The 72,089-nt window shown below is 40.1% G+C and overlaps 1 long non-coding RNA gene across 1 annotated transcript; it reads right to left on the bottom strand.

Annotated features, from left to right (window-relative positions):
• Window positions 1-37,043: 37,043 nt before the first annotated feature.
• LOC143686144 (uncharacterized) lies at window positions 37,044-71,113 on the bottom strand. Its single transcript, XR_013176927.1, has 3 exons — window positions 71,009-71,113; window positions 61,151-61,269; window positions 37,044-37,389 (listed from the first exon to the last, which is right to left on the bottom strand). It is a non-coding gene; the product is annotated as an uncharacterized LOC143686144 (long non-coding RNA).
• Window positions 71,114-72,089: the final 976 nt, after the last annotated feature.

Raw genomic sequence — 72,089 nt, 5'->3', positions numbered from 1 at the left:
TATATGCAAATGAGTCATTAGAGTAGACTCAATGATCAAAGTATAGAGTTAGTGCCAGGGATGGATAGAAAAAGGGAGGACTTTATGATTAAAGAAGACTTTTGAAGGAAGATCTGAGCTGGCTTCTGAACAGCAGAAAACTTCAAGAAGGCAGAAGAAAGTTTGAGCAAAGGTGCAGAAGTAGAAAGTACCCAGAGTACTAGAAGACTGCTCTGGAGGCCAGGAACCCACAGACATTTACTGCTTTATGTATGTGCAGTACTATGTTTGTGTGGTAGTCAAAAGAATATGCCTCAAAGTCTAAAACCATGGGGAGCTCAATTGACCAAAGATGCAATGGCTGTACTCTAAAATCCAATGCATTGGAGCAGAGGCCACACTTTTCATAGGTTTAGCCAATAACTGAGCAAAACAGGGATGCTAAAACTGCCCCATTCTGAGAAGATACAAGACTCATCTTATGGCCAGTTTTGGTTCAAAATGCTCCCAAAGGGACTTACTAAATCTTCCTTAGATTGCTCAGCAGTCTATGGGCTTGCAGCCAACCTCCCTTCACTCTCTCCCTCATTTGGGTCAAATTTGCTTTGTGGTATGACACTTCCAGCCTTACCTGCTCCTTCCTCATTTTCTTTGCCTCTAATTTTCATTTACCTCTAATAAAGTCCTTGCACATTTAATGTCCTTATGTCATCTGCTTCTCAGAAGACCCAGACTAGATATTGTGAGGGTGAGACATATCAAGGTGATCTTTTTCACCATTCTTTGCATATTGAATCATTCCTTAAATACCCTAGTGGGGCTATTAGTTCAAAGGAATTCAGCATGAAGATATTTTATAAAAAGAGCATTTCTGGAAAGTGGCAAGTCACGCTGCACCTTTTTGCTTGTCTGTTTCAAGATTTCTCAAAGAAGGGTGCAGTTGGAATCAAAACAAGTTTGTGGCCCAGCAGTGGCCTCTGTGGGAGTGGGGGACTGAGCTGTGAATCCTTTTGTCCTCCTTCCAAACATGCAACTCTTTTTTTCTTTATTAGAGAAGTCGCACATTTGTGGAGCAATCATGCATAAGATACAGAATTCCCATATTCCAACCTATTAATACTTTGCACTGGGGTGAAACATTTGTTACAATTGATAAAAGCACATTTTAATAAATAAACTAACTAGAGTTCATGGTTTAACTTAGGGTTCATGTTTTTCATAGAGCAGTTCCACGGATTTAAAAAAAAAATTAATTGTGTTACCATATATACAAACTACCATTTCCCCTTTTAGTCCCTTATGAATGTGCATTTCAGTGCTGTTATTTATGTTCACAGTGTTGTGCTACAATCAGTTGTGGATCCTCTTGCTGGCCACTTGTTCTAGCCTCACTGGCTCCATCCTTTCTCAGGCAGTACACTAAGGACGTTTTCTAAAGTTCTCTGTCTTTCCAGAGATCATATGGGATAGGAAAGTCTTTGGAACCAAGCTGGCCTTCGTTCAGATCTTAATTGTGCTAATTTCTGTGTAACTTTGAACTGGTTCCTTAATCTTTCTAAGCTGTTATTCCCTCACCTGTTAGATGGGGCTAGTGTATGGAATTTACTGGGAAGTTTAGAAATGATGTACAGAGCACCCAGCATTCTAAAAATAGGAGTTCTGTTTTATTGAAAAGGTGGGTTGAGTTAGCAACATGAAGCAAAGTGAAGGAATCAGGGTCACACTGAAAAAATATTTCCAATGTTCTACTCCATCACTGCCAACAAGAAGAAACACAGTTCAGAGATCAAAATGAAAATCATCCAACATCCTAATACTAGGAATCATTCTTTTATGATTCTTCCAACTTTAGCTGTTAAAGTCAGAACCTTCTGCAGAGAGTATAGTATCTCATGGCACAAAGCCTCTGCTGTTTTCCATCAATGTATTTACAGCTTTGATTTAGAAAACCTAGGTGTTTCCATGCCAGGTGTCCCTTCGTGCATAGAGCCATAGAACCTCATTCTCCCAGTTCCCAGCAGAGGGCAATCCCAGCTATGTGTGCACCATAACCCCTGGTGGTTAAAGATGACTGGAAGTTTTTTGACATTCCTTCCATCTAGAGGTTGTTCCATTTCCCCTTCTCTTGATTCAGAGTAGAGGACAGTGAAGCTGTGCTAGCTCTAGGACTAATCTTTGGGAGAACAATCAGTTTTCTCCTTGCTCTTTTGGAGCCCTGAGTGGCCTTATAAAACATCTGACCACCCAGTTAGAGAGATCAAGGGGAGAGGTCTTGAGACTGTAAGGAGGTGAGTAATCAGCAGAGCCCAGACTTCCAGCTGGAACCATTCCCACTGAGCTGCTGGGCATGTGGGTGAAGACATCATGGACTCACCCCATTAGCCAGCTGCAGCTGAATATCAAGCCATCCCAGTGGAGCAGAGGACTGTCCCAGCTAGGAATGGCTGAATGCCTGACCCTCAGAATAGTGAAGCATAACTAAATAGTTGTTGTGTTACAATACATTTTGGGTTAGTTTGTTATGCAGCAATAGATAAGCCTGAAGAAAAAGTATGCACTCAGAACTCCCTTTTTGTGGAGGCCACCCAACACCAAGGGATTGCAATGACTTGGCACCTGGAAATCTTTATTAGGCTGAGATCATGAGTGTCTTGGCCTTTGCCTTCACACCATTTCAGGGCTTGAGGATTGTGTTTAGGGAAAAGAACATTCAGGGCTCAATCTAGAAATGGATTAGTCTCCTTCACTTCTAATCTTCCTTCCCCTTGTCCATTGTTTCTATATATGGAAGAATAAGATTGCAGAGAGGAGAAAGAGGTAGGATGGAGTATGGAAAGGGGAGGAAATGGAAAGAAAAGAAAGGTTTCAGGTTGGTCAATGTCTGTTCAAAAATGAAGGAATAAAGTCAAAACCTCCAAACAAAGAAATGGGCCAATTCTCACCCACCCTTTGTAGAGAGCCCTCCCCCTGGTTCAACACCACCCTCACCTCAGAGAATGAATCAGGACAACTGATAAACTTTATTCTCACATCCATTTCATTCATTCAGTCCATCCATAAGCATTCACTGGATGATTATGTGTGGAAGACATTTTTAAAATATGGTATAATAGAAATGTCCCATTGACCCATTTTGAGGCTGAAAATAAGATATATCCTTTCCTAAACAAATCAATAAAATTCTGCATCTCCATTCCAAGGGCAAGAAATCCATTCTCTTTTCCTGGAGTTTCCTGTGATACATTGGAGAAACTGAAGTGCTTATCCAGATCACTGCAGAGAAAATCCACTCTGTCTGCCCAAAGAAACCATTCCACACCACTGTTGCTGCAGCCAGGGTTGCTTAACACAGAAAGCCCAGCAAGCTCTTTAGCCAAAAGTAGGGATACAGTGGCCATGGTCAGTGGCAGGAAGAGTTGAGGTTAAGGAGGCTACCTTGCCACCAAAGCCAGTAGTCCAGTGCTGGCCCTGTGCCTTGCAGGCATCCCAGTTGAATCCAGATCTCATTTACCAGTTTGGCAGTAGTTTCTGAAAGCAGGGGTGGGGAAAGAGCACCCCTTCTCCCAATGCCTTGGCAACTTTGGGGGCTTCACACAGACTTAAGATACCTGTGCTGTGGATTTTTCATGAAATATCTGCACACCCAAAAGTCCTCTCCTGCCTATAAATACCACTGGAATCAAGGTAACTAGGTCAGTAGAGGTTTCACAGTAGCCACCCAAAATCAGACCTTCTCCATGAGCAAGCAGATCAGGTTCCCAGAGATGAGAAGAGTCCAAGGCCTTCTTCGTTTCTTGCCCCAGTATTAACTACTCATCACCTCCCATGTTCTCAGCAGAAAGTCACAATTTGTCTAACAACATATTTTCATTGTCCATGGCCACTTCATTATTAAAAAAAAAATCTCCCTCCCTTGGGAAGGGCATATACTACAAAAATTTAGGTAACAGTATATACTACAAAAATTTAAGTAACAGTAGAAGATGGAACACTAGCACTAGAACAGATTCCAAAGACCATATAATTCAATCACATTGATATTCAAGCAAATGGAGGCCCAGAAGACTTAACCAATCTGTGAAAGCAACGCAGAGCATTCGGTTGTTGCGTCCAAGTTCTCAACCCAAGTTCTTTCATATCTTCATGTAAAGGCCTCTCTTGTCCTGTAAACTAAATTGAAAGCTATTTAAATATTTTAAGGGCTTTACTTTTTTTCTTCTTTACTTAAGTAAAACAGAAACATTCCTCGTTAAACCATGGCAGGGTCTGACAGAGTTTGGCAGCTGGAAGTGTCTTTCTAAATCTGGAAACACCACATCTCCTTTGAAAAGTGGGAAAAACAATTTGTGCCTCTTTAATGTGCAGAAATGTGTTTCTTTGTGAGAAAAAAAATGACTGCAGTGAAATTACTGGAGACAAATATTGGGCAAAGCAGTCAGCAGATCAAGAGATACTGAGAACGTTCAGCTTATTCATGTGCCAAAAATAAAGGGTAGGGGGGAGAGAAAAACATACAGGTGAATTGTTTCCCATTTGTGAATATGTCCTGTTAATTTTCCCAGAAGATGACTATGCAGGAATTCATGAATTACAAGAAATGAATGCCCAGGTATTTGATGAGGAGGACAGGCTGAAATAGGGCTGAAAAGGAAGAAGACATCTTCATTCACTTCTTCCCACCTTCCTCAGCTGGTAGCACTGATGGGCTGAGTCATATACAATAAGATCACAGATCTGGATTTGGGCAGGGATCTCAGTTTAAAATACACACTCCATTTATTCACACACATGAATGCTGTGAAGATAATGGTATAACTTGTGAAAAAGCTCTATTAGATCTTCATACACTTTCTTTTATTTAGTGCTACTATATGGCAAGAGTCTAAAAGGTTCTGGGCATACAAAGAAAAATAAGATATGGGAACTTCCCTCCATGCTCTTATAGTCCAAGAGCCAGATGACATTCTGATAAAGAAATGAGTGCCTGAAGCCGAGTACTATAGTGATCTGATGGGAAAATGTTTTGATAATGGGGTGCCAGGGTCAAACCTGAGAGAGTCCTTAATACTCCTTGGGAAAATGAGGGTGAGGCGATAGGCATGGACAGAGAGGAGGTGACAAATATGAGAGATGAAAAGGACCCCAGTGATTCTATGACTTGGTGACCTGTTTGGAGAAGGGGCTGAGGAAGAGGGGATAGTATGGGTCTGAGTGACCTATTGAGACCCAACCTGCTGACAGGGTGCAGGCATGCTGAACTGTCACCCCCTCCGGCATCTCGTGCACGCACAGGCAGCTTGGTGCCATCCCAAGGAGTACTGCATGCTCATAGCAGAATCCACACTTGGCCAGCCCTACCCAAAGAACCCAGTTACTGCTGGCTGATTTAACAATTCTCAAGAGACTCTGCATTCATGGTGGTGATGATCTGTGAGCTTCGAGAATCTCATCCCGTAGGGCCTAGACTTCATGTTGGGTCTGCACCCTGGTTGGCCATAATACCTCCCACTCTGTGCTTAGTCTTTGAGATTTAGCCTTCATTTGACTTTTAACATTAAATTTCTAGAGTAGATGGTAGGGTAGCACAGTTAACCAAGTGAGAAAACTTGAGAAGATGCTAATGAATTTTTATATTACCCTTGGATTTGAAATATATGTGACACCAAACAAAATCAATTTTAGATAATCAATTTTAGATGATTTCATTGTTCCCAAAAGAATGATAGCCAGTAAACACATCCTCACCAAATAGAAAACCCAAACCTCACCCTAATTCTTGTCCCTCCCCCCATCATGTACCCTTGGTATTGTTGTACTTTTGATGTTTTCCTGTTGAACATAGCCCCATAGTATGCAATATCATTTTTCACTCTATACCTTGAAATTATACACCCTTTCTACAAGATTCATACCTTTGTAATAGTTCATGCAGGAAGTTATTTATAATTGTAATGTTAATTGGTTGGACACATAAATCTACACAGCCCTTTTCAATCATGTTCAACTTCAATATGGTAATATTACTTATAGACCCACTAGTGAACCACTTTCACTTCTATCTATTCTCTTAAATTTAAGTTCAACCTCATTAGCTATCTGTTCATCCAGCTCTAGCTTCCATGTATCTCTAGGTCCCTTATATTCTGTAACATAAACCTCTGATTTTACCTTTACCACAGCCATAAAAGTGGAATCATACAATGTCTATCCTTTTGTGTTGGCTTATTTCACTCAGTATTATGTCCTCAAGGCCCACGGATCTTGTCCTGTGGTTCAGGGCATCATTTTGTCTTAATGCTGTATAATATTCCATTGTATGTATGTACCACATTTTGTTAATCCACTCTTCTATTGATGGGCACTTGGATTGTTTCCATCTTTTAGCAATTGTGAATAGTGTTGCTATGAACATCAGTGTGCAAATCTCTGTTTGTTTCACTGCTTTCAGCTCTTTTGGGTATATGAGTGGTGGTATTGCCAGGTAATATGACAACTTGATATTTAGTTTTCTAAGGAACTGCCAGACTGTTTTTTATAGCAACTGGACCATTATACATTCCCACAAGTCAGGCATAAATGTTCTGATTTCTCCACATCCTTTTTATCATTTCTGGTTTCCTGTTTGTTTAGTAGCAGCCATTCTTATAGGTGTGAGGTGGTATCTCATTGTAGTCTTGATCTGCATTTTCCTTACAGCTAATGAAAAGGAGCATCTCTTTATGTGCTTTTTAGCCATCTATATTTCCTCTTCAGAAAAAATGTCTATTCATATCTTTAGACCATTTTATAATTGGGTTTTTATTCTTTTGTAGTTGAGTTGTGTGATTTATTGATGTGTACAGGATATCAAACCTTTATCCAATGTGTGATTTCCAAATATTTTCTCCCATTGAGTTGGCAGCTTCTTTACCTTTTGGCAAAGTCTTTGAGGCACAAAAGCATTCAATTTTGAGGAATTCTCATTTATCTATTTTTTTTTTCTGTTGTTGCTTGTGCTTTAGTTGTAAAGTTTTGGAAGCTACCTCCTATTACTAAATCTTGAAGATGTTTCCCTACACTTTCTTCTAGGAGCTTTATGATACTGGTTCTTATATTTAGGTGTTTGATCCAATTTGAGTTAATTTTTGTATAGGATGTAAGGTAAGAGTCCTCTTTCATTCTTCTGGCTGTTGATATCTAGTTCTTCCATGTCCATTTATTAAAAAGACTGTTTTATCCAGTTCAGTGGATTTAGGGGTCTTGTCGAAGATCAGTTGACCATAGATTTGGTGGTCTATTTCTGCACTCTCAGTTCGATTCTATTGGTCAAAACTTCTATCTTTGCACCAGTACCATGCTGTTTTGACTGCTGTGGCTTTATAATAAGTTTTAAAATTTGGGAGTGGTAATCCTCCCACTTCATTCTTTTTTTAGGATGCTTTTAGCTATTTGGGGTCCCTTTCTCTTCCAGATGAATTTGGTAACTAGCTTTTCCAAGTTTTTAAAGTAGGTTGTTGGAATTTTGATTGGTGCTGGTTGGATCTGTAGACCAATTTGGGGAGAACTGACATCTTAACTACATTTAACCTTCCTACGCATAAGCAGGGAATGTCTTTCCACCAATTTAGATCTTCTTTGGTTTCTTTTAGCAATGTTGTATAGTTTTCTGTGTACAAGTCCTTTACATCACAGGCTAAGCTCATTCCTAGATTCTTTTAGTTGCTATTTTGAATGGAATTTTTTCCTTAATTGACTCCTCAGTTAATTCATTGCTTGTATATAGAAATATTACTGATTTTTGAACATTAATTTTGTAACCTGCCACCTTGCTGAATTTGTTTATTAGCTCAAGTAGCTTTGTTGTAGATTCTTAAGGATTTTCCAAGTATAGTATCATGTCATCTGCAAATAATGAAAATTTTACATCTTCCTTTCCAATTTGGATGCCTTTTATTTCTTTATCCTGCCTGATTGCTTGAGCTAGAACTTTTAGTACCATGTTGAATAATAATGGTAACAGGGGGCATCCTTGTCTCATTCCTGATCTTAGGGGAAGGCTTTCAGTCTCTCTCCATAGAGTACAATTCTGGCTATGGATTTTTCATATATGTCCTTTATCATATGGAGGAAGCTATCTTTCATTCCTACCCTTTTAAGTGTTTTTATCATAAAAGGATGTTGTATTTTGTCAAATGCTTTTTCAGTATAAATATAGATGATCATATGATTTTTCTATTTCAATTTGTTAATGTGCTATATTACATTAACTGATTTTCTTGTGTTGGACCATCCTTACATTCCTGGTATAAACCCCACTTGGTCATGGTATATAATTCTTTTAATGTGCTGTTGGAACTGATTTGATAATATTTTATTGAGAATTTTTGCATCTGCATTCATTAGGGAGATCATTCTGTAGTTTTCCTTTCTTATAGCATCTTCACTGGTTTTGGTATTAAAGCGATGCTAGCATCATAAAATGAGGTAGATAGAGTTCCTTTTTCCTCAATTTTTTTGGAAAAGTTTGAGCAGGATTGGTGTTAGTTCTTTTTGGAATGTTTGATAAAATTCTCCTGTGAAGCCATCTGGCCCTGGGCTCTTCTTTGTAGGATGAACTTTGATGAGTGATTGGCTCTCTTTACTTGTGATTGGTTTGTGGGAATTTTCTATTTCTCCTTGAGTTAGTGTAGCTTGTTTGTGTGTTTCCAGGAATTTGTCCATTTCATCTCAGTTGTCTAGTTTGTTGGAATATAGTTGTTCATAGTATCTTCTCATGATTTTTTAAAAAATTTCTTCAGGGTCTGTGGTAATGACCCCCCTCCCATTTCTGATTTTGTTTATTTGCATCCTCTCTCTTTTTTTCTTTCTCAGCCTTTTTAGTGGCCCATCAATTTTATTGATTTTTTTCAAAGAATCACCTTTTGGTTTTATTGATTCTTTCTATTGTTCCTTTGTTCTCCTATACATCTAATTCTGATTTAATCTTTGTTTCTATTTGCATATAGTTTGCTGTCCATTCTCACTTTCCTCCAGGTGAGCAGTTAATTCCTCAATTTTTGCTCTTTTTCTTTTTTTGCATGAGTAGGCTCCAGTGTCTCTGGCACAAACCCATGTCTCTGGCATGGCAGACAAGGACTCTGCCACTGAGCCACCATTGCCTGCCCTCTTTTTTTAAAAAATATAAGGATTTAGGGCAACAGATTTCCTTTTCAGCACAGTCTTTGCCACATCTCATAAGTTTTGATATGTTGTATTCTCATTTTCATTCATCTCCAAATAGCTACTGATTTCTCTAGCATCTCTAGATGCTGACTTATGTGTGTGTGTGTGCAGAGCTAGGGGGGTGGGGCTCATGACTTTATGGGCTAGGGGCAGGTATGGCCAAGGCGAGAAGGTGAGTACCTGTAGGCTGGATGCACAGGTGACCACCTACAGGGGCCAGGAAGGGGAGGTGGGGCTTGAGGCACTGGATGTGGGTGCGAGGGTCTTGGGAGGGGTGGAGCAAAACTGTTCACATGCTCAGGAGAGGTGGATCAGGGTGGGACAGGCTTACACACATATGTGTGGTAGGGATGTGCAGGGAGAGGGTTCAGGGTGGGTGTGCTTGGAGAGTGGTAAGGGGTGGGTGATGGGGTTCAAGTGTATGGGGTGTGAGGGGAGTTGTGGGTTGTGGGACAGGGGTGGTGCCCATAAGGTAGCAATTTCAAGGAACATGGCTTGGCTTACTTCATTGTCATCATCTCCTTGTCTGAGCACTCCTGAGGGCTCCAGGCCTCTGATTGGAAAGGAATGTGCTAGACTCTTTGCACTAACTGGTTGGCTCCTGTTCTCTACATCTCAGTTCTGCTTTTTCAACCAGGGCCTCCATATGCGGTGTAGAGGACACTCCAAGGTCACTTACACCCTGGAATCATTGTCCTGGTCATTTTTCTGCCACTTCTCTAATTCTTCCCTGGAGCAGGGGTGAACTCAACTTATCCTGTTCCACTATCTTTCCAGAACCTGCTATATAGTTTTACAATCATTATCAAAGACAAGTCCTAACTGGATCACAGTTCACCAGCTTCTGGTATTTCCTCTGGCTATTCTAAAATACTAGACAATAAAATGAAATATCTATATAATGATTCAGTGGTCACAGTCATGTTACATAATAATTTCTCAGTTACACCTTCCCCCTCTCATTTGATCTTCCTCTTAATCTTCAGGGAAAGTTAAAATGCTAAGAAAAACTTTTATAGAAACTTAGAGCCCAGAGCACTCCCTAGAATTTTCAAGAATATTATCGGTTGGGGCTTGGCATACTGTGGTAGTCTGCAATATCTGGTTGAGGCTTGCATAAGAATAACCTTGAGAATGACCTCTCAAGTTTGTTTGAGCTCTCTTAGCTACTGAAACTTTATTCTCTTCCATTTCTATTCTCCCTTTTGGTCAACAAGGTATTCTCTATCCCATAGTGCCATGGCCAAGCTCATTCCTGGGATTCACATCCCACATTGCCAAAGAGTCTTGTACCCATGAAAGTCATGGCCTACATAAGGAAGTGGGCAGTGAGTTTATTTGAAGGGTTGATTTAAAGAGAAGGTCTGCATCTGAGCAACAAAAGAGGCTCTCTGGGTTATTCTTAGGCATAATTACAAGCAGGCCTAGCTTTGCCATTAAAGAAATATTTTTTCATAAGGAGAAGCATCAAGATCAAGGGCTTGGCTTATTAAATTGGGAGTCCCTAATGGTTTAGAGAGTATCAGGAATTCCCCAGGTGGAGAAGTATAATAGTTTCTCACTTTTCCCCAATCCCTCAAGGGGGCTTTGCAAATGCCCCCTTTGGTGCATGGTCCGGGAATCAAATCCAGGTCCCCCTCATGGAAGGTGAGCATTCTATTACTGAACCAACCATGTGCCCCCTGCAAATAATTTTTTATTTTCTGCCCACACTACTCTGGAGTGTATCCAGGTATTACATTAACCTATAGAGAATAATAAGAACCCATTTCCTATTCAGGTTTCAAAGTTGTTTCTTCTGGGTGGACAAAAGGTAGTCTTGAATCTAGGAGTCGTGTGGAGCAGAAGGTGACTGACAGTGCTTTGCTGGTACCTGAAGATCTGCAATCTAGGGCTCCTTCATCTGAATTTGCTAGGTAAATATTGACTGCGGTTCATACATTCTCACACATATCATCTGACAGAGTAGCTGATATCCTTGGGGGAAGGAGCTCACTAGCCAAAATAGCAAGACATTGGAGAAATGCAGTGATTTCAAAAGATAGGTGGCATAGTGCATTATGAATTCCTTCAGAAGCAGAAATAGTAGAACATACAGAGCAAGATTTAAAAATAAGCCTAATAAACATATTAAAACAGACAAAGATGCATAGAACAACAACAAAAGAATATAGACTTCTGGGAAGATGGCAAAATAGAGTGGCTTGAGATTAGACCTGCTCCATGGGAAAGTTAGAGAAGGGACACTAGGGCGACTGAGATGGTGATTCAGGAGTGCAGCTGGCCTGGCAAAGCCTTCTGCACCACATGTGGCAGCACTGGTTACAGAGGCTGAGGAACTGAGAGGTAGAAGATTGGAGCCTGGTGTGGAGGTGCAGAGCCATGGAGCCTATGGGAGTGCACAGACAGGAGCCCAGGAACAGGAAGCAAGCCAGCTGCATTCCTTGGGTGTGCTACCCTCACCAGTGTAGCCGCATGACTGGCAACTCACCCCACACCCCATGCACCCAAACTTCATCACCTGATTGCATTCCCCACACTCCAGGTGCCCCCACTCCACCAGCCACCAGTGCACCTATCTGCTGCACAGCCCCACCCCAAGAGCATCCCAACCCACCTCTCCTGAACCCCTCCTGAGCACTACATCCCCCTCTCTGTTCCCTGAAGGCTGTTGCCAGTGCATAAAATTTGCAGGAACTAACCTCCATATCTAGGCAACCCCTTCCCCTCACTGTGCCCATAGTGTTGCGCAACCTCACTCCACCCCACCTGAGGCCTGTGCATCCATTTACAGCATTCCCAGGCCTACGCATGTGCATGAGACCCCAATCATGTCATTCAGCTCTGGGAACTGCACTTTACAGCAGTCCTAAAACCGCATATACACCTGGCCCTCAGTCACAATTCCCAGCTCTGAGAAAATGTTGACATGTGCAGCCAGGTCACATCTGTCCCCAATCCATGAAGGCATAATGTCAATTTGCTGCCACAACTCTATGCATATGCACAAAGGGCCCTATGCCTTAGACCAGCAAACACCAGGGTTACAACCTCCAGACCAGTGCACCTGCATAGCTACATCCTCACAGGCTGCTGGGTGCACATGTTCACAAACATCAGTGTAAACTCCCTAACATAAAACTATACCTACCCTGAAGCAAATCACTGCACTGAGTGACCCACCCTTTGCCCTGTTCCCTGCTGAACTACCGTCCTGCAAACATAAGGCCTTAGACCACTGAAAGAAATCAATTCCCAAATTAAATCAATTAAGATATTTATATGCCAAAAAGACAGCAGACGATCACTAAGCATATCACAAATCAGAGAGATAAAGCCCTGTCTAATGACCAAATTAAAACACCAGAGGAGATACAGACACTGGAACAACTAATCAAAAATGTTCATACAACTCTACTTAATAAAATAAGTGGGATAGAAAATGACATAAAGGAGATCAAGAAGACAGTAGAAGAGCATAAAGAGGAATTTCAAGGAATAAATAGAAAAACACCTGATATCACAGAGATGAAAAACTCTGTTGACCAAATAAAAACATACTGGAGGTACACAACACCAGATTTGAAGAGACAGAAGAAAGAATAAGTGATATAGAGAACAAGATAATTGACTTTGAAGACTCAAAACAGAAAATGGTGAAAAAAAATAGAAAAAATTGAATGGGAGCTCAGGGAAATGATAGACAAAACAAAGTGCACAAATATGAGAATCATTGGTGTTCCAGAAGGAGAAGAGATTAGTAAAAGGCTAGGAAGTGTAGTTGAGGATATAATGGGGGAAAATTTTCCAACCCTCATAAGGGATATAAATATACAAGTCAAAGAACGCCAGTGGACTCCAAACAGAATAAATCCAAATAGGCTTTCTCCAAGGTATACACTAATCAGTCTGTCAATTGTTGAGGAGAAGCAGAAATCCTGAAAGCATCAAGAGAAAAACAATATACTATATCAAGGGAAATCAAATAAGACTGAGTTCAGATTACTCAACTAGCACACTGGAGGTGAGAAGGCAGTGGTATGATATACTCAAGAGCTTGAAAGAGAAAGACTTGCAGCCAAGAATTCTGTACCCAGCCAAATTGTCCCTCAAAATTGAGGGAGAGATTAAAGTTTTCACAGACAAAGAAGTCCTCTAAGAATTTGTCAACAAGAACCTTACAAGAAATACTAAAAGGAGCTTGGCAGCTGAAAAAAAAGACAGGAAAGGGACATCTGAAAGAGGGCACAGAATTGAAGATATAGATTGGCAGAATGGATTAAGAATCATAATCCAGCAATATGCTGCTTACAAGAGACTCATCTTAGACACAAGAATATAAATAGATTGAAAGTGAAAGGATGAAAAAGATCTTCCATGCAAGTTGTAACCAAAAGAAAGCAAGAGTAGCTATACTTATGTCAGACAAAATAGACTTTTAATGTAAAGACATCATAACAGACAAAGAAGGGCACTATATACTAATTAAAGGGTCAGTTCACCAAGAAGATATAACAATCATAAATCTTTATGCTCCCAATCAAGGAGCTCTAAAGTACTTGAGACAAGCATTTGCAAAACTGAAGGGAGTGATAGATGTTTCAACAATAAAAGTAGGAGACTTCAATACGCCACTCTCCTCTATAGGTAGAACAACCAGACAGAAGATCAATGAGGAAATAGAGAAGTTAAATAACTTGATAAGTAAATTAGACCAGCAGACATACATAGGTCATTGCACCCCAAAGCACAAAGTTATACCTTCTTCTCTAGTGCTCATGGAATATTCTTCAGGATACAGTGTATGCTGGGGCACAAAACAGGTCTTTATAAATTTAAAAATATTGAAATTATTCAAAGAACTTTTTCTCATCACAATGGGATGAAGCTGGATCTCAATAACCACCAAAGAATGAGAACATTCACAAATATTTGGAGATTAAATAACACACTTTTAAACAACCAGTGGGTCAAAGAAGAAATTGCTAGAGAAATCAGCAGCTATCTGGAGATGAATAAAAATGAGAATACAACTTATCAGAATATATGGGATGTGTCAAAGGCTGTGCTGAGAGGGAAATTTATTGCCTTAAATGCCTTTATTAAAAAAGAAGAAAGAACAAAAATCAAGATCTTAACAGCACACCTGAAGGAACTTGAGAAAGAGCATCAAACCAATACCAAAGCAAATAGGAGAAAAAAAATAACAAAGATTTAAGCACAAATAAATGAATGGGAGAACAAAAGAACAACAGAAAGAATCAATAAAACCAAAAGTTGATTCTTTGAGAAAATCAATAAAATTGATGGGCCACTAGCAAGACTGACAAAGAGAAAAAGAGAGAGGATGCAAATAAACAAAATCAGAAATGAAAAATGGTACATTACTACAGACCCTGAAGAAATAAGATAAATCATAAGAGAATACTATGAACAGCTATACACCAACAAACTAGGCAACTTAAATGAAACAGACAAATTTCTGGAGAAACATAAACAAGCTACACTGACTCAAGAAGAAATAGAAGATCTCAATAAACAATTCACAAGTAAAGAGAGTCAATCAGTCATCAAAAATCTTCCTACAAAGAAAAGCCCAGGGCCAGATGGCTTCACAAGGGAATTTTATCAAACATTCCAAAAAGAACTAACACCAATCCTGCTCAGACTTTTCCAAAAAATTGAGGAAAAAGGAACTCTACCTAACTCATTTTATGAAGCTAATATCATTTCAATACCCAGAATGAGTAAAGATGCTATAAGAAAGGAAAACTGCAGGTCAATCTCCCTAATGAACGTAGATGCAAAAATTCTTTAAAAAATATTAGCAAATCAAATCCAACAGCACATTAAAAGAATTATGCACCATGACCAAGTGGGGTTTATACAAGGAATGCAAGGATAATTCAACACAAGTAGATCAATTAATATAATATAGCACATTAACAAATCGAAAGGGAAAAATCATACAATCATTTTGATTGGTTCTGAAAAAGCATGTGACAAAATTCAGCATCTTTTTTTGAAAAAAAAATTCCAAAAGATATTTATTAATAAAAGGTAAGTACCTCAATATGATAAAGGGAATATATGAAAAACTGATAGCCGGCATCATACTCAGTGGAGAGAGACTGAAAACATTCCCCTAAGATCGGATACAAGACAAGGATACCCACTGTCACCACTATTATTCAACACTGTGCTAGAAATTCTAGCTAGAGCAATCAGGCAGGACGAAGAAATAAAATTGGAAAGGAAGAAATACAGCTCTCATTTGCAGATGATATGATACTATGCTTGGCAGATCCTGATATGATACTATACTTGGCAGATCCTGAGAAATCTACAGCAAAGTTACCTGAGCTAATAAATTCAGCAAGGTGGTGGGATATAAAAATTAATGTGCAAAAATCAGTAACATTTCTATACACAAGCAATGACCTCGCTGAGGAGACAGTTAAGGAAAAAAATCCATTCAAAATAGCAATTGAAAGAATCAAATACTTAGGAATGAACTTAACTAGGGGCATAAAGGATTTGTACACAGAAAACTCCATAACATTGCTAAAAGGAATAAAAGGAGACCTAATAGATGGAAAGACATTCCCCTACTCATGGATAGGGAGGCTAAATATAGTTAAAATGTCAATTCTCCCCAAATTGACCTACAGATTCAACACAGTACCAACCAAAAGTCCAACAACCTCCTTTGAAGATTTGGAAAAACTAGCTATGAAATTCATCTGGAAGGGAGAGAGACCTCGAATAGTTAAAAGCATTATAAAAAACAAGAATGAAGTGGGAGGATTAATGCTCCCTGACTTTAAAACCTATTATAAAACCACAGTGGTCAAAACAGCATGGTGCTGGCACAAAGATAGAAGCATTGACCAATGGAATTAAATAGAGAGTGCAGAAATAGACCATCAAATCTATGGTCAACTGATTTTTTACAAGGCCCCAAATCCTCTGAGCTGGGACAAAATAGTCTTTTCAATAATTGGGCATGGAAGAACTGTATATCAATAGCCAAGAGAATGAAAGAAGACCCTGTCTTACATCCCATGCAAAAATTAACTCAAATTGGGTCAAACACCTAAATATAAGAACTAGCATCGTAAAGCTTCTAGAAGAAAATGTAGGGAAACTTGCGGGCAGGCCACGGTGGCTCAGCAGGTAAGAATGCTTGCCTGCCATGCCCAAGGACCCGGGTTCGATTCCCGGTGCCTGCCCATGTAAAAAAAAAAAAAATGTAGGGAAACATCTTCAAGAACTAGTAATAGGAGGTAGCTTCCTAAACTTTACACCCAAAGCACATGCAATAAAAGAAAACATAGATAAATGGGATCTCCTCAAAATCAAATGCTTCTGCACCTCAGAAGACTTTGTCAGAAAAGTGAAGAGGCAGCCAACTCAGTGGGAGAAAATATTTGGAAATCACATATCAAACAAAAGCTTGATTTCCTATATACACAAAGAAATCATACAACTCAACAGCACAAGAACAAACAACTCAATTACAAAATGGGCTAAAGATATGAATAGACATTTTTCTGAAGAGTAAATACAGATGACTCAAAAGCACATGAAGAGATGCTCATTTTCATTAGCTATAAGGGAAATGCAGATCAAGAATACAGTGAGATACCACTGCACACCTATAAGAATGGCTGCTATTAAACAAGCAGGAAATATAAATATTGGAGAGGATGTGGAGAACCTGGGACACTTATGCACTGCTGGTGGGCATGTATAATGGTGCAGTCACTATGAAAGACTGCTTGGCCATTCTTTAGGAAACTAAATATCAAGTTACCCTATGACACAGCAATAACACTACTTGGTATATACCCAGAAGAGTTGTAAGCAGTGACACAGACATTTGCATACTGATATTCATAGCAGCATTACTCACAATCACCAAAAGAGGGAAACAAACCAAATGACCATCAACAGATGAGTGGATTGACACAATGTGGTATACATATGATGGAATATTATGCAGCCATAAGACAAAATGACATCCCAAAGTACATGACAAGATGGATGAGGCTCAAGGACATCATGCTGAGTGAAATTAGCCAGACACAAAAGGATAGATACTGTATGACTCCATTTTTATGACCAGCATAAAGGTTATTCAGGGCTTATAATACAGAATATAAGGGACTTAGAGATACATAGACATTAGAGATATGTGAACCATTACCTAATGAGGTTGAACTCCAATATAAGGGAATGGATAGGAGCGAAAGTGATTCTCTAGTGGGTCTAAAGCAGTATTGCCATATTGAAGATGAACATATGGAAAGCAGTTGTACAGACCTACATGTCCAACAGATTCATGCTAGAAATATGAATTAGTTCTCACAAGAATTACTTCAAAGATATGATTCTTGTATAAAGAGTGTTTAAGTCTAGGGTGTGGGGGAAAACTGCTATTGCATGCTCTCATGGTCAGTTTTATTTGTCAACTTGGCCAAGTGTTGGTACCTGTTTTTCTGGTTGGGCAAGTGCTGGCCTGTCTGTTGAGATGAGGACATTTCATAGAATTAAATCATGATCATGTCAGCTGCATCCACAGCTGATTCTATTTGTAATGAGCCAAGGTGAGTGTCTTCTGTAATGAGTGATGCTTAATCGAATCACTGAAAGCCTTTTAAGGAGGATTCAGAATAGACAGGCTTCTTCCTGCTTCGGCTGGCAAGCCTCTCCTGTGGAGTTCATCCAGACTCTCCATTGGAATCATTAGCTTCACAGCCTGCTCTGCAGATTTTGGACTCTGATTCCCATAATCACAATGACACTCCCAATCCATGGAGTGAGTTGGCAAAGGAAATAGTCAAAATATTACCATTCAGTTCTCCTAATGCTTTGCTTGTACGGAGCCAAGTTCTGGGGGATAATGTTTTTGACACCTTTATGGGGTTCTGTGGAAATAAGAGGTATAGGGATGTTGGCTGGTTATTGTTAGATACACTGGATACATTACAGAATGAAAGGGATGAGTTAAGGCTTCAAATGAGAAGCTTAAGAGCCATTTGACAGATGTAGAAGTTTCTATGAGCATCCTGAGGGAATATCTTGTTTCCTGTAGCCATAGACTTGAGATCTCTGAAAAATCACACTCAGAATTTTATTGTTAGAGTAGCAACTTTACAACAGAAACTGAAATCTTAATGTTGTATGGTGTTTGCCATTAAAGTGAGGGCATTGATTGGAAAGGAGTGGGACCCTGAAAAATGGAATGATGACATATGGATTGATAATTATGTCGGGGTTGAGGTTGAAACCATAGGTCATGCTGAGTCTTCTCTAGATAACCCTGTAATAGTCTTCCCTAAGAACATAGCCACCCCACCTCCAGCCTGCCTTGAGGAGTTGGCCATCCAACCTCCTCCTGAAGGGATTAGCCATAGAATGATTAATCCTGTTTTCACCAGATGAAATTGCAAATGAAAGCCCTGAAGCAAATGGCTTAGAAGATATTTCTAATTCTTTTCATGACCCACCCCCACATCCCCTCATTTCTTCCAGATCTATAACTAGACAAAAGTCCCAACAGGCTCCTAAAGGTGAGGTACAAAGTATCACTCATGAGGAGGTACATTATACTCCAAAATAACTGTGTGAGTTTTCCAATTTATATAAACAGAAATCAGGGAAATATGTATGGCAATGGATATTGAGGGTGTGGGATAATGGTGGGAGGAATATAAGGCTGGATCAGGCTGAATTTATTGATATGGACCCACTAAGCAGAGATTCTACATTCAGTGTTATAGCTCAAGGGGTTATAAAAAGGTACTAACAGTTTGTTTGGATGGTTGGTTGAAACATGGATCAAAAGGTAACCAGCATTACCTGAGGTTGAAATGCCAGAACTTCCCTGGTGTAATGCAGATGAGGGGATCCAGGGACTTAGAGAGATTGGAATGTTAGAATGGATTTATCATGCAAAGCCTGCTCTTACACCCTACAAATGTCTGGAGGATGCACCTTTTACCAGAACAGTGAGAAATAAATTTCTGAGACTAGTGCCATCATTCCTGAAGAGCTCTGTAGTTGCATTTCTCTGTAGGTCAGATATTACTATGGGAACTGCTGTTACTGAGCTGGAATCCTTAAACACAATGGGCATGACTGGATCCCAAGTTGGCAGAAGCCAGGTGGCAGCACTTAATCACCAAAGACAGGGTAGACGTGGGTATTATAATAGACAGCAAACTCAAAGCAGGAGTCAAAATTATATGACTCACAGAGATTTGTGGCATTGGTTAGTAAATCATGGGGTACCTAGAAATACAATAGAAGGGCATTCTACTAAATTCTTGTTTGAGCTGTATAAATAAAAGAGTTCTAGGTCAAGTGAACAGAAGTGTAACCTGAATTACAAAAACACAGAGTCATGGCCCCTTAATCAATTTCCACACTTGAGACAGTTTACAGACCCAGAGCCCCTTGAATGAAAGGGAGGCCAGGTCCTTTCGGGGGAGAAACCTGTTACACTGCCACAGATTTATACTGGTAATCTTTCTCCAAGCCTTCCCCAAGGACACCAATGGCCTTTTACCAGCGTAACTGTGAATTGGGGAAAAGGAAATGATCAGATATTTCAGGGATTATTAGACACTGGTTCAGAAGTGACATTAATTCCAGGAGACCCAAAACGTCACTCTGGTCCACCGGTCAGAGTGGGGGCTTATGGAGGCCAGGTGATCAATGGAGTTTTAGTTCAGGTCCATCTCACAGTGGGTCCAGTGGGCCTGTGGACCCATTCTGTAGTTATTTCCCCAGTTCCACCATGTATGATTGGAATAGACACACTGAGCAACTGGCAGAATCCCCACATTGGCTCTCTAACTTGTGCAGTGAGGGCTATGGTGGGAAAGGCCAAGTGGAAGCCACTAGAACTGCTCCTACCTAGCAAAATAGTAAATCAGAAGCAATACCAGATTCCTGGAGTGATTTGAGAGATTACTACCACTGTTAAGGACTTGAAGGATACATGGGTGGTGATTCCCACCACATCCCCATTCAACTTTCTTATTTGGCCTGTGCAGAAAACAGATGGGTCTTGGAAGATAACAGTGGATTATTATAAGGTCAACCATGTGGTAACTCAAATTGCAGCTGCTGTTCCAGACGTGATATCATTGCTTGAGCAAATCATTACATATCCTGGTACCTGGTATTCAGCTATTGATCTAGCAAATGCTTTTTTCTCAATAGTTGTTAGTAAGGACCACCAGAAACAGTTTGCTTTTAGCTGGCAAGATCAGCAATATACTTTCACTGCCCTACCTCAGGTGTATATCAGCTCTCCATTCCTGTGTCATAATCTTGTTCATAGAGATCTTGATCTTTTCTCCCTCCCACAAGACCTCACACTGGTCCATTATATTGATTATATCATGTTGATTGGACCTAGTGAGTAAGAAGTAGCAACTACTCTAGACTTACTGGTAAGGCATTTGTGTGTCAGAGGATGGGAGATAAATCAAAAAAAAAAATGCAGGAGCCTTCCACCTCAGTGAGATTTCTAGGTGTCCAGTGGTGTGGGGCATGTCGAGATATCTCTTCTAAAGTGAAGGATAAATTGCTGCATCTGGTCTCTCCTATAACCAAAAAAGAGGCACCACACCTAGTTGGTCTCTTTGGATTTTGGTTGACAACATAGTCCTCATTTGGGTGTGCTACTCCGGCCCATTTATCAAGTGACCAGAAAAGCTGTTAATTTTGAGTGGGAACCTGAACAAGAGGAGGCTCTGTGACAGGTCCAGCCTGCTGTACAAGCAGCTCTTCCACTTGGGCCATATGATCCAGCAGATCCAATGGTACGGGAAGTGTCCGTGGCAAATGGAGATGCTGTTTGGAGCCTTTGGCAGGCCCCTATGGAAGAATTACAATGCAGACCCTTAGGATTTTGGAGCAAAGCCTTACCATCTGCTGCAAATAACTACTCTCCTTTTGAGAAACAGCTTTTGGCCTGCTACTAAGCCTTAGTAGAGACTGAATGCTTAACCATGGGCCACCAAGTTTCCATGAGACCTGAATTGCCTATCATGAGCTGGGTGTTGTCTGACCCACCAAGCCATGAAGTTGGGCATGCACAGCAGCACTCTATTGTAAAATGGATATGGTATATATGAGATAGGGCCAGAGAAGGTCCTGAAGACACAAGTAAATTACATGAGAAAGTGGCCCAAATGCCCATGGTTTCCACTCCTGCTGCCACATTACCTTCTCTTTCCCAGACCAGAGCTATGGCCTCTTGGGGAGTTCCTTACAGTGAACTGACTGAGGAAGAGAAAACGTGGGCCTAGTTTACAGATGGTTCAGCATGATATGCAGGTACCACCCAAAAGTGGACAGCTGCAGCACTACAACCCCTTTCTGGGGTACCCTTGAAGGGCAGTCATGAAGGGAAATCCTCCAAGTGGGCAGAACTTCGAGCAGTGCACCTGGTTGTTCAATTTGCTTGGAAGGAAAACTGGCCAGATGTGTGTTTGTACACTCACTCATGGGCTGTTGCTAAAGGTTTGGCTGGATGGTCAGGGACTTGGAAAGACCATAATTGGAAAATTGGTGACAAAGAGGTCTGGGGAAGAAGTATGTGGATAGACCTTTCTGGGTGGGCTATAAAGATGAACACATTTGTGTCCCATGTGAATGTGCACCAGAGAGTGACTTCAGCAGAGGAAGGTTTTAATAATCAAGTGGATAAGATGACCCATTCTGTGGATACCAGGCAGCCCCTTTCCCCAGAAACTCCTGTCATTGCCCAATGGACTCATGAACAAAGTGGTCATGGTGGTAGGGATGGAGGTTATGCATGGGCTCAGCAACATGGACTTCCACTCACCAAGACTGATTTGGCTACAGCCACTGCTGACTGCCCAGTCTGCCAGTAGCAGAGACCCACACTCAGCCCCCGATATGGCACTATTCCCCGAGGTGACCAGCCAGCTACATGGTGGCAGGTTGATTTTATTGGACCATTCCCTTCTTGGAAGGGGTAGTGATTTGTTTTAACTGGAATAGACACATACTCTGGATATGGGTTTGCTTTCCCTGCGTGCAATACTTCTGCCAAAACTACAATCTGTGGGCTTACAGAATGCCTTATCCATGCATGGTATTCCACACAGCATTGCCTCTGATCAAGGAACACATTTCATGTCAAATGAAGTGTGGGAATGGGCACATGCTCATGGAATTCTCTGGTCTTACCATGTTCTCCATCATCCAGAAGCAGCTTGATATAATGGTGGAATGGCCTTTTGAAAACTCGATTATGGTGCCAACTAGGTGCCAATACCTTGAAGGGCTGGGGTAATGTTCTCCAGGAAGCTGTATATGCTCTGAATCAGTGTCTGCTGTGTGGCTTTGTTTCTCCCATAGCCAGGATCCATGGGTCCAGGAACCAAGGGGTGGAAATGGAAGTGGTACCACTCACTATTACCCCTAGTGATCCACTAGGAAAATTTTTGCTTCCTGTCCCTGTGATCCTGAGCTCTGATGATCTACAGGTTTTAGTTCCAAAAGGGGGAGTGCTTCCACCAAGAGAAACAACAATGTTTCCATTGAACTGGAATCTAAGACTGCCACCTGGTCACTTTGGGCTACTCATGCCCCTGGATCAACAAGCCAATAAGATTATGTTATTGGTTGGGGTGATTGACCCTGACTATCAGGTGGAAATAGGACTGCAACTGCATAATGGAGGTAAAGAAGAGTTTTCTTGGAATATAGGAGATCCCCTAAGGCATCTTTTAGTACTACCATGCCCTGTGATTAAAATCAATGGAAAACTGAAACAACACAATCCAGGAAGGACAACAATGGCTCTGAAACTTCAGGAATGAAGGTTTGGGTCACCCCACCAGGCAAAGAACCACGACCAGTGGAAGTGCTTGCTGAGGGTGAAGGGAACATGGAATGGGTAGTGGAAGAAGGTAGTGATAAATATGAACTTTGCCCACATGATCAGTTACAGAAATGAGGACTATAATGCTGTTTAGTTCATGTTATACTATTTAAGTTGTAAGATATCAAGTTTAAGAATGAATATTACTCAAGGATTTGTACCCTATTTTGGAGAGATTTAATGTGTTTCCAGTTATATGCTGGACAGTTGAGTACTATTAGATGAAAGGAAAAAATGTATGTTTTATTGTTTTTTATTTAGAAATTAGGTATGGTTTATGGTGATATGTATACCTGACAAGTTGACAAGGGGTGGACTGTTATGATCAGGTTCGTGTGTCAACTTGGTCAAGTGGTGGTACCTGCTTGTCTGGTTGGGCAAGTGCTGGCTGTCTGTTGCCATAGGACATTTCATAGAATTAAATCATGATCATGCCCGCTGCATCCACAGCTGATTTCATTTGTAATCAGCCAAGGGGAATGTCTTCTGCAATGAATGATGCTACTGGAAGTCTTTTAAGGAGGATTCAGAAGAGACAAGCTCTCTTCCTGCTTTGGCAAGCCTCCCCTGTGGAGTTCTTCCAGACTCTCCATCAGAATCATCAGCTTCACAGCCTGCCCTGTGGATTTTGGACTCTGCATTCCCATGGTTACATGAGAGACTTTCATAAATTTTATATTTGTGAGTGTTTCCTGTTGATTCTGTTTCTCTAGAGAACCCTGACTAACACACATGCTAACAGCTATGTTCGAAAGGAAACCTTCAGCACTACCACAACAATAGCAGAGGTAAATAATGGGGGGAGAGACAAGATTTAAGAGGAGGTTTAGATTTCCTATTTGGTGAAGGTGGCTTTTCTTCATTTTGGGAACAATGAAATTATCTAAAATTGAGAGTGTTGATGGATTGTGGACTTTGTATCTTCTACATGATGCCTGATGGATTCAGGTGGCTGAAGAATGCACTGACAAAGAAGTAAATTGGTGAACAATAGTGTACACTTATGAATGAAGGTTGTGCTGCTACAAAAAGGAACAAAGTTGTGTGGCATTTGACAATGTGAATGAACATATGGGACACTTGGTGAGACAAAATAAGCCAGAAACATAACAATGGTAGGGTCACCTCTAGAAAATGCTTATAAGAAAATAGAGGTCTAGATTGTAAGCTTTTAGAGCAGACACATTAAGTCTGGAGTGGTGATTATTTCTGGATTTTGAGAGGCTGTTTTATACACACACACACACACACACACACACACACATATATATATCCTGATATTTAGAGACAAGAATAAAGCCAAACAGGTTGGGGTTAAAGTCTTTCAGAACATAGGGATAAGGAAGACAGTGTCTATATATTAGAATCACACATACTCTTTGAGACCAATGGAAGAAAAGTTTATTTGATCTGGACCTGAAATGTTCTATAGTGCATAATCTAATTCAATCTATCTGTATACTCATTTGAACAATTGAAACACAGGGAGCATATAATAAGATAGAGGCTCTTTAATCCTATATAGATTATTGTAATGCCTAGAAACATGCTAGAGTATATTAAGTAGATAATCAAAAAGTATTGGCAAAGTCCTTTGAGAGAGGGAAGAAAGAATATGGAACAATTAAACCTTACCATCAAGGAATTCCCTGATACTGCGTCAGACTTCAGGGACACCCAAATCAATAAGTCATGCCCTTGATCATGAGGCTTACTCTTGTGAAGTTTATGTAGGTAGCAGAGAAGCTTAGACTACCTATAGGTATGCCTAAGAGTTACTTCAGGAGGACCTCTTTTGTTGCTCAGATGTGGCCTCAGTCTCTCTAAGCCCTACTCTGCAAGTAAAACCATTGCCCTCCCCACTACATGGGACAAGAGATCCAGGGGTGAATGTCTCCCTGGTGACATGGGAGATGACTCCCAGGGATGAATCCAGACCTGGTACCATAGGATCAACAATTTCATCCTGACCAAAAGGGGGAAAAGAAGTGTAATTAATAAGGTATCAATGGCAGAGAGAGTTCAAATATTTGAATTTGAGCAGCTACTCTGTGGGTTACTTTTACACAAACTTCAGTTAGATCTTGCTATGTATCATAACCTGCCAACCCCCAACCAAGACCATTCCAGCCAATCCTAAAGAACACCTAGGACAATATATAAGATTCCACAAGGGTTCCATGCACTAGAGTAACTTTTCAGAAATGTGCAACCTCCAGATGTGTTCCTGGTCCAGATAAGTCCTGAAACAGCCCAGCCTCTCCAGAACATCAGATAGTTCCATCTCCCTACCCCATATTAGTGACAGACCATTCCAATACCAAACATTAAGAATTTCCATAGCCTAAACCCCTCCTAAAAGAGGTATGGAAAGATCAAAGGTGATAATGAATATGAATGCTGAATCATTAAATTGATAACTCTTTTAGTCTCCAGTATTTTAGAGCAGCTATAAGTAAAAACCTAAAATTGTGAAATTGTAACCCATGTTAAACTCTGAAATATGTTCTACAACTAATTGTGGTGCTGTGTTTTGAAATTTATGGCTTTTTTGTGTGTATGTTATTTTTCACAAAAAAGAAGGAAAATAGTAGATTTTGATAATAAAAAATATAATTATGCCCTCTAACCTCCTATATTCTGGAGCAGCTAGAAGGGAAAATAGAAGAGGAGTGTATGGCAGCCCATGACAAACTCTGGGATCTGTCTTGTAACTACTTGTTGAAGAGTGCTGTGAAAACTATTGCTTTTTTATTTCTTTGTTTTGAATATATGTTATGCTATACAACAAAAAAAGTTAAGAAAAAAAGAGCAAGTGAATATAAAATGGGCAGAGTAAACATTTAGATATGACATCTTATTCAGTTGAATAAAAATGGGCCATTTTATTTAGTTGAATAAAAATGGATAAGTCTCAGAAATGAATTAAAGACTTGGAACACCAGTCCTAGGACTTTTCTGAGAAAAAAGACAGAAAGAACAAAGAAATAGAAAAGCTAAGAGAGACAGAAGTAAGGAGTCGAAGGGTTACTATCCAGTTAATAGGAGTTCCACAAAGGAAACAAGAAATACAAATGGAAAAGAGAAGTTCTTGGAGGAAACCATGGATACAAATTTTCAGGAATGTAAAAAAAAAAGACCTCAGATTGAAAGGGCTGTGTATTTGTTAGGGTTCACTAAGGAAATAGAACCAACAGGAGATATCTGTAAATATGAACTTTTATAAAAGTGTTTCACACAACTCTGGGGATTCATAAGTCCAAATTTTGTAGGCCAGGCTGCAAGCTGACAGCGTCAATGAATGTCCTTGATGAACTCCACAAAAGAGGCTGGCTGGCTGAAGAAGAAATGAAAATTCTCTCTTCCCCCTTAAAAGTCAACTCTTGATTGGATTAAATCCAGCGGATTGAAGTTTCTCATTGCAAAAGACACACTCTTAGTTGACTGTAGATTTATCAGCCACAAATGCAATCAACTGACTAATGATTTAATAAACCAGCCTTCTTGTTTATCAATCAGCCATGAATTAGCTTTGCAGTAACAATTATAACAGAGCTTGCCTGACCAGACAACTGGGCATCATTACATGGCCAAGTTCATACCTAAAACTGACCATCTCAGGCTGATATAATGTCAAAGAAGAGATATAAGGAAAAGCCCAGATTGCATTCATTATTGGAAGGATAAATAGTAACTTTATGTAATAAGACCAGAAGACCCCACCTAAACTGAGGGGTCAATGTTAGCATCACTAATAGTTTCCTCCCCTGGTGTAAACTTCTTACCCCGATATGGTGTACTGAGAAGGGCACATCACTTTCAACTTCTGTGACCTCCATCTCACCATGAGACAAGAGCAGACAAACCCAAACAGGACAGTCTGCAGCATACCTGACTCTTACATTTAAAAGCATTGAGGTTCTGATAGGCAATGAGAGACTGAGGAAATGTCATAGATTGGAGGGGACTATGGAGCCATGATATCTGAATGCAATGTGGGGTCTTGGATGGGACCTGGAACAAAAGCTGGACATTAGTGGGAAAATGGTTGAAATCTGAATAGTGTCTGTGATTTATTTCATCATGCTGTGCCTTTGTAAATTTCTTAGTTTTGTTAATTTTACTATGCTTATGTAAGATGCTAACAATAAGAGAAACTCAGTAAAGGAGATAAAGAAACAGCCTGTAGTATGTTGCAACTCTTCGAGAAGTCTAAAGTTATTACAAAATAAGTTAAATAAATACTTTTCCATAATCTCCAGCATTTAAAAGTTTGATGACAAACAAATTATTGTATGATAGTTTCATGGCTACACTCCCCACCCACCCTTAGTATCGTTGGTCTTTGCAATTTTGAATATGATAATAAGTGTGTAGTGGCATCTCGTGGTTTTAATTTGCATTTCCCTAATCATTAATTATATGGGGCATCTTTCCATTTATTTCTCTGCCATCTGCTTGATGGCCTGTTCAGATATTTTGTCTGTTTTTAATTTTTTAAAGGTGCTTTGAATGTTCTTTATACATTCTGAAAAAAATTCCTTTATCAGACATATGGTCTACAAATATTTTCTTGCACATTTTGTGTAAAACACAAGACTTTTCTAAAAAAGATAGGTGAAATCCTGTGCTACCTTGGGCTAGATGAAAAGTATTCAAACATTAAAAGCACAATCAATAAAATGAAAAAATTAATAAATTAAACTCTATCAAAATTAAAAACCTTTGTAATGTTTATGTCTGGTCTTAGTATTAGAGTGATGATGGTCTCATCAAATGGGTCGAGAAGCAATTCCTCCTCTGACATTTTCTGGTAGTGATTATGTAGAACTGGTACTACTTATTTCTTAAAAGTTAGATGGAATTTGCCCATGAAACCATATGAGCCTGGAGTTTTCTTTTTGGGGAAGGTATTCACTACAAATTTAATTTCTTTAATAAGGAAAGAACTATTCAGATTATCTTTCTCTTTTTGAATGGATTTTGATAGTTTGTGCCTTTCAAGTAATTATACCATTATCAGCATAGGTGTCAAATTTATTGGTATAGTTGTTAACAATATTCCTTTATTATGATTTTATTAACTGTAGGAGCAGTTGTAATGTTCCATTTTTATTCCTGACATTGTTAATTTATGTCTTTTCTTTTCTTTTTTTTTTTTTTACTTGGTCAATCTGGTTGGAAACTTTTCAAATTTATTGATATTTTTCCCCTAAAGAACAGTTTTTGAGTTTCATTGATTTTCTTTTCTCTTAGCTATATTATTTCCCTCTTTTTGTTTGCTCTGGCTCTAATAATTTCTTCAAGTGGAATCTTAGATTATTGATTTGAGATTTTTTTATTATTTTCTAATATAAGCATTTAATGCTACAAAATTCCGTCTAAGCAATGTAGCTGTATTCTTTAAGTTTTGTAATTTTATTTTTACTTGATTTAAAACATTTTTAATTTCCTTTGAGACTTCCTTTTTGACCTACAGACTATTTAATAATGTTTTGTTTTATTTCCAAATATTTGAATATTTTCCATTTACATTTATGCTATTTATTTCTAGTTTAATTCCATTATGCTCTGAAAGCATACTTTTTAGAATTCTTATTCTTTTGTTAAGTGTTTTTGAATGTCCAATAATATCATGCATTTTGGCAAATGTTCTGGGTAAATTTAAGAAGAATCTGAATTCTTTGTCAATTACATCAATTTGGCTTATAATGTTGTTTAGGCCTTTTATATCTTTAGTGATTTTCTGTCTACTTGTTCTGTCAATTACTTAGAGAGGACTATTGAACACTTTAGCTATAATTGGGGATTTGGCTATTTCTCTTTTCAGATATTTTTGTTTTCACTTCATATATTTTGAAGTTTTGCTTTTGGGTGCATACCCATGTAGACTTATTTTTTCTTGGGAAATTGAACCCTTTATTATTAGGTCATGTCCCTATTTATCCCTAATAATATTCTTTGTTCATAAGTCTACTCTGTTTGATATTAAACTAGCCTCTCCAACTTTCCTTTGGTTAGTGTTTGCACACTGCAGAAAAGGCTTTACAACTGAAGCTGCCATTCTTAGAGAGGCTTGTGGGCAAGGTGGGTCCTTGGCTAACATCTGGTTTATGCTGAGCCCTTGATTTCCCTCTTGGAGTCTAAATTTTTCTGTAATGTTCCCATGTAACCAGCCACCAGTAAAAACCAAGGGTGCTGAATTTCTAATGAATTTTCCTGGATAGAAAATTGTCCATGTTGTTGCATTTTCATTGCTGGGAGAGGAGTGAGTTCTGTGCAATCCTTTATGGGATGGGGAGAGCACAAGGAAGACTACATGTGGATTGCTTGAGGCTTTTCTGGAATCCTTTTCCCTTATGGTCTGGATGTGAATCTTTACTAATTGTTCTAATAGACCTTAGCCACCAGTGCATCTATAAGCTGAGTCCCATGAATTCTTATGGAAAATCTGCAAATGTAGAGGTGATCCTGGGGACTCTAAACCCACATGGAATTATCATTTTTATGTGCTTGTTGTTTGCACATTGTTTGTTTTTAACTAACTTTTTATTGTAGATTCACAAGCTGATATAATAATAAATAACACAGAGAGGTTCCATATACCCTTTATTAAAGTTTTCCCAAAGATGGCAGCTTGCAAAAGTATAGTTAAATATCAGAACTATGATACTGACATTGATACAGCCAAGATACAGAACATTTCCATCATCACAGTAGTTCCTCATGTTACATTTTTACAGCTGCCCATTGTGCTGGTTTGAAAGTATTATGTACCCCATAAAAAAAAAAAACATGTTTTAATCCTGATCTAATCTTGTGGAGGCAGCTGTTTCTTTTAATCCTAATTCAATACTGTAGGTTAGAAATTTTGGATTAGATTATCATCAGAGATGTGATACCCGATTGTGGGTGTGACCTTTGATTAGATGGAGATGTGATTCCACCCTTTCCAGATGGGTCTTGATTTATTTACCGGAATCCTTTAAAAATGGAAATATTTGGGAGAGAATCAGAAATGACAAAGCCAACAGAAACTTTAGAGCAGAGCTGATACAGATGCTGACACTTGTGAACAGAGACATAGATGCTTGGAACCCAGCAGATGTCACCATGAGATATTATACAAGCCAGAACTTGGGGAGAGCCAAGGGAAGCCAAGAGATGAAAGCCAGCCTTAGAAAAGCAAAGTGAGGAACCCCTACAGGAACACAGGCTGAAAGCAATGGAGCCCAGGAGCAAGGGACCAGCAGGTGCCAGCCATGTGACTACCCAGCTGACGGAGGGGTTCTAGACCCATCGGCCTTCCTTGAATTAAGGTATCTTTCCCTGGATGTATTAGTTTGGACATTTTTATAAGTTTATACACTTGCAACTTATTAAATTCCCCTTTTTAATAGATTTGTAGTTCAGGTAGCTTGAAAACTAGCAACCCACTTTCCTCCTGACCCCACCCCTCTTTAATTCCTGGCAATGACTAACCTCTTCTACATTTTTATAATGTTTGTAAATTCAAGAATGTTATATAAATAGAATCTTGTAGTATATGACCTTTTGAGGTCAACTTTCACTCAGCATAAATCCTTGTAGATCCATAAAGATCATGTGTACCAATAGATCATTTTGTTTTTTATTGCTGAGGAGTATTGTATGGTACAGATGTGCCACAATTTGTTTAACAATTTACTCAGGAAAGGACATGAACATTTGTGGACAGAATTTTGTGCAAATGTGTTTTCATTTCTCTAGAATACATTTCAAAAAGTGCAATTCTTGGGTCATATGTAGTTGCATGTTTAGTTTTTTTTTAAGGGATTGCCAAATTGTTTCCAGAGTGGCTGCCCCATTATATTCCTGTTTGCAATGATGAGTGATTCTGTTTTTCTGCATCCTCACCAACATTTGGTGTTGTTACTGTTTTCATTTTAGTTACTCTGATACTATTATTAGTAATATCTAACTGTGGTTTTAATTGGCATTTCCTTGATGGTTAATGATGTTAAGCATCTTTTCACAAGCTATTTGCCATTCTGTATATTCTCTCCAGTGAAATGTCTCATGACTTTTGCTCATTTTCTAGTTGCACGCTTGTTTTATGCTGTTGAATTTTGTGGGTTCTTTGTATATTCCAGATAATTGTCCCTTGTCAAATATATGATTTGCAAGTGTTTTCTCCCAGTTTGTAGCTTGCCTTTACTCTCTTGCAGGACCTTTTATGGGGAAAATGTTTTCAATTTTGATGAAGTCTCACTTACCAATTTTTCCTTCTATGGATTGTACTTTTGATATCAAGTCTAAGTGTTTTTTGTCTGGCCCTAGATGCTAAAGATTTTCTCCTGTCTTTCTTGCTAAAAGTTTTATAGTTTTGCACTTTGCATTTATGCCTGTGATCCATTGTCAGCTAAATTTTGTAAAGGCTGTAAGACTTAGGTTGAGGTTTTTTTGGGGTTGTTGTTTTTGGATGTTGTTGAAAAGGTTATCTTTTCCCCATTGAATTGGTTTTCCATCTTTGTAAAAAATCATTGGGCATTCTTGAATGGAGTGATTTCTGGATTCCATTTCTTCTATTCCACTGAACTATGTGTTTTTCTTTCCACTGATACTACATGGTCTAGACGACTGTAGATATATAAGTCTTGAAATCAAGTAGACTATCCCTCCCACTCTGTTATTTTCTTTAAAAATTGTTTTAGCTATTCTAGTTCTTTTGCCTTTCCATTTAAATTTGAGAATAATCTTGTCTACTTTACCAAAAAATTAGTGATATTTTGGTAGGGATTATATTAAAGCTACATATCAACTTTTGGAGAGTTAACATCTTTACAATGTTTAGTCTTTCAATCCGGGAACGTGATATGCCTTTCCATTTATTTTGAGCTTTGTTTTCTTTCATCAGTATTGTGAAGTTTTCAACACACAAGTTTTCACATGTTTGGTAGATTTACAACTAAGTATTCCTTGTCATTTCTTGAGTGATTTTAAATGGTGTTGTATTTTAAATTTCAGTGGCCTCATGTTCTTTGCCAGTTTATAGAAAGACAGGTAATTTTAATATTTATCTTGTATTGTGAGACCTGATGAACTCTCATCTTAGTTTTGTGAGGTTTTATTTTATGGTAAAGTCCTTGTAATTTTCTACATGGGCAATCATATCATCTGCAAATAGGGAGGACACTTTTTCTTCCTTTTTGACCTATGTGCCTTTTATTTCCTTTTCTAACTTCCAGCACTATGTTGAATAAAAGTGATAAGAGTGGACACCTTGCCTTGCTTCTTATTTTAGGGGGAAGCATTCAGTCTTCCACCATTAAATAAATGCATTGTTAGCTGTAGGTTTTTCATGGATGTTCTTTATAAAGTGGAGAAATTTTCCCTTTATTTCTACTTTGAAGAAAGTTTTTACTAAGAATTGGTATTGATTGTTTCTAAATGCTTTTCTGCATCAATTTATATGATCATGTGATTTTTCTTTTTTAGTATATTTATGTGGTGGATTGCCTTTCTGATTTTGAAATATTGCACCATCCTTGTGTCCCTGGAAAAAACATATTCCTGAATTCTATTTGTTAATATTTTGTTAAGGATTTTCGCATCTATTTTATAAGGATATTGGTCTTCAGTTGTTGTTTTTTTTTTTTTTAAATACTGTTTTTGTCTGGTTTTGGTGCTAGGGAAATGCAAGCTTCCAAAAACTAATTAGGGGATGTTCCTCACTCTTCTATTTCTGAAAAAGACTACATAGATTTGGTGTTAATTCTTCTTTAAACATTTACTAGAATTTTCCAGTGAACCATTTGAGCTTGGTGATTTCATGTTTTGCTTCTTAAACTATGAATTTAATTTCCTTAATAATTATAGAGCAAGAAAATTATCTCATATTGGATGAATTGAGGTAGTGTGTGTTTTTGGAGGAACTAGTCTATTTTATCTAAGCCTTCAAATTTATATGTCAAGTTATTCATAGTATTTTCTTATCTTTTTTGACATTTGCAGGGTTTGTGATGTTATTTTCATTCCTGATATTGATAATCTGTTTTCTCTTTTCCTTTGTCAGTGTTCTAGTTTGGTAGCTGCCAGAATGCAACACACCAGAGACGGATTGGCTTTTAATAAAAGAGGATTTATTTCATTAGTTCTTCAGAGGAAAGGCAGCTAACTTTCAACTGAAGTTCTTTCTTATATGGGAAGGCACAGGGTTATCTCTGCTGACCTTCTCTCCAGGCCTCTGGGTTCCAACAACTTTCACTGGGGTGATTTCTTTCTGTATCTTCAAAGGCCTGGGCTAAGTTGTGAGTGATGACATGAGGTGTGCTGAGCTGCTTGGCTGTGCTATGTTGAGCTCTCTCATTTAAGCACAAACCAGTTAAATCAAACATCATTCATTGCAGCAGGCACACCTCCTAGCCAACCACAGATGTAATCAGCAACAGACGAGGGTCATATGCCACTGGCTTATGTCCACAGTAACTGAACTAGGCACCTTCACCTGGCCAAGTTGACACCTGAATCTAACTACCCCAGTCAGTAATGTTTGAAATTGTCATTTTTATTGATATTTTCAAATCAACAGCTCTTTATTTTATTAATTTTCTCTATTTAGAAAAAAATCATTGTTTTTTGCTCTAGTCTTTATTATTTCTGTCCTTTTGCTTGCTTTGATATGATTTGCTTTTTGTTCTCTAAGTTCTTGAGGTGGTACATTAGGTTATTGGTTTAATACTTTTTCTCTTGTCTAATACATGCATTTGATGCTATGAATTATTTCACTCTTAGCTCAGTTTTAGGTGTGTCCCACAAGTTTTTATATGTTGTATTTTCATTTCAGTCAGTTCACTGTATTTTTAAAACTTCCTTGGGACTTCTTTGGCTAATGGATTATTTAGAAGTATGTTGTTTAGTTCTCAAGTATTTGGATATTTTCATATCTTTCTATTATTGATTTCCAGTTTGATTCTATTGTAATTGAAGAACAAATCTATGTGATTTCAATTTTTTAAATTTGTTGAGAACCATCCTAAATATGGTTCAGGATGTGGTCTACCTTAATATATGTTCCAAAGATACTTGAAAAGACTACATATTCTACTCTTGATTTAGAATTGTTCTACCTCTTGGTAGAGTGATCCTTTCATCGTTTTGTAATGAACTTCTCTATTTCTAATAATTTGTTTTAATCTGAAGTCTACTTTATCTGATCTTAACCTAGCTATTTCTGGTTTCAATTGATTAATGTTTACATGAAGTATCTTTCCCCACCCTCTCACTTCTGATAATATTGTTTTGTCTGAAGTCTAGACTGCGTATAATTGGATCATGTTTTTTAATCCACTTTGCCAAATATTTGTATTTTTAATTGGCATCTATTTAGACCATTTTTATTTCATGTAACTATTGATATTTTGGGGATTTAGTCTGCCAGTTTATTTTTGTTTGTTTGTTCTCTCTGCTTTTTATTACTGTTTTCTTTTTCATCTTTTCTTGTGGTGACTTGAACTTTTTTTTTAGAATTCCTTTTTGATTGATCTATAGTGTTTTTGATATATTTCATTGTAAAACTTTTTAGTAGCTGCCCTAGATATTATATAATGTGCACAAATTATTTTATTTTTTTTCTCCATCTGCCAGGCAGCTACAATGCACTGGCTTGAACAATAAGAATTTATTGGCTCACAGTTGTGATGCTAAGAGCTGGAAGTTGAAAATCGAGGTGTCAGTAATTGACGCTTTCTCCCTAAAGTGTGTAACATTTCAGCGTTGGCTGCCAAGATCATTGGGGTTCCTTGGCTCACGTGGCCCCCTCTGTCATGTGACAAGATCCTCTGTTCTCTTCCAGTTTGTGACTTCTGGCTCCTCTTGACTTGCTGTGTCTGTTTCTGAATGCTTCACTTGGGCCACATCTTCCCCCAAGAAGACATCTTCAAAGAGATCTTACAGTGGGTTCACACCGGCAGGAACAGGGAGCAAGACCAAGAATGGCTCTAAGCTGGAGTGCACAATTCAGTCCACCACAGAGAACGAGTAGAGTGTTGGGAAAGGGGGAGGGTGCCTTACCCAGCTCCAGAGGCCACAATCCTCAGCACACTAATTCAACTTTGCTGTCATAATAACCATGCTATGCTTACCATTATGTTTTGTTATATTTATGTCTATTTTATTATATAATCATAATTAAAATATATATTGTTTGATATACTTCACATTTATTATGTAGTATTCATATTGTATAGAAAATATTAATTATATCACATACTTAATAGAATTATACAGAGATTTAGTTTTCTTTTACGCGTTATATTTGTTTCATATGCATATATAAATGTTTTAGATAATTATATTTATTGCACTTATTTTTACATTTATCATATATCGTGTTTCTCAGCTTATAAGGTAAATGTATTTTGTATGCACATAAACATATTGTAAATATTGTATATAAACTATATTTTGTATATTTCATCATTTATTAATATTAGGCATATGATACTATATTAGCATTCTATATACTAATATAGATACTATATTAGCATAGGTATTTATTACCCTAATTATAGCGTAATTATCATACCTAGCAATTGCTCAGAGTGCGCTAAGCACTCTACTGTCATGCTCAGCGGGGAAGGGGTCTAAAACTTCAACTCGTCCTTTCACCTGTGGGAAACGCACCCAGGAGGCCTTCAGTCCCGCTGGCCTCCCCCGCGCCCCCGCAGCAGGTCCTTGTGCCCTCGCTCCCACGCGGCATCCTCCCACCTCCCCGCACCCAAGGCGCTCGAGGTCACCCGGGGCGGGGAGTCCAGCGAGGGGCGCGCGGCCGCCCCTCCAGCCCCGCCCAGGGCTGCAGGCTTCTCTCCCCGTCCCCCCGCCCCCCTACCCCGCCACCCACGGAGGGCACAGAACTCGGGCCGGAGATGGAACTGCGGGCTCCACAAGGCCCCTCCTCAGGGGCGGGCGGGCGGCAGGTGCGCAGGAGTGCAGTCAGAAAAAAGAGGCCGAGGAAGAAAGCGACACACGGAAGAAAGAAAATAAAGACAGACGGAGAGACACCAAGACAGGCAGAGACCTACCAGAGAAAGTGACCCAGAGATAACAAATAAAGCGGTAAGGAAGGAGACGGCAGAGACACCGGAAAAGAGAGACATCCAAAGAGAGACTCGAGGACTGAGGGGGAGTCGCGGGAAAAGACATATTCAGAGTCATCCAGGGCAGAGGCGGTGGCGAGTCCACACCCAGCGCATTCGCACCCGCGCGCCCTCACACTAGAAGTGCCCGCCAAGACGGCTGCGACATCCAGGGGCGCCCCCCGGGATAGGAAGGCCGAGCCCGGGCGCAGGGATCCTCCTGCTAAGCCAGCGCTGACACCCTCCAGCGGGACAGTCCACGCACCCGAATCGCCACGCCCGACCCTGGTCCACCCAATGGCGGCGCACGCAGGCCCGACGCTTTCCTCAGCCAACTGGGGTTTGGTGGGAGGCCCTAATCTTCATAGCCCCACCCACAGAGCAATGCACGCGCCCGGGCCAGTGGCCGGTCTGGGCACTGGTTAGCCTGGTCTGTTCCTTCACAACCCCACGTCCCGGTACCACAAGGTTATCCACGCGTCGCGCTCCCCTTTTTCCAAAGGCCGCCAAGCCCTTTGGCTGGATCCAGAGAGGTCTAGAATACTTCCTACTTCTGAGAGGACCGCCTTCTACTTTAGGTTGCGTTTCCTATAGGTTGGCCAGGTAAAGCACAGCACTCCAATTGGAAGTGTCGACTGTCTGTCAAGCATTCCCTGTGCCCAGATCTCACTCCTCCTCACCCGACACCCCTGCTTTATACGGCGGATAAGGGAGAGTGACCTAGTCTCGGTTATGGGGAAGCAGGACTATTGCTAGGACTTGGGTATCTGTCAGGACTCGGGCAGCGTACGCACTGGGGTGAAGAGAAGCGGCTTGAGCTTCTCTTGGTCCGTCGGGGGTGGGGGGGTCAGGCAAGTGATTGGCGGCAGCAGATGCAATCCAGCGTTCCGGACTGGTCAGGCGTTGCGGGGGCGGAGCGGCAGGCGGGTAGCCGGGTTCTTTCGATTGGGCCAGGACGGAGGCGGTTCCGCCCTCTCTACTCCGGGACTGGCATTTAGAGAGTAGCGTCCACCTCCTGCCGACCGTCATCAGAAGCGTGCGGGCTCCTCGGTAGGAGCTCCAGCCAAACCCGAGGAGAGGAGGTCAGGCAGGGCTCACTGGATTCCCGACCAGATCTTATGTAGACTCTGGAGTGGTGCCCGCCATCTCCACGTGAGGGAGCACCTGTGGGGGGGCGGAGAGAGCCACAAATTATATTTATTGGTGTCATCCTTTCACCAGTTTAAGTGAATTGTAGAAATTTAACTTCTCTTATGTCCCTTTACTCTTTCCTGTTTATAAAACACTTGTCTTAAATATTTCCTCTATATCCATTTCGAACCACATCAAGACAGTGTTATTACTTTTGCTTCAACCATCAAACGTAATTTAGAAAACTCAAGAGGGGAAAGAAAAACTATTGTATTTACCCATATTTTACTTACATGTTCTTTCTTCCTTTATGATGTTCCAAGATTCCTTCTTTTATTGTTTCCTGTCTGTTAACAGAATTTCCTTTAGCCATTCTTTTAAGGTAGGTCTGCTGGCAATAAATTCTCTTCTGTGTTTTCTTGCTGAGAATTCCCTGAGACTATCTTGATTTCTCCCTCATTCCTGAAGGATATTTTCAGTGGGTATAGGATTCTGGATTGACAGTTGTTTTTTTTTTCTTAGTATTTAAATTATATTGTGGCCTTTCCTTCTGTTTTCCATGGTTTCTAATGATAAATTTATTGTCATTCAAATTGGTTCCCCCATGTAGTAAAGGTGTCATTTTTTTCTGTCTAGTTCCAAGAATTTTTCTTTGTCTTTTGTTTTCCTAATTTTAATTATAATGAATTTTGGTATGAATTAATTTGGGTTTATACAGTTTGGGGTTAAGTTGCTTGAATCTATAGGTTTATGTCTCTTTCCTGATATGAGAATTTTTTCAGCCATTAAGTGGCTGAATGAGTTTTCAGCTAATTTCTTGGACTACTTTTTAAGCCCTGCCTTTTCGGAACTCCAATGACACGAATTTTAGATTTTTTTTTATATACCCAAAAGATCACTGAGGCTCTGTTCATTTCTTTCGATCTATTTTATCTTTGTCAGATTGAGTAGTTTCTATTATTCTATCCTCTAGTTCACTAATTCTTCATATGTCCTCTACATTCTGTTGTTAAGCCCATCAACTGAACTATTTTTTGTTGCTATTGTATTTTTTGAGTTCTGAATTTCTATTTGGTGCTTTTCATATCCTCTTTTTATTTGCTAAGGCTTTCTAATTCTTTGTTGAGGCTCTCTATTTTTTCATGTATTTCAAGTAGGTTTGTAATTGTTCATTGTAGCATTCTTATCATGGCTGCCTTATAAGTTTTGCCAGATAATTCATATATTCTGTCATCTTGTTACTGGCCTCTCTTCATCATCTTTCTTAATGCACTTTGAGATTTTCCTGATTATTGGTGTTGGAACTGATTTTCAGCTAAATCACATTTTCAAGTTGTATTAAGTGACTCTGAAAATATTTAAACTTCCTGCTTTAGCTTTTAAAAAATATCTTTCTGATACTGCTCAGGCAGGAAAAATCAAGTAGGGGTGGGGATGGGGGTGCTGCCTTATTACTGCCAGGTAGAGGCAAAAGTCCAGATTCTTCACTTGGCCTCCACTGACACTCAAGTCAGGGGCCTCATTATCACTGGTTGGGGGTGGAAGTTCTTGCTCCCCCTGTGGTCTCCACTGACACCATGGTGGATGGAACTTTGTTGCCACTGGGAAACAATGAAAGTCCTGACTCTCCACTAGGCTTCCCTGCCGTAATTGCAGTGGGGTGGAAGAGTGATGCCTTGTTGCTGATGGGTTGGAGTGGAAGTTCAGACACCCCATATGGTCTCTTCTGGAAGCATGGGAGGGGGAACTTTTGAATGGCTGGCAGGGGTGAACATACTTTCTAGTATGCACCAGCAGGAATGATCAGGCACCTCTGCATAGCCTGGTGAGGGTGGAAACTTGGCCTCTCCATTTGGTCTTTGCTGGCATATGTGGCAGTGTGGACACAGCTTTTTCAGTGGTGTTTGTGTGGAATAAAGCATTGCTAACTAAGTTTTCTATCTTTTTAGACAGCCACTTTTCTGGTCTTGACTAGAATAAGAAGGTTTGTTTTGGAGTTGTTTTGTCATGCATATTAGTATTTCTGGGTTACTGGCTTCTTCAGCTCCAAATTTAAGATATATAAGGCAAAAAGAAAACACATGGAACACATCACCGTGTTGTTCTTTAGATCTTAAGGTAGCTGGGGGTCTTCTGCTTTCTCTTGATCGTCCAGAGATTTCTTATATTTGCCAAATATAATTTCTAGGGATTTTAGTTGTGCTTAGTGACAGAAAGAGAGAAAAGCAAATTAAATTCATCTTCCTAGAGGCAGATTTTCATAATTTTATTTACTTATTAATTATTATTTTTTGCATGGGCAGGCACTGGGAATCAAACCTGGGTCTCTGGCATTGAAGGCGAGAAATCTGCCTGCTGAGCCACTGTAGGCCACCCTGATAATTTTATTTTTAACTTATCTTGATCTTTATATTTAAAGTAGGTTTCTTGTTGGCAGCATACTGATGCATCCCCCTCTTTATGTTTAAACAAATATGATAAATTCAACCTTAAATTGGTATGTCATGCCATTATCCTATTCATGTATAATGTGATTATTGATATGCTTTTTTAAATTTTACCACTTTAAAAGCTGTTTCTCTTTGTTCCATCTGTCCATTGTCTCTTATTCTTCCTACTCTTGGTTAATTGAACAATTTTTATCCCATTTTATGTTCTCTATTGACTATGCCTATTTTAAGACAGTTTTGGAGGTTTTATCTGAAGGAATTTCTTTAATAGTTCTTATATTGTATTTCTTTTGGTAATGAATTTTACTAAATATTTGTCATAAAAAGTCTTTATTTTTCATTCATTTTTTGGAAGATATTTTCACTGGGTATAGAAGTTTTGTTGACAATTTCTTTTTCATATGGAACTTTGAACAACTCTTATGTTTTTTGGTTCTAAGATATCCAAAGAAAAGAAAAGTGCCATTTTTTAAAAAAAATCTTTGTTCCTTTATAGACAATAATTTTTTTTCCCTGGCTATCTACAAGATTTTCTCTTTGTCATCTGTTTTCAGAAGTTTGATTATTCTACAGCTAGATATGCTTTTTGTTTGTTTGTTTTCTTTGTTTGTTCTGGCATTTGCACACTTGGTTTTCCTGAGTTTCTTAAATCTGTAGTTAGGTGTCTGTCTTGACCATTATTTCTTCAAATATTTATTTTTTCCCTGTTCTCTCTCTTTCTTCTGGAATTCCAGTTGCACATTTGTTAGACTATTTGATTTATCTCTTAATGTTTGGATCCTCAGTTCAGTTTTTTCTTTCTTTTTTATGCCACATTTTAGTAATTTCTTGATATCTTCAAGTTGCTTGAATCTTTCCCCTTAGTTGAGTCTATTGATAAGCCAGTAGAAGTTTTTTTTCCACCTTGGCTATTATGCTTTTTATTTCTAGAATTTCCATTGGATCCTTTCTTATAGCTTCATTTCTCTTCTGAAATTACTCACTGAGTCATGCATGCTGTTTACCTTTTCCATTAACACACTTAACATGTTTCTTATACATATTTTAATATCCTTGTCAGATAGTTCCAACATCTGTGTCATATTTGAGTTTGTTTCTGATGATTACTTTTTCTCCTGGGAGTGTGCTGCTTTTCTTTGTATGCTTTGTAATTTTTCTTTTTTGCTGAAAGGCAGACAACTTATGTAGGACAGTAGAGACAGAGGTAAATACCTTTACACCTAGAAATGAGCATACCTTTCTGCTAAGACTTTAGTACAAGGATTTGAGTTAATCTAATGAGAAGTTGAACTGGCTTTGAAGTTGTTACTATGGCTATGCTTAATGAGTTACATATTTCAAATTTCCATAGTACTACTTTGTGTTTAGGGAGAGGGCTTGTTTGCCAGCAGAGTGTTTTCAGTGTGTGCTTCATCTTCCAGCTTGAGTTCTTCCCGTTGCCCTGAACCTCAGTGAAGGTATGTCTCTTGTAATTTTATTGTCACACCCTCCTTGCTAGCTTAGTCCTGGGGGTTGGTTTATGTCCACCTTCATTCTGATTAAGTGTCTTTCTTTGACAGACATTGTGTATCAGAGTCTCCCTCCTCTTTGGGCAGAAGAAAATTTTCCCTATTACCATTTCCCAGCTGGAATGGGTTTCATCAGGGGCGCAAGAGACCTGCTCCTTCCTCTATAGATTAATGTTTTTCTTCCACAAAAGGGTTAGAAAAGATGGTCCCAGTGGAGATTTTGCTCCTCTGGCAGAATCTACTCTTCCTCTCCTTTGGTTTTCACCTAATAAACCACAAGGGATATTCTAAGAGTCTCCCAATCTTTTCACTGAGAAAAAAGGGCCATAAGAATTATGGATTTCCCCAGCTTCTTTGCTCCCTTGGGGCTTAATAATCTATCACCAGCACTCTCATTCTTCATCACTTGCCAATTCCCCAAGGTGGATTCTCCTTACTAGTTTCTGGATGCATCTTGTCAAAGTAAACCAGGTCTTGCATCTCATCTCTCACCATCAGCACATATCTCTCCTTAGACTTTGGGCCTGTCAGTTGCCTTGTGACTCACATTCCAATTGGTTCCAGAAAAATAATAAAATTGCTGTTTTCTCAGCTTGTCTTGTTGTGGGTTTCAGATAATTCTTCTTTCTCACTCTACCTCCCTGAGAAAAAACCAGAAGTCTACATAGTGTCTTTAAAGTATTGGAGAATATTTTATTCTAGAGTTGTATAAGCCAAATTTCTATTTAAATATGAGGGCATAATAAAAATATCCTCAGGCAAACAAGGCTTTGTTTCCCAATGATCCATATTAAAAACAGTTTTGAAGAAATACTTAAATATTAAGAAAGGATAATACAGGATAGTTTCCCAGATCTAAAAGAAGTAAAGGTAATTAAATATCTTAGTTATCTTGTTTAAAAAAAAGAAGTTTATTTGTGATTTATTCATGAAAAGTATAGAGTAATATCAATATGACTAGCATTGGGGAGAAGATCAAAAAATACAAGTGAGCTAAAATTCTTGTCTGATTAGGTGTAATTATTGGTATTTTTAAAAAAGGTGAGAATAAATTCAACTGAAAAAGCAAATTGTGTATTATGGATAGGTTCAAATCTATCAGTATTACAAACAATGTAAATGGACTAAATTCACCATTTATAAGACAACTAGTGATACATTGGAATAAGAAATGTCCAGATATAAAGCATACATACAGGGTTTCTCACAGGTTGCAATTTTCCTAGTGGAAAGTTATTTTTATCAGCCAAACTCCAGAGAACATGCATATGTCTCAGTATATCATTTTTCAACCATGTTTTATGGAAAAAAGTGTATATTTACACCTACTGAACTCAACTCAATTTTTAACAAAATGATTGCAAGGAAAATACCAAGTTATATCCTAAATATAATTGGTGAAATCATGTGTAGAGATTTTGAAAATCTTGACAAGTGTAAACAAAGAGGATGTTTATCTTAGATTTTGCTGAATGGCCTCTAAGAGTTTGTTGCAATCAATAACACCATTCTCTGCCATTGTAAACTTATTTTGAACATATTTCTATAGTGCCATTGATATTGAGTTTAGTGTTGTAAAATGAGTCTTCAAGAAAGTTGAGAGGATGCTGAAGAAAATGTGAAAAGCAAGCAATGATTGAATGGAAGATAAATTACTGCAATTGAGCAAATCTTTTGTTAACATCTGGGCTGATTTTTGGTGATTGAGAAGGGATGTTTTAAGAACAAGTTTAATACCAACATATAGGCATTTTACTGTGTTTATTTGTATTTTGGGAATTGGATCAGGGGCTTTTGATTAATGTGAAATGGGTTATGGGAAAAATAAAATAATGCAGATTAGTCTCCTGATTCTTGTTTTCATGTAGAATTTATGATTGTCAGGAAGAAATTATTGACCCTAAATATAAGTTATCTGTGTATTAGGTAATACACAAAGATTGAAAGTAAAAGAATGTAAAAAGACAATTCAGGTGAATATTAATAAAAATCAACGGCTATGTAATTATCAAATAAAATAGACTATAAGATGAAACCTCTTTCTAGGGGTGGAAAAGATCACTACATAATAAAACACTTGTACTGGTGTTTAATTCACCAGTAAGATATGGCAATGCTAAATGTAATTGTCTTTAATATTTATTCCTCAAAATCTATGAAGTAAAATTTGACAGAACTTCAGGAAGAAACTGATAAATCCATCTTTATAGTGGGTGATTTCTGCATGTATTTCTTCATAAATGATAGGTCAAGAGGACAAAAAAAACAAGAAGCATATAAGAGATTTCAGTAACCCAATTAATGAGTTCTGATGCTTTATCTTCTGCTAATTCTTTGTGAAAGGGTTATTTTGCCTGTTCTTAAATCTTCTCCAGTACAGAGATTTCAACTTCTTCTTCATATTTGATTGGAAATCCTCATAAGGTGTCTGTGATATGGAGCAATATATTTTAAGTTAATTTTTGTGAATGGTATGAGGTGAGGGTTCAGGTTAATTTCTTGGCTTATCCAGTTCTCCCAGCACCACCATTTGTTGAACAGACTATCCTTTCCCCAATGCCAAAAGTCAATTGTCCATAAATAATTAGGATTTATTTCTGGACTCTCTATTCTGTTCCATTGATCTTCATGTCTGTCTTTAGTTCTGTACCATACTGTTTTGACAACTATAACTTTGTAGTACGTTTAGAAATCTGGAACTGTGAGTCCTCAAACACTTTTCTTTTTAAATATTGTTTTGGCTTTTCTAGGTATTTTTCATTTCCATACTTTTTTTTTATACATGGGCAGGTTCTGAAACTTGAACCCAGATCTCCAGCATGGCAAGCAAGGATTCTGCCACCCTCCATACAAACTTAATGATACACTTGTCAATTTCTGCAAAATACCTGCTGGAATTCGGGCAGGTTTGTTACATAGCAATAGATAACAAGAGCAATTCTTTTTCATCCTATCCAACTTATCATGTACTAAGGACTAAGTCTTTCTCCTATGTGTTGCTTCAAAGCACTCTTAACCAACACTTCTACAATGAGTTCCTTTCTTCTTTCTTTCTTTTTGTTCCATTTGATGAACTTTACCTTTTACTCTATTACATTTTTTTCCATGGAACTATGAGCACTTTATTTCATGAGCTAGGATGGGAGGATGGAGGACTTGATTTTCCTCGATAGAGCTCTAACTCTGTACCCTCTCTCAGCCACACTTGCCTGGCCTCAAAGCGACTCATGCAAGAATCTGCCCCAACAGAACTGTTCCCTCAGACGACTGCTGACCTTGGTTTTCCTTTTCCTTTTATTCTATTTCTTCTGAATATTTTTAGTTGCTTTTTGTTTAAAATATCTTCCTCCTTGGGAGTCTCTTCGGCCCCTTCTCATGGTCCATGGGCAATCCCAGGGGTTGGGAATCTGCTGGTACAGTGTGCTATCCATGAGCACAGTACAGTGTCCAGTAGGGCCTTGGTGCAGACCACCTTGTCACTGAATGCAGGTAGATAGTACTGGTAATTCTTGTTTGAGAGTATTACACTCAAATCTCCTGGAGGAGTTTCCCACACCCAGCTCAGGACAAGGTGCTCTTGTTGCCTTCTTTCACCAATGCTGAGTGTATGTGGCAGGGGCAGCTGGAGGTATGTCCCAGCCCATAATTCTGCTTCCTGTGATTGGACTTTCCCTTGACCCTGGTCTTGTACACCCTGTGCGGTCATCCTGACAGAGGCCCACTGCACAGCGCTGGCTGGAAGGAGAAGCTATTCCATTTTAAAGGAGTAAGTTTTTCCTCAGAATTTTAGATGGTCAGTCACCACTTCTGTCAGCTAATGTTTCTTTTGCATCTTTCAGCAGTGGGTCTTTTACAAATTTGAAAACCACACTTCTATGTGACTGTGTAAGCACTGAATAAAAATTGTTGAGCAAACCAGGGTCAAGTTTTGGGCTCTGGTGTCAGCTATAGGATTCAGTTTCCATGGTACACCCTGGGACGTCATTCTCCAAAATAAGACTTTGGAAATTGTGGAAAACTATGGAGAGCCATTGGTGAGGGTGACTTTCTATGTGGGAGGACTGGGCTGAGAGCTCCTGGGGAACTTTTATTTCTCTTTGCATGTGCAGAAGATTGCCATTCTTTTGATGAAGAAAAAGTCTGGATGAGATCCCTAAAGGCTTGCCTCCTAGAGGATGCCTTATGGAGAGACCTCCAGGTAAAGGTATATGTCTTTCTTAGAAATGTGAATGACTGCACAGGCATGGGACATGCTTCCTCAGTCAAAGCCAGCTGGAGCAACAGATCAAGATCACAATAGAAGAAAGGCCTCGCTCCACAGTGCCAGAAAAACCACCCGAGGAGGCTCAGGTGCTCTTTTTGTAGTTGAAATTACATTCAAGGAGAAAGAGATTCAAGAGAGAAAAACTGAACCACTAATGAATGAGAGGAGGAAATTAATGCTGACTTTTCACTGCCTGGGACTCTTGTGTGTATTTGGCAAATCAGTTCCCAGAATGAAAAACCAAGTAACATGGACAGTTAGGAAGAAATGAAGACCTCATGGAACTAGTAACTGAAAAAATGAGCTGAGGTTTGGGAAGTGAAATGTAGAAGATCTGGAATCTGAATCTATGAGAAGCTTGTTTATTTCCTCTTTTCTCTGCCTCATCCTCTCTTTGCCTTACCCTCCCTATTGGTACATTACTCAGTAGGTGAAGGAATGAATCCTGAGGAGATTATAATGTCTCCCTGGGAGTGAGGCTTGCTGAGACTAACACAAAACCTTGCCTCTAATAGGCATGAAGGAGGGCAAGCAAGGGATGGGAGTGCTGACCTGTGCTCACATGCATGTCATCTCAGACCTTCATCAGGCGGGTATCTTTTTTTTTTCTCCTCCTTCTATGGGAACAACACTCAGTGACCTCTCCTTTGGGGATTTGCCCATCCTCTCTTTCCCGCTCCACCTGCTTTGGGCAGGACTGTCAGTCAGTGTATCCTGCCTTGCTGAGTACAGGGATAAGCCAGTAGCCCAAGCCAGGTCAACCCAACACAGAAGCTGTGTCTTACCCTGAAGGGACCCAGGACGTGAGAAGTGGAGAAAGATGGTCAACAGTGAGGCATCCAGAACATTATCCAGAGGAATGCAACAAGCTGTTCTGAGGCTGCTCCCTGGCCTTCCCAAGGCTTGGATGTGAGGGCACCCTTTGATTTAATAAGGGCTGCCACTATCTTCCCAGGAAATACCATTTCTTTCTTAAACTTAGCCCATGCCCATTTCTGTTGTTGTTAACCAAGGTACGTTACTGGGTATCAGGGAAGAGGACACCAAGGGATCTAAAGAAAAGGCTCCAGGCAGGAAAGCTAGATTGACCTTACATTTTATCTCTGAGGGGAGCAGCAGCTGGAACCCTGCCCTGGGCACATCCCAAATTCACCAAGGGCCTGGCTGGGTCTTTACTGCTCTGAGCTTTAGTTTCCTCATTTACAATGCCAGCTCTTTGTCTTCCAAGGATATTTGGAGAATAAATTAAGCATTATGGAGTACTTTGATGATTTTGGAAAAAACAATTAGAAATTAACCCAAGGTAGTATGAAAGTCTGGGCCTAGCCCCTTTCACCAACCAACCAACCCTAGGGATCTCAAAATACCAGATAGTGATTCATATAGGAATGACCGTGTGTGTGTGTGTGTGTGTGTGTGTGTGTGTGTGTGTGTGTGTGTGTGTGTGTGTGTGTGTGTGTGTTACATTTTCTGTCACACTCTTCCCAATTGATTTACCATTCTGGTCTTGAAAGGAACAAAAATACATAAAGACAAAAGCCCTTTGAACCTAATTAATTATTTTTCCAGTTTGAGAGAGATGTGGGAAATTAAAAAACACTTAAAAACCAAATAACAATAATTTTTAAAGGAGCCTAACCAAAATGTTTCCAAAAATCAAATCTGTTGGTCCTGGTAGGAGGCAAGAGGCTCACTAGAATGCTAAAAACTCTCCAAACTTGCATCTTTTAAAAATACGGACTAATAAAAGCAAATACTCCAGCACAAGTAATTAGAATATTTTCATTTCATTAGGGCTTTAAAATAAAAAAACACCCACACACACCAAAATATATATTAAAGATGAAAATAACATTACTAAGTGGCAAAGATGCTGTCAGACTCAGTTGTTTTTCCAAAACAACATGAGAGAAGAAAGATGCAAACATGCTGTGCTGGGCTTATCTCTTCAAACTGCAGGACTGCTGAGAGTCTGGGATCTGGAGCCTGGGGGCCTGGATCCTGTTCAGAGGTGAAATTCACAGCTCCACTTCTGTTCTGTAGTATTACTGTCACTTGTTCTCTCCCTCTCCAGCACAACCCATGGGTCATAGCACACTTCCAAATGGAAATCATGTGCCAGCAAGTTAGTAGTTTGAGCCTACAGATTTTATGGGTTATAGAATTCACCATCTGGAAAGCACCAAATAATTTACTCTGATACCTGCAAACTGGAAAGCAAAGACCTTTAGAACACCTCCACTCTCCCAGGAGTCTTGCCTCATGTCTTGTTATAAGGCTGGGCAGCTGCAGCAGTGGGGACACCCCAACCCCAGCCACAGGGCTATTGAGATGCCACATAGCAGGTCCCTTGAAGAGTATCCCTGAGTAAAGAGTCCCTGCCCTCCTCTTTGCTCTCCCAGAGATAGCTGGAGCCACCTCAGGTTCTGAGGCATCTTATCCTGCATTCTACTTATTTCTCACTTAAGGAAACTGAAGCCCAGAGAACTTTACAAATCACCTAAGCTGATGAACCCTTTAAGGCCACAAACATGTAGGCAAAACTTGAAAATCTATGGCCCTAGATGTGGTTTTGAAGTAGCTCCAAAATTGGAAGAAAATGGTCAAGCCCAACTTGATTTCCCTACCCTGCCATCCTCAGTAGACTCAGGTTCAATTGCAGAACACAGGTCTGACCCTGAGCTCTACAGGACAGATGCTGAGGTTTTACTTATCAAATATTCGTGGTTTCACATGGAGCCATCCCAGATGAGGTGACTTCTAGGGTTCCTCTAGTTCTAGGAGCAAGGTCTTTCCCTAGCTCTTGTATTTTATCTTTGACTCTTTCTGTAAAACCCCTATTCTTGGAGTAGTGTAGACCAGATTGGAGTTGCTACTTTGCTACCTATGACTTGAGCAAAGTGGTCACTTGACTTTCTGCTTCTTCCTTTGCAAAATGAGGCCAATACTACTGTTTCATTATTGTTGTCTACTGTCACTATTGTTTGCAACTATGACTTCACTGTCACTGTCTTCATCATTGTGTGGTGTTTATTTTTCCCCTGGTCCCTCAAGAAGTGTGGCTCTCTTGCCTCTTGCCATCCCCCTACCTGAGCTGGAACACTGTCCCCTACCTGGTCTGACAGTCAGTGCCTTGTTCTTACCAGGTAAACTTCCTGAACACATGATTCTGTGGCTTCTCTGAGTTCTCCAGTCTCACTACTCTGATGTCCTGGCCATTGGCTTCCACCCACCTTCTGAACACACATTGCTCTTTTGCTCATTGTCTTGAATTCTTCCCTGGGAGGACTTGCCTGAACTTGATTTGATGTTACTTTATCCCTGGACACTTCTTCAGTCTGTTCTACCCCATCAGCCTGCCTAGTGTCTGGCCCCAGGGCTTCCATCTGTCCAGTTCAGTATGTGAGGCTTTGCTCATCAACCTTCCTGAGTGAAGAAGTGTTTGATCACTGAGTGTGCTCTAGCAATATTCACCATTATGTAAGGCTATGTTCTGCTCTTCCTGGCTGTGCTGGTCTGAAAGGATGTATGTCTCCTAGAAAAGCCATGTTTTTTTCTAAATCCTATTTCATAAAGGCAGAATAATTGCTATTCAATACTGTATGTTTGAAACATAATGAGATCATCTCCCTGGAGATGTGATTTAATCAAGAGTGGTTGTTAAACTGGATTAGGTGATGACATGTCTCCACCCATTTGGTTGGGTCTTGATAAGTTTCTGGAGTCCTACAAAAGAGGAAACATTTTGGAGAAGAAAAGAGATTCAGAGAGAGCAGAGCAGAATGACATAGCCATGAGAAGAAGAGTCCACCAGCCAGCGACCTTTGGAGATGAAGGAAAATGCCTCCCGGGGAGCTTCATGAAACAGGAAGCCAGGAGAAAAAGCTAGCAGATGATGCCATGTTCATCACATGCCCTTCCAGATGAGCGAGGAACCCTGACTGTGTTCACCATGTGCCTTTCCACATGAGAGAGAAACTCTGACTGTGTCTCCATGTGCTTTCTCACTTGGGAGAGAAACCCTGAAGTTCATCAGCCTTCTCGAACCAAGGTATCTTTCTCTGGATGCCTTAGATTGGACATGTCTATAGACTTGTTTAACTGGACATTTTCTCGCCCTTGGGACTGTAAACTAGCATCTGATTAAATTCCCCTTTGTAAAAGCCATTCCATTTCTGGTATATTGCATTCTGGCAGCTAGCAAACTAGAACACTGGCCTTCTTCCCTTCACTCTTCTCAAGGTGCAACCCCAAATTCCAAGCTGCCACCCAATGAAAAAAATATTCTGTAAAATTGGGTGTGGTAGGAACAGAAAGAAGTTGTGCCCATCAGAGGACATTGAGAACTGTGTTCTGATTTCCTGGTATTGTGGAAATGAAAATTCATGAGGCAGAGGAAGAGAGAATGAAAGAAGCAGGGGTGAAGTAGGGGTGGAGAGGAAAAAGAGGTTGAAGGAGAAAGGAGAGAAGGATTAGAGAAAAAATGAGAAAAGAAAGGGACATTGCTCAAAATGTTTTCTATGTATTCTTTTATTCTTAAATGCATGAAGAGTTATGGAGCTTCACTTTCCTCCCTTTACTAATCCAATTCTAGTACTTATGTAAGGAATTTATACAACAGCACTTCCTATTTTTCATTGGTTCTGTATGGAGTACATGTTCAGGTTGCTTTCATATGTATGTATTTTATTTTTCCATCTAGAGGTTGAGATCAATCTTTTGTGTCAAACAAAGTGTTCAACAGATGCTTTGAAAACAGATGTCTGAATTCCCTGCCCTCCTCCTGCCCTCTCCCAAGCTTTTCTCTGAGACCCTAGCTCCATCAAAAATAACCCTTATTTGCCTTTCTGTCCAAGGTCACATTTACCCCTGGCTCATTTGCTCCTTCATCCTCCTGAAGTCCTCAAGTCCTACTGTTTTATCTTTTTCTTTCTTTTTTTTTTTTACTTTCATTTATTGGGAAAAATGATGTATATACAAAAAAGCAATAAATTTCAAAGAATGCCACAACAATTAGCTGTAGAACAGATTTCAGAGTTTGCTATGGGTTACAGTTCCACAATTTTAGGCTTTTCCTTCTAGCTGCTCCAAGACTTTGGAGACTAAAAGAAATATTAATATAATGATTCAGGAGTCTTACTCATTTGTTAAACCCTACCTTCTCTGTATAACTCCACTTTCTTCTCTGATCTTTCTCCCAACCTTTAGGGGTATTGGGGATACGCTCATTCCAACTTTTTCATGTTGGAAAAAGCTGTTGATAATATGGGATGGGGGATGGAACTAGTTGATGTTGGCTTATTTTGTGTCACATAATGTCCTATAGGTTCATTCACATTTGTTGCATGCCTAACGATTTCATTCCTTTCTGTAGCAGCACAATATTGTATCATATGTATACACCACATTTTGCCATTCTACTTCTCAGTCAGTGCATCCTTCAGCCACCTCCATCCATTGAGCATCATGTATAATGTTCAATGTCAGCAATCTGTGTTTCACATTATCCTCACTTAGTGATATAATCATCAACACTCTCAATTTTAGACCATTTTCATTGTTCCCAAGAGGAAAATAACCGATAAACACACCCTCACCAAATAGAAAATCCAAACCTCCCCTTAACTCGTGTCCTCTCCAACCCTCACCCCAATTATTTACTGGTATTGCTGTGCTACTCTTGATGTCTTTCTGTTAAACATGGTCCTTAGCATACAATAGGAGTTTTCCCCTTCTACCCGGATATTATAAACTCTGTACAAAATTCCTTTGAAGCAGTTCATGCAAAAATGTATTCATATTTGTAGTGTTAATGGGTGGGATACATAGCTCTAATAAAACCCCATTCAACCAAGTTCACCTTCAATATGATGTTACTTATAGACCCAATAATGAAATGCCTTCACTTCTATCTATCCCCTTACATTTAAGTTCAACCTCATTAGCTAACCGTTCACCCACTTCTAGCTTCTGTGTATCTTAAGGTCCCCTGTATTCTGTATTATAAGCTCTGAGTTTACCTTTACCATGGTAATAAAAATGTAGCCATACAGTATCTGTCCTTTTGTGTCTGGCTTTTTTCACTCAGCATCGTGTCCTCAGGGCTCATCCATCTTGTCATGTGTTTCAGGAAGTATATGCACCACAATTTATTTATACACTCATCTGTTGATGGGAACTTGGATTGTTTCCATCTTTTGGCAATTATGAATAATGCTGCAGTGAACATCAATGTGCAAATGTCTGTTTGTGTCACTGCTTTCAGCTCTTCTGGGTATATACTGAGTAGTGGCATTGCCAAATCATAGGCAACTCTATATGTAGTTTTCTAACGGATTGCCAAACTGTCTTCCATAATGGTTGCACCATTATACATTCCCACCAGCACTACATAAGTGTCCCAATTTCTCCACATTGTCTCAAACATTTGTATTTTCCTGTTTGTTTGATAACAGCCATTCTTATAGGTGCGAGGTTGAATCTCATTGTTGTCTTGATCTGCATTTCCCTTAAAGCTAATGAAAATGAACATCTCTTCATATGCTTTTTAGCCATCTGTATTTGTTCTGCAGAAAAATGCCTATTCAAATGTTTAGCCCATTTTATAATTGAGTTCATTGTTCTTTTGCTGGTTTGCATGATTTCTTTATGAATGAAGGATATCAAACCTTTATTCTGATATGTGGTATCCAAATATTTTCTCCCATTGAATTGGCTGCCTCTTCACCTTTTTGACGAAGTCTTTTGAAGCACAGAAGCTTTTGATCTTGAGAAGTTCCCAATGATCTATCTTTTCTTTCATCACTTGTGCTTTGGGTGTAAGTTTAGGACCTTCTATTACTAGGTCTTGAAGATGTTTCCTTATATTTTCTTCTAGGAGTTTTCTGGTACTGGTTCTTATATTTATATCATCTACTTTGAGTTAATTTTTGTATAGGGTGTAAGTTTCATTCTTTTGTCTATTGATGTCCAGTTTTACCATGCCCATGTAACTAAAAGATATTTTGTCCCAGGTTAGTGGATTTGGGGGCCTTGTTGAAGATAAGTTGACCATAGATTTGATGGTCTATTTCTGCACTCTTGATTTGATTCCATTGGTCAGTACTTCTGACTTTGTATCAGTACCATACTGTTTTGACCATTGCAGCTTTATAATAAGCTTTAAAATCAGGAACTGTTAATCTTTCCATTTCGTTCTTTTTTTTAAGGATATTTTTAGCTATTTGAGGTTTCTTTCCCTTTCAAATGAATTTGCTAACTAGCTTTTCCAAGTCTTTCAAAGTAGGTTTTTGGAACATTGATTGGTATTGCATTGAATCTGTAGATCAATTTGGGTAGATGTGACATCTTCACTACATTTAACATTCCTATCCATGAGCAGGGAATGTCTTTCCACCTACTAGATTGATTTCTCTTAGCAATGTTGTGTAGTTTCCTGTTTAAAGGTCCTTTACATTCCTAGTTAAGATTATCCCTACATAATTGATTCTTTTAGTTGCTCTTTTGAATGGATCTTTTTCCTTAGCTGTCTCTTCACTTAGGCCATTACTTGTGTATAGAAACATTGCTGATTTTTGCACATTAATCTTATATCTTGCCACTTTGCTGAATTTATTAGCTCAAGAAGCCTTGTCATAGATGTCTTAGGATTTTCTAAGTATAGTATCATGTCATCTGCAAATAATGAAAGTTTTATTTGTTCCTTTCCATTTTGAATTCCTTTTATTTCTTTTTCCTGCCTGACTGCTCTAACTAGAACTTCTAATACAATGTTGAATAATAGTGGAAATAGAAGGCATCCTTATCTCATTCCCAATCTTAGGGGGAAGGCTTTCAGTCTTTCACCATTGAGTATGATGATGACTATGGATTTTTCATATATGCCATTTTTCATATTGAGGATGTTTCCTTTGATTTCTACTCTTTGAAGTGTTTTTTATAAGAAAAGGATGTGGGATTTTGTCAAATGATTTTTCAGCATTAATTGATATGATCATGTGATTTTTCCCTTTCAATTTATTAATGTGGTGTATTATTTTGATTGATTTCCTTGTATTGAACCATCCTTGGATTTCTGGTGTAAACCCCACTTGGTCATGGTGTATAATTGTTTTAATGTGCCATTGGATTCAATTTGCTAGTATTTTGTTGAGAATAGTTGCATCTATATTTATTAAAGAGATTAGGCTATAGTTTTCCTTTCTTATAACATCTTTATTCAGGTTTGGTTTTGGAATGATCCTAGCTTCATAAAAGGAGTTAGATTATGTTCCTTTTTGGAATGTTTGATAAAATTCTACCATGACACCATCTGGCCCTGGGCTTTTCTTTGTAGGAAAATATTTGATAACTGATTGAATCTTTTTACTTATGATTGATTTATTGAGATCTTCTATTTCTTAAGTCAGTGTAGCTTGTTTGTGTGTTTCTAGGTATTTGCCCATTTCATCTACATTGTCTAGTTTATTGGTGATAGTTGTTCACAGTATCCCCTTATGATTTTTCTTGTTTCTTCAGAGTCCATGGTAAAAAACTCACTTCCATTTCTAATTTTGTTTATTTGTACCCTCTCTCTTTTTCCTTTGTCAGCCTAGCTAAAAGTCCGTTGATTTTATTGATTTTCTTGAAAAAAACCTTTTGGTTTTATTGTTTTTTCTATTGTTCTTTTGTTCTCCCATTCATGTAATTCTGTTTTAATCTTTGTTATTTCTCTTCTACTATTTTCTTTAGGGTTAGTTTGCTGTTCTTTTTCTAGTTCCACCAGGGGAACATTTAAGTCCTTGATTTTTGTTCTTTCTTCTTTTTTAATATAGGCATTTAGGGCAATAAATTTCCCACTCAGCACTGCCTTTGTCAAATCCTATAAGTTCTGATATGTTGTATTCTCATACAGAGGGTTACCAATTTCTCTAGTCATTTTTTTCTTTGACCCATTTCTTGTTTAAAAGTTCATTATTTAATCTTCATATATTTGTGAAAGTTCTGATTCTTTGGTGGTTATTGATTTCCAGTTTCATTCCACTGTGATCAGAGAAAGTCCTTTGAATTATTTCAATCTTTTTAAATTTATAAAGACCTGTTTTGTGCCTCTCATAAATGAACTATCTTGGAGAACATTCCATGAGCACTAGAGAAGAATGTATATCCTGATGTTTTGGGGTGTAACCGCCTATATATGTCTGTTAGGTTTAATTCATTCATCAAATTGTTTAAGTTCTCTATTTCCTTTTTTGATCTTCTGTCTGGTTATTCTATCTATAGAGGAGAGTGTTGTATTGAAGACTCACTCTGTTATTTTAAAAATTCTATTGCTCCCTTCAATTTTGCCATTGTTTGCCTCATGTACTTTGGCGCGCCTTCATTGGGAACATAAACATTTATAATTGTTATTTATTCTTGGTGAGTTTATCCATTTATTAATGTGTAGTGTCCTTCTTTGTCTCTTATGACATTTTTGCCTTTAAAGTCTATTTTGTTGTATATTAGCATAGCTACTCCTGCTTTCTTTTGGTTACAGCCTACATGGAACATCTTTTTCAATCCTTTCACTTTCAGTCTATTTTTTCCTTGGGTCTACTATGAGTCTCTTATAAACATTTTATAGATGGATCATATTTCTTAATCCATTCTGCCAATATCTATCTTTTATTTGGTGAGTTTGGTCCATTAACATTCAAAGTTATTACCATAAAGGGATTGCTTGAATTTATCATCTTATCCTTTGGATTTTATTTGTCAGATATATATTTTTCTTTTCCTTCTTTCTCTTTTTATCCTTCAAGTTACCTTTCTTTGTACCCTTCAATTCTGTGCCCTCTTCCAGACTTCCTTGTTCTATCTTTTTTCCCCAGCCAGCGGAACTTCTTTTATTATTTCTTGTAGGGTCGGTCTCTTGACAAATTCTCTGGATATTTGTTTTTGAAAATTTTAATCTCTCCGTCACTTTTGAAGGACAATTTGGCTGAGTACAGAATTCTTTTCTGGACTTCTTTCTCTTTCAGTATTTCAAATATATCATGTCATTGCCTTCTTACCTCCATGGTGCCTGTTGAGTAGTCTGAGCTCAGTCTTATGTGGTTATGCTTGTATGCAGTAGGTCACTTTTCTTTTTCCACTTTCAGGATTTTTCTGCTTGTCTTCAACATTTAACAGACTGATTAGTATGTGTCTTGGAACAGGCCTGTTTGGATTCATTCTAGTTTGGTTTCATTGGGCTTCTTTGATTTGCACATTTGTCTTCATAAGAGTTGGGAAGTTTTCCTCCATTATCTCTTCAATTAATCTTCCTAACCTTGTACTCTTCTCTTCTGTTTCTGATGATTCACTGATGATTCTTATATTTGTCCTCTTCATGTTATCCATAATTTTCCTGAGATCTATTTCAAAATTTTCCACCTTTTCTTTTGTTTTTTGCTTTTTTTTTTTTTACGTGGGCAGGCACTGGGAATTGAACCCAGGTCTCCAGCATAGCAGGTGAGAATTCTGCCACTGAGCCACCAACACACTTCCCACCATTTGTTCTTTTTGTGTGCTTCAAATCAATTGTCCTGTCCTCCAATTCACTTATTCTTTCTACTGCCTCTTCAAATCTGCTATTGTGTGTCTTTAGTATATTTTTTATTTGGTCTACAGTATCTTTCATCTCTGTGATATTTACTGTTTTTCTATTTATTTTGTCAAATTATTCTTCATGCTCTTCTAGTGTCTTCTTGATTTCCTTTGTGCCATTAGACAACCCATTGAATTTATTTAATAGAGTTTTATGAACATTTTTGACTAGTTGTTCCAAAGTCTGTGTCTCCTCTGGTGTTTAAATTTGGTCTTTAAGGGTGGGCTGTATCTGTCTGCATCTTCATATGCTTTGTGATTTTCTGTTGCCTTTGAGGCATTTAATTATCTTGATAGCTCTAGAAGTTGATTTGCCTCAATAGTGTGAGACTTTGTATTTGCATGATGGGCATAAGGCAGGACAAGGAGTTTGGGGAGGGTCACAGAGGTGCGGTGGCAAGTGCAGTGCAAGGCAAGGTGTGGGTGGGGATGCTACCCTGGTGCCTGGGAATGTAGGATGCAGTGCACAGGGTTGTGTGGGGGCAGCATTGGGTCATGGGTGTGGGGTGCAGCTCCATAGCTCCTAGAAGTGTAAGGGCAGGGTGCAGCATGGGGCCACAGAGGTAAGGTGGGAGGCAGATCAAGGGGGCTGTGTGGGTGCATGGAGCACAGTTGGGGGTGGGTTTCAAGGAAGAGGAGGGTGTGGCATGGGTGTGAGCATGCACAAGCAGGGTGCAGGTGCACACATGAAGTGCAGAAGTTGTGAGGGTCAGGGGTGCTGGTGTGGTGGGTGGGTGTAAGGGTGAAGGGTGTGGATGCATGTATGTACAGGGGTGGAATGCAAGTCCATGCATATGTGGGGTGTTTGAGCTGGATGCTCAGTTCAGGGTGCAGTTCTGTGGTTCATGAGGGGGTGGGGCATGGGTCAGGGGGCAGGGCACAAGTGTCAAAGAGTAGTGGCGTGGGGGAAGGGCAGGACCAGGGTGGCAGTAGGTATGTGCCATGTGGGGGGGCAGGGTGCTGTGTTATGGGGGATGGCCAGGGTGCAGGTGTGCACATGTGCAGAGTGTGGGTACATGCATGCATGGGGTGGGGGGAGGGCATGGATGTGTGTGTGTGCAGGGTGCAGGGTGGTGGGTGGTTATGCATGCATAGGGCAGGAGGGCAGGGGTCCATGCGTGCCTGGGGCAGGGAGAAGGCAGGCCCAGGATGGAGAGGGGGTTGGTGTGAGTGTGTGGTGTTGAGTGTGGGTGCAGGATTTGAGGGGTTGGGGCACATGTGCTTGGGGTGCCAGGGTGAGGGCCTCTGGTACCTGGGGTGCGGGGGGTAACAGGGGTCACCAGGTGGAGGTGTTTGGTGCATGTTGGGGGGCCACATTCAAAGAGCATGGCTTGGCTTACTTCCTAGTCTCTGTCTCCCTGTCCATGCATTCCATTTGGAAAGGGGCATGTCAGGCTCTTTGTATTAACTGAATGGCCTCTGGTTCTCTACATCTCAATTCTTCAGCATTTTCATCCAGAACCTCTCTATGTAGTGTAGAAGACCCTTTCAGGTCATTTACACCCTAGAATCACTACCCTGGTCATTTTTCTGTCTCTTTTCTAGCTGTTCCTTGGAGCAGGGGTAAACTCAACCTATCCTATTCCACCATCCCCTGGGAAGTTTCTCTGTTATTTCTTTAAGGCATGCTGAATCCATCACACTTTTCATTTTCACTGCTATCATTTTAGTTCAGACTCTCACCCCTGGATTCTTGCAATTGTCTCTTTACAATCCTCCTTTCCACTGCTTTCTCCCCGCTACCCTTTGAAACTTCCTGAAAAGCAGTTTATTGTCATTATATTACTCCTCTTAGAAACAGCCATGGTCCCTGGATGCTAATGTATAAACTCCACCTCTGTGGCTACTCTGCCATTCAAGCCTTCAGGAACTATCTTCTCTGATGGGTGTGAATGGACCCCTCCTGCTTTCTTCAGCTTGTAACACCACCTTCTCTATGAGCTACACTGGGAGCTCACTCTCTAAATCACACAATGTTCCCCACACTAGCCCAAGATCAAGCTGCTCCCCTTGCTGGGCCATCCACTCGCCTCTCTCTTCCACTGATCCATATGAAGGGCTGCACGGCTCAACTGAAGTCTCTTCTCAATGGTGAAGCCTAAGTCAAACATTCCAAGGCACAGAGTCCTACTGGTTCTTCTGATCTCTGCAGCATGTACTATTCACTCAGGGACTTAATTGCATGTTTTCAGATACAGGTGTTCAGTTATTTCATGCTGACAAAACTGCCAACTTCTTCTGAGCAGGACCATGTGCTTTTGTACAATGGTCTTTCAATGACCTTTATTAGGTTCCTCCCATAGCCTAGGCAGTGTGTGAAGTGTGGGGTACAGGCATGAATTAACCATGTCTGCTGATCCTTCTGCAATCTAGATTTTGGCCCCGACAAGACTTCTAAGGTCAGGTTCTGCTGTACCACTTAACCAGCAAGGCAGGTGGCATCTCTCAAACTCAGTTTCTTCATCTGTTAGATGGAGATCTTTATATAACAGGTTAAATTAAATTAATAATGCATGTTATGGTCTTTTGTGCTGTTTAATCTATTGAAGATTATCAGTAAATAGTGTTTCCCTTCTCCTCTGATGAAAACAGAGCTGCCATCAAGGTGGCTTCCATCTTAAAATGTATCTAGCCTGTCAGATATTCCCTACTCACAGTTTTCACAGTATCATCTGATAAAGAAAGAGAGGAATGAAGGAAACCCCATGTTCCAGCCTTCTGAGTAAAATTGGGAGTGGAAGCCTCCAAGAATCTTTCTCCTGGTGGAACCCAGAGGACATAAAACCTGCCTGCAAGCAGCCATGTAATTGTAAATTTTCCACATGGGTTGTAGATTGATTGTTTGGATGAGCTTCTCATCTTCTAAATACTGGTCTTAATGCTTTGCCTACCTAGAAAGCACTGAGCACACAGTAGGCTCATCACCCATACTCACCAAGGTGCATAGGACTAGGCTGTGTGAAGTCACTGAAGGAAAAGAGTAGGAGGGGCTGGTACCAACACCAGCCAGGGGAAGGTATTTTCAAAGAGGGGTGCCTCCACTTCTATGTAGCCAGAGCTGACTTGCCATCTGCTTTTGAAACTCCCTGCTGTTTCTTCCTCCTGCTTCAATTCCACTCTGCCTGCTACTTTCTCTGTGCTTCAGCCTTTTGTCCAGAGGCCTCAAGTTGGCCCTGAGCCTGTTCTCAGGGCCCCAAAACCTCCACAGGGAAGGAAGTGACCAGAGAGAAGTGTGTGGTCCTGTGTGTGGACCTGCATGTGCATAGCAGGAGGTGTGTAAGAAGTATGTGAGAGTATGGGAAAATGAGTGTAAGTGAGAAAATAGGAGGGAGAAAGGAAATGAGGAAGAGAGAGTGAGAATAGCAGGAGGGAGAAAGGGGGAAACTAGAGAGAATTAGAGTAGGAGGGAGCTGGGTGAAAGGGGCAGGGGGTGGAGAAAACCTCTGTGTGTGCATGTGTATGTGTGAGAGAGAGGGACAGAGAGAGAGAGAGAAACTCTAGTTGTAGAACAAGTCCCTGCAAATAGCATTTCAAGCCCAAAGGATGAGAGGCTGAAACCAGGACACAGCAGCAGTTGAACAGCAGACTGGAGATAAGTTTGGAATTGTCAAGAACAGTGAAAGAAGTATCTAACATGCAGCTATCTCTTGAATCTGAGATTGCTCTCCTGTGCAGGAGCATGGGATTTCTTGTTGTTTGGGTCCTCGTTGCATGTGTTGCCTTCCCTCTGGGTGAGGAGATGAGGGGAGGTTATATGCTTGCTGGTTCCTGCCACTTTTGGCAAGAGGGTGGTGGGGTGTGCAGTGGTGTCTCTCCATGGGGCCCAATCCTTAAGTAACTGTTGACTCCCAAGTTACTCTCTGGAGTCTGGCCCTAAACTACCTTGCAGATGTCTAACCTCTGAGGAGTCTTAGGAGACTGAACCCTTTGCCCAAGGACTTGAAACCTACCATCCCCTCCTCTGGGGTCTCTTCTCCTCAGGGAAAGGGACAGTATATTCCTTATTGCCCTGAAACATTCCTGGGAGCCTGGGGACTGTTAATGGGAGTTTCTAGAGCTGAGTTGGAGTCTGGTGCCAGAAGGGTTGGTTTTGCTGAGAACTGCTTCTTTCCCTCAGAGCTCCAGAATTGCCCTGCTTTTCTAAAGACCTCTGTTCTTGAAACACTGGAGGAAGGTTCAGATGAAGAGACATTGTATTTCTTGTAGCTGAGGATGCACTTAATGGGGTCTTTTGGGTTAGGAGCAGGGAGATTGGGTGTATGGTGTGTGTGCACATCTGTGTTCCTTGGATGGTGAGGGGAAGAAATCAGTGTGACTGTTTGGGTGTATGGTGTGTGTGCACATCTGTGTCCCTTGGATGGTGAGGGGAAGAAATCAGTGTGACTGGGAGGGAGCCAGGTCTCAAGGGTGTGATGAGGACATGAAAGCTATGGGCAAACCCCAGACTTGGGCTAAGGGGCCAGGACACCATGGTCCATTTAGCCTGTCCTTTTCTCTAGAACCTTTTATGGCTACCTGGGCTCAAGAGGAGGCTCACCCAACACCCTCACCATCGACTCTGGAGACATTTGAATAATGAATTCTGTTTAAGACTGAAAACCTAGAAGTTCCATCTGTAACAAGACTCAAAATAATTACAACTGATGACTGCCTGGTAAACTCAGCCAGAAAAAAAACAGAACAGCTTTTGGCCACCAGCAATTACAAGCAGCACTGGCTTCAGCACAGACAGAACTTTTAAATGAACACATGAATACATTGCTGAGAATAAGAAGGCAAGAGAGACTGCTAGAGCTGGGGCTGAGGGTAGTGGGCCAGGGGAAATGAATTGGCAACAAATGGAGTGACTTCACCCAACATGTGAGGGAAAGAGAGGCCTCTCCCCTCTGCCTTTGCCCACCCTAGTTCACAGTGATGAAGTAGCAAGAAGAGTTGACATGGAATGGAATCCTAGGGGTACTTACAATCTTCCAGGGCATCCTTCAGTTTGAACCATACTGTGGAAAAACAGGAGATGAAGTAGGTTCCTTGCCATGGATGAGGCTTGGAGTAACAGAACACGGCATGTTTCTTCTTGCATGGCCTAGGGGAATGATGGAGACTTTGGAACCCAAGAGACAGAGATGCAAAGGCCAGCATTGCTACAATTGTTAAATTGTGTGGCAACTCAACTATTATGAGCCTCAGTCTTCTAATCTGTGAAGTGAATAATAACAAATGCCCTCTTTGAGGGCTCTCATAAAGATTATACTGCTGTCTAGGAGCTGGTAAGAATTCAATAAAGTGTGGTGTCTGTCCACCACCTGCCCCCTTCTATCCTTGAGGGGTGTGCTGGGAGCCTTTCCTGGACCTTCAACCCTTACTCCGTGAACTGAACTGATCTGACTTCGTGTGTTGGTTTAGAAGAACCAGAGTATTGAAGACACTTTTTAAATATTGGCTAGTCATTTGGTTAGGGACTTCTAGAAATGAAACTGCAGGCATTTCTTAACCAAAGTGGAGAGGACAGGGCTATTGTTTTGTCCCTGGTCCTTTCATGGGCTTCTTGTTTTGTACAAATTTACTTTGATTTATCTGTGAGGTCCATGAATCTGATTCCAGCTGAGATTAGCTGTTGAAGCCTGGAACTCTTGGGACTTTAAAAAACCAAAAGGCAAGCCCTTAAAGTCCTGGCATTCAGAACACTGGAGTGGAGATTTTCAACCTGATTTGAAGCCTTTCCCATTTCCCTGCACTTCATCCCCTCATCAACAGCATATCTCACTCTAATCTCCTATTTCCATCTATGAGTTCAGGCAGGTTTTGAATCCTTTGAAACTTCCTCACAGACCGAAATCCATTTTCTCATCCAATGCCCCTCTACCCTTGCCCCATTAGGAGCAGGTGCCAAAGAAGGATGAGATAAGACAAAAGCAGGCAGAGAAAGGGATGGAAGCACTGGAATACCTGAATGGTGGAGACATGCATAACCTTAAAGCTCAGCATGGCTCTGTGAGCAAAGTCAAAAAAGCAAGTCAGACCTTAGAGAGGCCCTGGCTACACAGCCCCACCTGCACAGGTGACATCAGGAACATGGCATCCAACCCAAAAACTTCCTCACAGCTTCCTCACAGACTGAAACCAGTTAGGTGACAGTTCACAGATCAGTGTCTCTACAAACCCTCTTGTATTTTCCAGGTATCATCTCTGCAAACCCGGCCATTGCCCCACTGCAAAGCATGGCACTTGATGCACTTGCTCTGTCTCTATCCACCACCCGTCCCTATCTCCTACCTCTTGCATCTATGATTATCTGCATGGACTCTGCTTCATTCTCTAGTTTCTCCCTGTTTATCCCTAGCAAGAAACGTCTTCAAGGAGCCTGGGCTGGATGCCATGTTCCTGATGTCACCTGTGTAGGTGGGGCTATGCAGTCAGGGCCTCTCTCAGGTCCGATCTGCTTTTTTGACTTTGCTCCCAGAGCCATGCTGAGCTTTAAGGTTATGCATGTCTCCACCATTCAAGCATTCCAGTGCTTCCATCCCTTCCTCTGCTTGCTTTTGTCTTATCTCATCTTTCTTTGGCACCTGCTCCTACTGTGACAAAGATAGAGGGGCATTGGATGAGAAAATGGGGACCAGAGAGTGACTACATTATTTAAGATAACGTGTATGGAAGCAGCATGCAACAATAAGAGAAGCAGGGCAATTAGAATCTCTGGGGTGGAATTTGGGTCTGGCCATTCACTGATTGCCTGATGTTGCAGGTCTCGGGTTTCTCATTAGTATAACAGAGTTGTTATGAGGCTCCTACTAGGCACATGGGAAAGAGAGCCCATAGTGGACACTCAACAAATGACCCATATTCCTCCATGTCAACCAGTCAGGTTTCCCTGCCTCTGGAGGCTACAAGGATTGACTTTTATTATCTCTACTTTGAGAATTTATAAGGAAGGGCAGGAAGGGCTGGGTGGGCAGAGAGGAAAGCCAGGGTCCTGTGAGTGCTCCTACCCATTCTAATGAAAGCAGGACTCTCATGGAATTATTTAGGTTGGAGGGTTCCTTTGGGGTGACCACTCTGCACCCCCATTGGACCCACCTCCTCCAAGATGTTCTGGCAGAGTTCTTAAGTTAAAGCCAACCTGCAGCTCTGTGAAGTCTGTGTAAGAATAAAGGTATTAGTCTGCATGCCGAAAGGTCAGCTTATGCCACTTGCTAATGGGTCTAGCTGATTCAGACCCTTTCTAGATCATGTTTCATTATATATAAATGAGAGAATAATAATTATAGAACTTTGGAATATTGAACAATTTGCTAAGTCTCTCTGAGTCTCTTCTTTTCTGTTTCTAAGAACTTTTACTGTTGCCAAAAAGAAGGAAGAAAAGAAAACCCAGCAACTTGACTTTATTTGTATTTATCACCTTAAAATGTACCACTGTCTATTATATTTTGTATCTACCTACCAACATATCCACTCCTCAGATAACCTGAGACCCTCTGAGGATTAGAAGTGAGTCATAGATATCCCACAAATATTTACTGATTATCAAATAATCACCATTGAGCAGGTTCTGAGGCTATGAAGAAGAACAGCACTTGAGTCTTATAATCTAGGAACTAGATCGGTGGGTGGGGGGGGTGACATAGAGGAGAGAGAAAGCTTTAAATAAAATAAATTGCTTTACTTTTTCTTGCTTCCAGGACAGTATCTTCCATATAAGTTTCTCAGTAAACACTTACAAATTGACTGATAAATAAACCTAATTCTCCCACAGCAGCAAGAACTGTTGTAAATTATAAGTGGAAACAATAAATGGTAGAGGATTTTTGCTTAAAAACTTGGTGGCATGAGCACATGGGCTTTGTCTTGGCTTCTCTCCCAAACCTTGCTGAAATGACAATGAGGATTAAAAAAAGGCATATTAATAAATGTTAAGATATTAAGAGAAAAAAAGCATGTGAGGGATGACAATAAATATTAAAAGTAGAAAACAGATGAAAGAAAGATAACTGCCTTAAAAATTTTAAGTGGAGACTTAGGCTTCTCTGTGTGTGTTTGTATGAGATGAGAAAAAAAGAAGTAGTTGATAAGGAAAGAGGTTTGATTACCCAAGGCCACAGACCCCAGCATATGTCCCCAGTTTCACCCCACCCAGCAGAGACTGGGGGACTTGCATGGAGGAGGAAGATGGGGACGGTACTCTGAAAATGAAGGACTAAGTGAAAGTTTGTATTGAACACTGAGACTTTTGGCCTTCTTCTCTTATTCTTCAAACCAGACTCACAATCCTCCTAGGCAGGGAATAAGATGATTCTTCTCTGGGGAAACTGGTCTTCAACAAAAGATTCCCAGATATTGAGTCCTGCCCAATAAAAACAAACCCACCAACTTACCCATCTGCAGTAAAGTTCTCCACCAAGCTTTGCAGGCAGTGTTGGCTAGGCTAGGTCAAGTAACCAACCATTAATCTCACTGACAAAGTTTCATGATGGCAGTTTCTCTTTCCCTCAAGGTATATGTCCACCATGGGTTGTCTGGAGGCTCTGCTCCATTTAACCTGGTCTTAGCAGATGAAGTAGCCACTATCAAGACCCATCGTGTTGTGAAAGCATGTTGTGGATTGTGGGCTGACTCTTAAAACTTCCCATGGAAGTGGCACCCACAACTCCTGTGCACTTTTCCAAGGGCCATAGCAGGTCATAAGGCCGCATCTAACTTTTTGGTTAAGGGTGCAATTTTACCATGTACTGGGAAGGGAAAGAATGGGAACGTTTGTGAACAACCTGGATAATGGTCTTCCCATCTGGTCACTGAACACTTTATTCCCTCTCTTTCCCACATGAAAATGATGCTACCCCTAAAGTCAATAACTATTGTCATTTCCAGTACTGATGTTGAGCTCAACCTTGCCATCAGTGGTTCCCAATAACTGACTCCCTATCAAAGGTGAGCTCACGAGGTTCTGTTTCAGGTCCAGGCCTGGCCTCTCCCAACCTGGTGACCTAGGAACTAAACACACACCCACAAGCACATACATATACCACACACACCACACATATATGCAAACTGCACACAATACACACACAAGTCACACACGATACATACATCAGACACTCGCATGCACACCATACATGATATGTACTAAACACAGCAGACATGCATACACCATGCCATCACTCCTATATACACATATGCAACCCACATGCACACCCACAGCACAAACCACACTCTACATGTACTACACACACCACACATAGAACATACCCATCACAGCACACACACATATCCATCACACATACAAATACACATACCACATTCTCTGCACATATATACACAAGACACATACCATACCATACCTACAGAAACACACACATATACTGCACACACACAGCAAACCATGCATACACACCACACATGCACACACATACCAAACAGCATGTCCACACACATGCCATACATAAGCACATACCATACACACATGTACAGCATACACACATCCCATACTTACACACACACAACCACACATCTCAAAAAGGCAGACAAGATAAGTTATTTGCCTCCCCTCCATCCTTCTAATATGTGACCATAGTAAGCAGAGCCAGACTGTGGGCCGTGGTGTGTAGCAATTCTGAGATCCCAGTGGGCAGTCCTGTGCTGGGGCTGCGAGGGAGAGGGGGTTTCCCTAATTCCTCTCCTTTGTTCCTTGTGTTCTATAGTAATCTGCAATGCTATTTTCCATGTTTTTGCTTTTCCATCATTCTCCTTTGCTCATCTGAGGTGGACACTGGTGACTTGCCTTTCTTTAGGAGTGGGTAGGTTAGTTCATGTCCTCTCTAAAATAGAGGAACCAAGAGCCATTTTAAATTTTGAAGAGCCCGGGCTGACAGTTCATTCAGAGGTATCATGCTTCCAATTACCCAGTTAGCTTATTACCTATTTGATGGTTCCATGTGCTAACAACCACATACGCAATTCTTCTGTAGAAAAACTTCCCAGATTTGCTGTATTTACTTGCTTTTTTTGCTCCAGGCCTCTCAGTTTGTATGCAGGTTCCTTGGAGCAATCAGGTTTTGATGGGAGATCTACACTTTTAGCCCCTACGGTGATCATTTTCCTATTAGAAGGATTTTCTGGTTGCCACACTCTTAGCTGTATCTTTACTGAGAGGTCTTAGTCCATTCAGGAGTTTTAGCTTTGAGCATGGTGGACATACTTTTGTGTTTTTACTTTTAGACTGATTTTAAATCATCCTTTAATTTTTTTTTCTTTTATCCTAGGTCTACTCAGTCTTTTTTCCATTGCTCCTTGGGGTTGAAAAGTAGCTTCCTCTTCAAACCAGGCAAATCCCCCAATCATTAACTTTCAGTTTGTTTCATTCTTGTGTAAATACCTACATATTCAATCCTGAATTCATCACTGTCTTTTGCTTTTGGCTTTCTTCTAAAAGCAATGAACATCAACTGATGCATGCTCTTAATATTCTGTTTTCCAACCTGTTTTTCTAGCATTAAAATTCATTAAGTTATTATCTATCTCCCAGATTACCTCAGGTGATAATTTTACCAGTTGTTTCCCCATCCATTAACATGGGCCACCCTTTTTCTAAGGGTTTGTTAAATGTCTTTGTTGCCCACTTCTGGGCCATTAAGTCCCTGCTACAGATCCCAGGTCTTTGATATGGCAGCCCCCTATTTCTGTGTATCAATTTCCTTATATTTCAAGATAGTCGAGGTTATGCTGACTCTCTCTGGCTTATACTACAAAGGTTTGTTCCTCACTCATGGTTAGTATTGAACCTTGTGAATGGTCCAAAGGACACAAGCAGTTGATGTCCAAAACAGGAAATCATTGTGTCAGTGTATTAATTTCCTATTTTTGCATAACACATTCACTCAAACTTAGTGACTTAAAACAACACAAAAGTTTATTCTCTTACAGTCCTGGAGGTGAGACGTTTAAAATCAAAGTGTGAACAAGGCTGTGTTTCTTCTGGAGGCTTCAGGGAAGAACCTGTTTGCTGGCCTTTTGCAGCTTCTGGAGGTTGCCTGCATTCTTTGGCTAGTGCCCCCTTTCTCACATCACTCCAACCACTTGTTTCTCTCCTCATATCTACCATGACTCATTCTTTTCTTATAAGGACTACAATAGCCCCTCTCAGATAATCCAGGAAAACCTCTCCAACTCAAGCTCCTTACTTTAATCACATCTGCAAAATCCCCCCCCCCTTTTTTTTGGCCATATAAGTATTGTATTAGTCAGGGTTCTCCAGGGAAACAGAATGGGCAGGATATACATAAATATTATGAGATTTATTATAGGAAATTGCTCATGAGACTGTGGGGATTGGCAAGTCTGAATTCCATAAGGCAAGCCTCGAGATAGGTACTCCAAGGAAGGTTTGTGATGAAATCCCTATGAGAAGCTGGCTGGCTGAAGTAGAGAGAGAAATTCTTTTTGCTGACTGCTGAAATCACCAGTTCTCTTTTTAAGACCTCCAGCTGATTGGGTGAGACTTCTCTCATTGCTGAAAGACAGTCTTCTTTGTTGATTGTAGATGCAATCAGTGATAGATGCAATCAACTGGCTGATTTAAACCCACAAAATACCCTCACTGTAACAATCAGATGAGTGCTTGCTTGACCACAACTAGACACCATCACCTGGCCAAGTTGACACACAAGAAGCACCATTAGAGATACACTGATTTCTGGAATTCGGGCATGGAAACTTTAGTTGACCAGTATTCAGTCTACCATGCCAGGACAGATGGGTTACTTAGAAATATAGAGGTAAATCCTAAAGGGAATCACTCAGCGGTTGAAAGTGGTTCTTTCTGGAGAATGGGAATAACAACGAAGAGCGGTGGGACCAGAGGCTGCTAGTTAACATAATGGGCTTTTCTATCCTTTAAATATGTGTGTGGGTCATTTCCTTATATCAAAGTGTAAAAGTGTCTTGATGCAACAGTGGATTATAAATTTTTAAAAGCGTGAGATTGATGATTTCTGATTATGGACACAAAGTAGCCATGTGACAATGATCTGGTCATTCACTTCTTCTGTAACATATTTTCTATTTCTTAATTTAACAATTAAGGCAGTTGATGGTATGACTTCTTAGGTCCTTTCTGGGCCTCTTGTCTTAGAACTAAAAGGGTTCAGTTGCCACGGTCCCCTTTAGCAGAATGGCCTCAATTCCCACATGACCCCTGGAGCTTCATGCAACACCAGTAGGCCCGCTTCTGCCCCTTTCAAAGTAAAGGTCAGGTCAAGGGGCAAGCATCTGAAAAACCCAGGCCAGGCTTGAATGCCGGCTGCATGGAAGGCAGCTGGCACATATGGTTTATTTAGATGCTTTTAGTTCGGTGTCACGGGAACCCCTCTGAGATTCCCTGCTGTGTAATGGAGCTGGCTAAAAGTTGCTCTGGCAGCTCTTTAACACTCAGTTAAAGCTCTTCTCTATAATATGTCATTAACTTTTAAAAAATTTATACATGCAATTGAAGTGGAATTAAAGTGCTCTGTGGTTTTCAAAGTGGCTCATGTGAGGGAGTCTGTGAAATTGTTCTCATCTGCCCAGTGTTCAGTTTTCAAATTTATATCTGCAATTGAGTTGGAAATTAAAGTACAGTTTTTAAGGTGAGTGTGAGTGTCTTGCATGGCACAGCATTAACCATTTTAAATTTATAAATGTAATTAAAATGGGATTATTTTGGAATTAGGAATTTAGCAAGGGGAAAATACATGCTCTTTCTTGGAGATATGATCATTTTATCCTTCCTGGGTTCTAAATTCTTGGTTAGTATACTGCCACCAAAGTCTTCAGTCCTGTAGAATAGCAAGCTGAGGTTTGCCCTGCCAGAATTTTTGAGACTTCCTCATCACATCAGACATTACCCTTTCTTGACTTACTCTCCCCTGTTGAAAGCAGAGGGCTACTTCCGACAGGGTTTTCAGGCTGTATGCATTGTGCTCTTGTCCTTTAAGACTTGTAAGTCCTGAGAATGTTAATTTGTCTTAGTGACATTATGGTAGAGAGCTCTATGGTGGAGAGGTAGGTGTCCCTGGAATTGCACGTTGACTGGTTTTCAATGAGCGTAATTGGAATTAAGTGAACAAAGACCATGAGGCATGTCTGGGCACTGGCACCAGGCAGGTAGTCACTCCACTTCATCCCAAATCTAGCCTGTGGCTTTTTTGGATAGGGCAACCCATATCTTTCTGGCTAAATAAGAACCAGGAGGGGTGCCTGTGAAAGAGGCAGTTCTGTGGAGCCACACGGCATGTTCTAGAGGATTACAGAACTAAATTGCTGAATTACTCCCAAGTCCCTCTTTTCTGATTCCTGTGACATTGTCAGAAAATTCTTTCAATCTTTTGTCCCTTTCTGGTGTGGACTGGTTCCTTTAAGACTGATTATCTCTTCCAATTGTGTGATGAGGAACTGCCTGAATTACCTGGACAGCTGCTCTGGCTCTGGAAGATTCCAATGTGGCAATGCAGGCTGCTTGTTCTGTGAGATGATGAACTGGAGGGGGCTCAGCTCCAAGTGGTCCTCTCCTCCCTTGTCTGTCTTTCTGTCCTCTCAAGGCAGAGGGTGCATCTGAGTGCTTGTCACCTCCTCCCCCCTCACTAACTTTTCCACATGCCTCTGTGGCCTCCTTTGGGCTGCAGCTGGGCATCTCCCCCTTCACTGTGCCTAGTGGGGTGGGGCGAGAGCTGGTCCACCCATTGTGACTGCAATCTAAGTGCTTCTATCATGTACATCTGTCACTTTCAGATGTCTTTGAATTGAGACTCTGTACTCCTTTTTTCCCTCTTAATACATTTGCATGCTTGTTGAGGCAAATAATTACATGATTTCAAGATAGCAAGAGTCCTGTTTCAGACCAGGTCTGCTTAGCAGGGCCTACCCTTCCTAGTTAGTCTGGGCTTCAGGGCCATTGTACAATGTTCCCTGCTTCAGCAGGAGAACTTTCTGAATCCCTGGGCCTTCCAGGTCTACCACCCTGAGGGGTTCTTTGTCCGCTGGAGTTGCCTACAAGGCTCACCTCCTGCAGACCCAAGGAAATCTGCCCACAACTGGCCAACGATCCATGTGGACTGGATGATGGGAAGAATTTGCAAGTGGACAGGTTCACTTATTCATTTAAAAATTCTGTTGGAAAAATTCAGGAGGAAAGATTAGGCCTTAAACTTGGCCAAGAAAGTCAGTCTTTCTATTCAAACCAAACCAAACCAAACATTTTGAAACCATTGACTGCTTTGCTCTGGGCCTCATGTCACTAAAGATTTACAGGAGCTTCCACATACACAGAAAGGACAACAGGGTTGTAATAATGGAGAAAAAATAAAGAAGAAAATAACAATTGCTTTATTGGGGAAAAATAAAAATTGTGATTATAATTGGAGGCTAAGACAAGCACAGTGGAGATGATGACCAGTGTGGCATGTGCCTCTGCATGGTGGAGGAGGCCAGACCTTCCAGATTGAGGGCAATTCTTATGGTGTGGATGCCGAAAGCTTGCTTAGGCTTCAAGCAATCACAGAGCCAAACTGCAACTGACCTCTAGTAAGTGGGTGGGCCCATTTTATATACATTTCTATGAACTAATTTTCACTGGGCTTTTTTATCTTCTCATATACCTTTTCTCTTTATCCCAAATTCCTCAATTATTTCAAAGTCTCTGCAAATCTTTGGTGACTTGAGGCCCAAAAGTAAATCAATGAGTTAGAAAGTATTATGGGATTTACTGCAGAGATGAGAGAATCGAGAATCCACTTGTAAACCTTCTTAAATTAACCTTACTGAAGGGAAAGCAAGAGTGAATTTAAAGAAAATACCTGATTTAGTGGGCATTGTTTGTGAATTTCCTCATTTTCAATTCATTCATTGATAATTTTCTGCACACCTACCCAGCACATGATGCTGTTTTCAGGGTACTACCCTGGGGATGCAGGGGATTATGAGCTCATCAAGGGCCTTGTGGCTTATGGACCTCACATTTCAGGTGGAGAGCATGGGAGAAGGGCTCTTTGCAGATGCCAGAAAGCTGGACATGGAGATGCTGTTTGCAACATCTGGGCACTGACTGCTAGCTCTACCCAATGGGTCCTGCCAAAACTGAGCTGAGCTTTGAGCACCAGGAGAACTTGATTTCATAAACATCTCCTAGAAATGAAACATTTGTTTGTGCAGAGGCTCCGGAAGGGTGAGAGAAGTTCTAGGGAGCAGTGGGAACTAAGTCCTCAGCTCAACAGTGGGGTGCCTGATAATGAGTTTGGAGTCAGGAGAAAGTGTCCTGGGTCTGCTCTTCCTCCACCAGTCATCAGCTTCTCTCCTGATAAAGTCCTCAGCAGGTACACTCTGGAACTTCACCTAATTCTGCTATTCATGTGTGCTATCTTCGTGCCAATCTGTAGGACACCAGAAACACTTTACAGGTAGGTAGACAATACACACATAAGTAACTGATTAAATAAGATAATTTTAGACAGTGATATGGCATTTAAATTGGTACAGAGTTTCTGTTTGGGGTGATGGAAAAGTTTTGGTCATGGATGGTGGCATTGGGAGCACAAAATTGGGAATGCAATCAACATCACTGAACTGTATAATTGAATGTGGATGAAATGGGAAATTTGAGGTGGTATATATGTTACTAGCATAAGAATTAAAACAAGGAAAACAGAACTATACAACACAAAGAGTGTTCTAGTTTGCTAGCTGCTGGAATGCAATATACTAGAAACGGAATGGCTTTTAAAAAGGGGAATTTAATGAGTTGCTAGTTTACAGTTCTAAGGCTGAGAAAATGTCCCAATTAAAACAAGTCTAAAGAAATGTCCAATCAAAGGCATCTAGGGAAAGATACCTGGGTTCAAGAAGGCTGATGAAGTTCAGGGTTTCTCTCTCAAGTGAGAA

Source organism: Tamandua tetradactyla, chromosome 6 (assembly GCF_023851605.1).
Source record: "Tamandua tetradactyla isolate mTamTet1 chromosome 6, mTamTet1.pri, whole genome shotgun sequence".
Taxonomy (NCBI): Eukaryota; Metazoa; Chordata; class Mammalia; order Pilosa; family Myrmecophagidae; genus Tamandua; species Tamandua tetradactyla.
The sequence above is the reverse complement of the archived record's forward strand: the minus strand, read 5'-3'. Positions and strand labels throughout refer to the sequence as shown.